Source organism: Schistocerca gregaria, chromosome 4 (assembly GCF_023897955.1).
Source record: "Schistocerca gregaria isolate iqSchGreg1 chromosome 4, iqSchGreg1.2, whole genome shotgun sequence".
NCBI classification, from domain to species: domain Eukaryota; kingdom Metazoa; phylum Arthropoda; class Insecta; order Orthoptera; family Acrididae; genus Schistocerca; species Schistocerca gregaria.
Window position 1 is genome coordinate 220,465,257 of NC_064923.1, and position 72,089 is coordinate 220,537,345.

General features: G+C 40.6%; 1 protein-coding gene across 1 annotated transcript; it reads left to right on the forward strand.

Annotated features, from left to right (window-relative positions):
- The first annotated feature begins 2,091 nt into the window (after positions 1–2,091).
- On the forward strand, positions 2,092–36,927 carry LOC126267118 (ADP,ATP carrier protein 2-like). The gene is made up of 4 exons (XM_049972032.1): positions 2,092–2,354; positions 18,132–18,393; positions 21,333–21,567; positions 36,189–36,927. Exons 1-4 carry the CDS (start codon positions 2,195–2,197, stop codon positions 36,432–36,434), a joined length of 903 nt encoding a protein of 300 aa, XP_049827989.1. The 5' UTR covers positions 2,092–2,194; the 3' UTR covers positions 36,435–36,927.
- Positions 36,928–72,089: the final 35,162 nt, after the last annotated feature.

The following is a 72,089-nucleotide window of genomic DNA, read 5'->3' on the forward strand; positions in this document are numbered from 1 at the left end:
TTCTAGATCGTTTGTGCACACCGTTCGACTAACACCGGATGTTATTTTCGTTTCTGTCTGCTTTTACAACCAAAGTACTGCGTTCTATTCACTGGGAGGTCTTCAACCAAATCGCACACACATATCAATATTTCGTAACGTATTTGACGAGTGCAGAAGCGTATCGAAGAGATACCATACGACAGAAAAACACGGTATCAACCTGTCCGCATCTGAAGCCTTCTGTATTTTGTGAGCGAATAGAGTAAATTCATTTGTACACTAACGGTGGTTGCTGAAACCTTATGTGGATGATTCCTACAGAAAAGAGACTCATCAGTCAGGAAACGCAATAACTCATAATTATGGTTACACCGATTAAAGAAACACGATTGCTTATAAAATTTTTGTGTAGTAGACAAAAAAAGACAAGGAGCATGAATAGCAAGACACAATAACGAGAAGTCTATTGAAAAAATACAATCAAATTTTAACATCATAAACAAATTTCAGCACCATAAATAAGCGACGTCAGGATTGAGACAGATATAGCCGAAAGTACGGGATCAGTTCCGGAAATAAATTCCATTTGCATACTGTACGGAAATGAGGATGCATAGCGACGTCTACTGTGCAGCATTGTGTAGGTTAGGTCAGTACGGACCTGGTAGCCCGAGCGGGAACATCGATGTGACGTTGAGCCGAGCGAGACAACCGTCATGGATAGTTACTGGAATACGGCCGTCTGTGAAATGCGCAAAATTATTTATTTTCTGTGGCCAAAGTACAAAAAATCCGCAGCTATCCTCCGTTTAATATGGAGTCAACGTTACGAGTGACAATGTTGTGAGAGAATGGTATCGTTTGTTTTCGGATGGAGTGATTTGCAAAACCAGTCAAGTACTCCCTAGCATCTTGTCGCCAATGAACTAACTGCAAAAAATGAACGAAAATCGACAATTCGTTTCTACGAAATTATATGATCGTTCTCCTTATCCTTTTGAAGAGGTCTGCGCAACGAAGTAACTGCCTGATCTGGTTACCGGAAGTTTTGTGGTCGCTGAGTGGCCAGCTTACTTGTGACGATCGGAAGACACACAGAACAGTTTCGCTGCTCATGCTTGTGCTACTGTAAGCAAAGCGAAATAATGGTTTTCTCGATCGCATTGGCTCATTATGTGAACAGCAACAAACACACACACAAAAGCACTCTGTGAGATGAGTTTGTTCCATTACAGAAAATCTCTAAAATGAAGTACGTTGTCCTCACAGAAGTTAACAGCCACTGTTCAACGTGACAGAAAAGGCGGACTACTGGTTCAGTTTATGGAACGAGTCACAGCGAACAGTGCAGCGGCGTACACCAAAACGGTCAAAACTCTACGAAGATCAACCGAAAACAAACGACATGTCATGTTCATTTCCGGCGTGGTTTTGTGGCTCGTCCACATACCGTCACAAATATGATTAAAGTTTAACACTATAAATAGAACTGAGGCAGGTATGAACGATAGTACCGGATCAGTTCTGGAACTAACTTCAATTTGTTTACTGTTCGGGACAGACGTAGCGTAGCGACATCTAATGTGCACCAATGTGTAGGTTAGGTCAGTACGAAACTGGTAAATTTCACGTGGAAGTATGGCCATCCTCCGCACATCCCTTACGTGATTACTAACGACCAACAACTCTCCCCTACCATGAAAAATTAGTATGAGTCACAGCGTTTTGCAAATGAGGAAAAACTTCGAGACTCCGTCGAGTCACGGTTAACGTCACTGACGCCAGCGACCAGGGTTCACAGAAGGTCAACCATCACTACAATAAGTGCCTTCAATCATTTACAACATGTATAAAGTAAAAGGTCGGTAGAGAGGTGTTTTCGTAAGAAGTAAATGTGAATTCCTTTCCGAACTGCCTTCGCAATAATCGGCTTTGATAGTTTCTGAATGTAACCGCGAACAGAGTAATGGGTGGACGGCAACTGCGTCCGCGGCTTTGGATCGAAGAAGGGAAGCGGTCACAAGGGCGGCATCTGGCGCGGTTGCGCCGACGCCGACGCTGGCTGCCAGCGACGGGAGGAGGGAGGGAGGGGGGGGGGGGCGGGAGGAGACGTCCCGGGCAGGCGCCCCCGCAGCGCGGTCCCAGTCCAGGCCCGGCCGCAGCCGCAGCAGCACAGCACTCCGACACAACAGCGCAGTAGCCAGCAGCAAACATGTCGCTCGCAGATCCCGTAGCCTTCGCTAAGGACTTCATCGCCGGTGGCGTGGCTGCCGCCATCTCCAAGACGGCGGTCGCGCCCATCGAGCGCGTCAAGCTGCTGCTGCAGGTGCAGCACATCTCCAAGCAGATCTCGGAGGAGAAGCGCTACAAGGGTGAGTTACCGGCCTGCCATCTGGCAGAGAGCGAACAAAGCACCACTGTCGTCTCGATAAACATCTTTCGGAACAAAGATAAGACATCTGATTAACAGGCTGTTCCCCAGTTCTCAGCCAGTACCGAGTAGTGCACCGATAAAAAGCTCACAAGTATCTTAAATACGACAAGGGTGCACATGCGGTTTATGTGTACAGTTACGGTACTAAATACATCATATATGCCTTTCCCGGCGACTTTGAGAAACTACTAGCGCCAGATCTGGTAAGAATCTACAGGACCCAATATGAACGATCGATTCAGAGGCCACACACGACCCGAATGCTGTACACCAGTTTTTCAACCACGAGCGTTTCCTCCTGAAGGAATTAAATCTAACACCAGGATGAAAATTTACTTTATCATCGATTCAGTAATATCTTCTGAACATTGCCAGCATCCGTTCGTGGGAATGATCTAGTGACTGTCACCTGTCCAGTGGATCGACCAACAGCAGTATCCTACTGATAACTGTTCTCACGTCTTTGCAGATTCGACTGATGACCTCAGAAGTTAAGTCGCATAGTGCTCAGAGCCATTTCTTTGCAGATTCTTTGACTTCGATCCCTCTGTGAGCACAACATTAATATCTCCACAAGTATCACTGAGCGCAGTGGTTAGCACACTTGACTCGCATTCGGGAGGACTTCAGTTCAAACCTGCACCTTACCATCCGAATTTAGGGTTTCCGTGATTTCCCTAAATCGTTCCAGACAAAGGCCAAGATGATTCTTTGGAAACCGCACACCCGATTTACTTCCAATCTTGAAAAAAAAAGTAATAAAAATGCGAACTTGTGCTCCGTCTCTAATGACCTTTTGCTTCCACTTCCCAACATGTTTCTTCTATACTACATCTTTGAACAAATCCACAGCCTGTTCTGAGTGTGCTCTATGACAATATGAGCCACTCACTTCTTGCCAACAATAGAACAGCGACGGTAAAAGCAGACTAACTGCAGAAAGATTTTGTGCACTACTCTCAGTTTCAATCGATTGGGAATACATACGGATTTTAACTTACACAGTAACTTACACAGTTCGTTCCACTGACTTCAGATGTTGAGGAACTAAAGTCTTTTCAACATGCTTGACTTACAGTCTGAGGAACCAACTTCCATAGGTACTATGGTAAAAGCTGAGAATACGATGACCGGGTTTAAAAGCCAAATCCTAGGAACTTGAGAGGAAAGGCCCAGTGCGGTAAATTCCGAATTCTTATTAATAAGGTCAGAGTCCTCCCTGTTGTTTCTATAACTGCTCACCCAGTACATGTCTTACCCGCTTTATCCGTCTCGTTTATTTCCTGTAAATACTTGGACCTCTAGGAAAGTGGATTACACGTCAGTAACTGGTTTCTTTTGCTGTCAGTGTAGCCTAGTTATGAATCGCCGCCGGCCATTGCGGCCGAGCGGTTCTAGGCGGTTCAGTCGGGAGCCGCGCGATTGCTACGGTCGCATGTTCGAATCCTGCCTCGGGCATGGATGTGTGTGATGTACTTAGGTTAGTTAGGTTTAAGTAGGTCTAAGTTCTAGGGGACTGATGACCTCACATGTTAAATTCCATACTGCTCAGAGCCATTTGAACCCTATGAATCGCCTCTCACGATTTCTGTCCCACAACACAGTGAAAAACAAACTGACTGCCATACTATTATAACGAAAGAGTGAACTGACCGTACAGTCTGAAAGTTATAAAAATGTTATATTACATGCACTGCTCTCCTCAAATTATGGATGTTTTCACGTAGTTTCTCATACGTGCGACAAATTAAAAACTGTTATACACTTTATCTTCTCTGACAGTTAATAACAAGCTTGTAGAGTAACGTTCAGATAATACCCAACTTAAGAGATTTCTTCAGTTATTATATTTGATCTTGTGGCTGATCGTTAAACGCAGATCAGCTTATTTCTTTTAAGCTGAGACATTAGTCTCGTGCTCATTCTCAACGCGCTTGACTTCAAAGAGCTGCATTTGCTTCTGTCCTAGAGAGAATTTGTTCTGTGCGTGAGACTTGAAAAAGTATATCTCCACCTAGGACGATCTCTGTTCTTAACGACACATCTTTGTAGCAGGCGATGCAGTTTCCCAAATAATTTCCTTTCACAGCCTTTTAACAACACATAATCAATTGCCAAACAAGTGATTCAACTCAATATCTTTCAGCGCTTCAGGCTTATCTATATGAAGCGTCCTTTCCAATAGGAATTTTAACTCCATTTGCAGGGCCTATAATAATTTCATTGTGGTTTTCCTAAGAGACATTATGTCAGCTCTTAGTCACTGCCTTTATCACTAAGTTTATGTGGTGTCCTGTGAACATAGGGCAATTAACATGGTGATAGGTTTCCCCTTTGCTCAGCTAACATCTTTATTTGACACAATGGAATTATATTTTCTTGGAGACATATGAATCCTAACTTTATCTTCGATATGATAGAAGGTGAACCAATGAATTAAAATTTGTGGCACGGCCAGGACTTGAACCCAGGTCTCCTACTTACTAGGCAGATGTGCTTACCACTACACCTTTTTTTAGCACTGTGGCTACCACAGATACCTGGACTAACCTAATCCACTGCCTTCAAGTTATACGCTCAGCCCATTTTCTCCTGCTTATATCGTCAGTATTGCCTAGGTTCTCCAACATTGGAATAGCACCTCAGCGTTGAATATAATGGGAAATCCTGCCTGTACCTTAGACATAGGTGATCTATTGGTTTGAAGGAATTACATTTTCCTGGACACATAAAAGTCTCAACTTTACCCTCGATAAGGACAGAAACTGAAGCAATCAATTAGTGGTTAGCACATCTGCCTAGCAAGCAGGACACCCAGGTTTAAGGCCTGGCTGTGGCACAAATTTTAATTCATTGCTTCAGCTTCTATCCTTATCGAATATCTTTTTTGTTTCTAAAGTCGGTTTGGTAGTTTTTAATGGTGTTCCCCAATACAGAAATCTATTTAACAAAACCAACACACACAGATCGAAGCAAATAATTTTTGGGAAAGCAAAAATAATCACGACGTCCACACTTGGCTGCCATTTTGGCGGTTGTAATTCCACAAGGTGAGCTACGTGCAGTCTAGGTCGTGTACATGTTATGTTTTGTGGTGCGGCTTCTCCTGTTGCAGAGCACTGCAGAGCTACGGCGGCGGCTTCCCCGGCCGATCCCCCGCTTGGACTCGCCTCCCCGGTATTGAACGGCCGGCGAGCGGCGGCAGGCCACCTGCTTCGTCACCCCTGACCTTTCCGGCCCTCTTCGTATGAACATCTGCCTTTTCAGCAGAACAAAAATAGTGGCCAGTAAACTAATCGATCAGTTGTAAACCTGTTCGTTCCTATCAGAGAGGGTGCAGTACTACAGAGAGTTTTCTGCATAGCCAAAACCTTAGAAGTCAACGAAAGTGCGAGCTGAAACTAGGTCACCATCTCGGCTTTCATGAAAATATGAAAAATGGATATGTATAAGGCATATAGATCACATAATGTGAATGTGATTGGTTCTCCGGACCTATACCCTGAGGTGACAGGTCATGGGATAGCGATATGCAAATACACAGATGGCGGTAGCATCGCGTACGCAAGGTATAAAAGGGCGGTGCATTGGCGGAGCTGTCACTTTTACTCGGGCGATTCATGAGTAAAGGTTAGCGACGTGAGTACAGCCGCACGAAGACCTTGAACACGGAATGGTGGTTGGAGCTAAACCCATGATCCATTCCATTTAGGAAATCGTTAAGGAATTCACTATTCCGAGATCCACAGTGTCATGAGTGTTCCGAGTATACTAAATTTCAGGTATTACCTCTCACCAAGAGCAACGCAGTGGCCGACGGGTTTCACTTAATGATCGACGGTAGCGGCGTTTGCGTAAAACTGGCAGTGCTAACAGACAAGTAACACTGCGTGAAATAACAGCAGAAATCAATGTGGAAGGTTCGACGAACGAACCCGTTGGGACAGTGTTTGGAGTTAATGGACTATGGCAGAAGACGAGCGTCGCGAGTGCCTTTGCTAATGGCACGACATCGCCTGCAGCGCCTCTTCTGGGCTCGTCACTTTATCGGCTGGACTCTACACGATTGGAAAACTATCGCCTGGTCAGGTGAGTCCCGATTGAAGTTGGTAAGAGCTGATGGTAGGGTTCGAGTGTGGCGTAGACCCCACGGAGCCAAGTTGTCAACGAGGCACTGCACAAGCTGTTGGTGGCTCCGTAATAATGTGGGCTGCGTTAACATGAATGGACTGGGTCCTCTGGTCCAACTGAACCGATCATTGACCGGAAGTGGCTAAGTTTGGCTACCTGGAGACCAAAAACAGCCATTCATGGATTTCAGGTTCCCAAGCAACGATATCATGTCACCAGGCCATAATAGTTCGCGATTGGTTTGAAGAATATTTTAAACAATTCGAGCGATTGATTTGGCCAGGCAGATCACCCTAAATGAATCCCATCGAACATTTATGAGACATAATCGAGAGGTTAGTTCGTGCACAACATCCTGCACCCGCAACACTTCCCACAATTATGGCAGCTATGGAGGCAGCATGGCTCAATATTTCTGCAGGGGACTTCCAGCGACTTGAGTCCATGCCACAACGCTGGGCAAAAGGAGGTCCTACACTATATTACCAGGTATCCCGTGACTTTTGTCACCCCAATGTACACTTGGTCCAGCTATCTCCCCCTTTTTCATCCCAACTGAAAAATATGTTTTGTTAACCTCTGCAAAATACTTGCTAATTGCAACTATCACTTCCTCATTTAACGAAAATTTCTTCTCAGCAAGACAAAGTTTCAAGTTAGGGAATAGGAATATGTCACTTGAGGCTACGTCTGCTGAATACGTAGGATGAGAAACTAATTAAAAGCAAAATTCAGGCACTTTCGCTACTGTTATCGCCGATGTGTGAGATGGTGCATTATCCCGGTGAAAGAGCACTTTTTTGCGTGCTAATTTTTGTCCTTTTCCAACCAATGCAAGTCTCAAACGATCCAACAATGAAGAACAATAGGGTCCAGTTATGGTTCTGCCTTTTTCCAAGCAATCTATGAGCATTATTCCTGGGGAATAATAGGGTCCAGTTATGGTTCTGCCTTTTTCCAAGCAATCTATGAGCATTATTCCTGGGTAACCCCAGAAAACAGGGTCACCATATAGCTAGTTCACAAAATGGTGCACTTTCACCGCGCTTTGTCCATTGTTTTGAGTGCCGTTTTGACTCTGGTGTGTAATGATGGATCCAGGTTTCATCAACAGTCACAAATCGCCAGGCATTGTCTCGAAATGTGCTGGATCCACTTTTGGTCCACTGTGAGCAAACGTGGCACCCACATCCCACACAGTTTTTCATAGCCAATTCTCCATGCAGGATGTTATGCACTCGCTCAGCTGAGATGCCTACGTCCCAGCACTCTCACGAACTGTTATTCTGCAGTACTACATTAACCATATTATGGATTTTGTCAATGGTCTCCTTTGTTGTGATCTCAGTTGCACAGTCAGAGCGCACTTCGTATTCGGTGCTTGTCCGACCAAGTTTAAATTCATTAATTCAAAAGCAAATGGTCTTCAATCATGACGTAGAGTCCTCATGGATTTCATCTAATTCTGTTTTGATTTGTGCGGGAGTCCTGCCCTCAAATGAAAATGTTTAATAACAACACAAAACTCGGTTTTCACCATTTTCAATTACAGTCAGCAGACAGACCAATTCAGACAGCTGTCAACAATGAAGTTTCCACTGTATATTGTTAAAATTCTTTATTCGTTTCTTGGAATAATCAAGCTTACCAACCACGAAGGCACAATAAATATGTTCCATATTACATGGAAATTTACCAGACTTATCAGACCACACTCTTAAATGCAGAAACGTTTTCTTCGTCCTTAATTCGTTATCCGATTTGAGTAAGAACGTTTCGAAGGGGCGATTTCTACTACTTGGTGTTCATTTTGTGACTACTCGGTGTTTACTTTCTGCATGATATTTTCAGTAAATATTTGACAGGAGGGGCTCGCAACAACATTCTACATTTTGAAATATTCATTAGCGATTTTGCCAATTGGGTTGGAAAATTTAAAAGCTATGCAACATATCTTTGCTCCCAAAATCATGGAGGATAACAACGCAATGATCTGAAAATCAGTCAGTCTTCCTTGAATATAGATCTCAAGAGAAATGGTTATTTTCCACTGATTTTGACGCTCTTCTAGTTTCTATACATGATGGAGTTAAGGATCACATACAAGAGCAATGAAGAAATTGTCAGACAATTTATGTCAAGCTCTTTCTTTTCCCTTCACAGTCATTATTATTGTGACCTATGTTTTCCGATCACTTTGATTTTACGTACCGACACAGTTTGAGAGTATTAATGTACGCTAACGTGTTCCTGTCTTAATTGCGCCTCAGTCTGTTAGCAGTAGGTATAAAATCAATTTAACTAAGTACGGAAGTTAGAACAATATCACGTTTTTCTCTTGCTTAAAAGCGTTACCTTGAAATTAAACTAAACCATCGTTGTAGGGAGATCAGTTTTTAAAGTTACTGTACACATTGTTTTTTGTGTAATTATTCTTATAAATCTCCCACTGAGTTTGCCCCTCGTTGATTGGTCGTTCGTGGAGCCCGTGAGCAGAGATATCCCTATTTACCTTTACTATAGCACTGCCCATTTTGCTGGGTTCTGACCTTAGAAACATAGGATAAATAACAGTTAGTTAGAGTCGTCGGAATCTGTTTAACACTATAGCGAGCACAACTGCGAAGATTCATTTACACGATTTTACTTTCACACTATGTAAACGCTTCACTGCATGTTACCCGCGGCGACTGGATTTCTGGATGCAGTCTTGACGAAGGTCAGATGCAGGCCAGTGAGGACGGAATTACGCTGTGGGGTGCATTGATTGGGCTTGCATGGAATCTGTGGCAGTAATCGAAGACATCACAGCTGTGAACTACGTGAACATTATTGCGGACCACCTGCATTGCTTCTTGTTTGAAGTCTCCGTCTACACTGATGACATCTTCCATCAGGATGATTGTTCGTGTTGTAAGGTCAGAATCGTGCTACTCTAGTTTATGGAACATTATAGTGAACTCACACTGATGTCTTGGCCAGCAAATGCGCCTGATCTGTACCCACTGCAACACACATCTGGCGCCAGGTGCGTGCCCGTAAACCACCATCCCGTAAATTGCGGCAATCGCTTGACGTTTGAGTAGACATTTGCTGCCACATACTTCGGGAAACCTGTAAAGGACTCGTGGAATCTATGCCAAGCAGAACCTCTGTTGTACTGTGTTTGAAAAGTGGAACGACACGCTATTAAACAGTTCGTCATAATGTTTTGGCTTTTCTGTGTATGTGAATCAGTGAAGCTTCATATAAAAGGCCTCTTCTGTCTTACGACTGTGGGCGTTACTAATTTATCACACAGAGCAGATAATGACACTCTTCTCTGGCGGTGTTCACACATGCATGGAGCGTTTGTTTCGCTGCGAATCAGGCGTCCCCTTCTGGCAGACGACACGACCTGAAGTAAATGACTAACGTATTGTAATAAGATGGCGCCTCTGCATTCACATCACGGTATAAAAGGAGGAGGAGGAGAGTAGAGTTTAACGTCCGGTCGGCGACGACGTCATTAGACACGTAGCACAAACTCAGATTAGGGAAGGATGGGGAAGGAAATAGGACACACCCTTTGTCAAAGGAATCTTCCCTGCATTTGCCTGAAGCGATTTACGGAAATCACGGAAACCCAAATCAGGATGGCTGGATGCATGATTCAACCGTCGTCGTCCCGAATGCGAGTCCAGATTCTTGTGACAGGAATAAGAGTTCATTAGAATGATGGAACTGACCGTTTTCTTGATGGTCGCGATTTCTCAGGAGAGAGAGAAAGAAGCCTGGAGAGAGGAGGACGATCTGTTTAAGCTAGTTGATGGGCTCTACAATATGTATTTATACCACTAATATTTAGTTTTGGAGCCAATGTGAGACAGCAAAGACATAGGTGGCCATACAATTTAGCACGCAGCCCTTTCTCGCCATACACTAGAATCAGCTCAGCTTCGAGGTTGCGTATTGTTAACAATTCTGTAGTTGTGGGGTATATGCTGCAACACATTAATAAAGACGTACTATTGTATGAGAAAACTACGAAGAGAGTTTTTTTTTTCCTGCTTGGGCACAGATTTTTTCGACACGAAGGGCGAGAGGAATCCACTTCTCTCATGTTTAAATATCATTCCAAACCTACGACTGGTGATATAATGAACAATATCTACCTTATTCTTCAATAATGCAGCTGAGTGGCACGTGCAGCATGTAAACTGCTAAACACTGCAAGGCAACTCGCTTCCGTAGCTGGGGTCGCTGGCGCATGTCAGTGGGGTAGCGCTGGATTCAGAATCCTGGGGGTGGATAAAATTATCACTATAATTATTTGGCTAGGAAGGGGATAGAGGTGGGCAAGTCTGCTAGTATGTCCTCGATTAAATTTCAGGCGTCTCCACAATGTCTCAAGAAGCTGGGGCAGGTGAACTTGTGGGTGCTGGTCAGTCGTCGGATGGGAACGTTAGCCCCCCCCCTCCCCCTCCCCATCTCACCGCTTGGTTCAATTAGATATGAGTAGGCTACGCGCCGGCTACGAATTTCACCGTCTCCCTTCTCTCACCATCATTATACAATGCAAACAAAACATTACATTATACATGCACCCATAAAACTCGCCTACACTCTTAAAATACACACGCGACACAGATCTCAAATATTCGCAAGGAAATGGGTCAGTGCGCGTGGACTCTTTCCGACAGGCGGCTGAACCCTCCGCGTGATATATCCCAACCAACAATGCCCTACAACATTTACATTTTGTATTATATGGCTCTGTATGGAACTGTCTTTTCCCCCAATGGCTTCACGGGGCGTAGATGACCTATGTTCTGCCAGTGTTCATTGTTCCTTCATCCTTCCTCCCCTCCTACGACCAACAACTCGGTTTTTGGTTTTTCGTATTAGGTGCATTGTGCTGCCACCTACTGCCAGATACTCCATATCGGCAACCTCAGTAGTCATTAGACATCGTAAGAGAGCAGAATGGGGCGCTCCGCGGAACTCACGAACTTCGAACGTGGTCAGGTGATTGTGTGTCACGTGTGTCACACGTCTGTATGCGAGATACCCACACTCCTAGACATCCCTAGGTCCACTGTTTCCGATGTGATACTGAAGTGGAAACGTGAAGGGACACGTACAGCACAAAAGGGACACGTACAGCACAAAGGCCGACCGACAGGGACCGCCGACAGTTGAAGAGGGTGGTAATGTGTAGGCAAACATCTATCCAGACCATCACACAGGAATTCCAAACTGCATCAGGATCCACTGCAAGTACTATGACAATTAGGCGGGAGGTGAGAAAACTTTGATTTCATGGTGGCTCATAAGCCACACATCACGCCGGTAAATACCAACGACGCCACACTTAATGTAAGGAGCGTAAACATTGGACGACTGATCAGTGGAAAAACGTTGTGTGAAGTGACGAATTACGATACACAATGTGGCGATCCGATGGCAGGGTGTGGGCATGGCGAATTCCCGGTGAACGTTATCCACCAGCATGTACAGTTGTTGTTGTTGTCTTCAGTCCTGAGACTGGTTTGATGCAGCTCTCCATGTTACTCTATCCTGTGCAAGCTTCTTCATCTCCCAGTACCTACTGCAACCTACGTCTTTCTGAATCTGTTTAGCGTATTCATCTCTTGATCTCCCTCTACGATTTTTACCCTCCACGCTGCCCTCAAATACTAAATTGGTGATCCCTTGATGCCTCAGAACATATCCTACCAACCGATCCCTTCTTCTGGTCAAGTTGTGCCACAAACTTCTCTTCTCCCCAATCCGATTCGACACTTCCTCATTAGTTATGTGATCTACCCATCTAATCTTCAGCATTCTTCTGTAGCACCACATTTCGAAAGCTTCTATTCTCTTCTTGTCCAAACTATTTATCGTCCATGTTTCACTTCCATACATGGCTACACTCCATACAAATACTTTCAGAAATGACTTCCTGAGAGAGTGGAAGCTGTCATGAAGGCTAAGGGTGGGCCAATATCATATTGAATTGCAGCATTACTGATGGAGGGCGCCACGAACTTGTAAGTCATTTTTAGCCAGGTGTCCGGATACTTTTGATCACATAATGTACATCGCGCATTGAGTTCCATTCAGATAGCGAGCCATAAGTGCGCGCTGCCCTGATCCCTAATAGAGAGGCGGACTCTGTATTGGATGCAGAATGTGATCTGTGCAACGAGCTGTTAACCCGCGGATGGAGTTGACTTGGCACAGCTGCCAGCAGCACGGCGGACTGATGCGCAGTTAACTACGTTCCCCACTTGGCGTGCTTCCGCTCTTGCAACTGTGGCCTCCGTCCGCTGGTTCTGAATTGCAAGGCACAGTGCTGCCAACATTCGCTTGCTTCTACGTCACCTCTCGCCTCCAACCTAAACACCTGCATAATTCCCTAGTCAATACATTTCATATCGGGACGCAATGACTTTTTTCAGAGTACCGTTCCGGATCGCGTTTCATCTCTAAAACAGTAAAAATACACACGGTAATGTCCGCCGCGTTCACTTTACATTACTACATTATTATACTGTAGCTACTGCATTTTTGTTGAACTGTAGTGTGCTCTGCGGTCATCTCAAGTGTATTGCTCAGCTCCAAGGACAAGAATCATTTTGGGCTTTTTCAGAAGAATATGCTAATGAAATGCGACAAACTAGATCATCCCTTCACAAAGTTACATATATCATTTATAGTACAGATCAACATTCATAATGCGTCAGTAAGAAACAGTTTAAGCAACAAGCTCAGAAGTAGGTAGTTTTTACCAATGTATACGACTGATACATAACGAAGATATAATATCGTTTCAACCTACAAGCGTGCTGATGAAGGATATGTGGCTAGTACTTATTCCAATAAACAGTATCTCTGAATTAACATGGCTTTTTCGGGAGAACGCTTGAAAACACAAACTAAGAACACAAGTAAATATTTTGTCAGTGTGTGGAAATCGGTATACACGTAACAAGTTTTCTGAAAAACGAGTGGTTCCTTCATTAAAAAAAATCTAACTGGCTATTTTATACAAAATCTCGTAACAAAGCTGTTGCTCTCTAGTTTTCCGCCTATCAACTGGCATGCTCAGAACTTAAAACGTTCACAATGTTTTTTATTCAGCAACCGGCATTTGAGATCGATGAATGCGTGTGTATATTCTTCTGTAATTAGTCGTTTAATCATCCTGATAGCCAGCAACCAAACAACAGCCAGCAACCAACAATAAACATCCTGAATTTGGTATACAACAGGCTAACGAGCACCAAACATACAGCTTGTTAGGCAGCAGATATGAAAGTATGGCGATTAATGACTGTGAGTCTGCATGAAGTGTTGTCGTGACCTTGTGTAAGACTGGAACACTATATTCACTGGTGGTTAAATCTGAAGATCTATTGTCGATAGTGTATAATAAATTATAGATAATCAGATCAGTTTCACAAGAAGAACACTAACTTGCGCATCTATAAAACATCGAATAGAACGTGGTTCAAGTTCGGCGCTGATGTTCTAGCTTTATGTCGTTAGCGGACGAAATAATTAATTTAAAGTGGGAGCTAATGCCTTTACGAAAAAATAACCGAGATTTATCGTCTGTGCTCGTACTTAAGTTCGGCATGTGTCTCTAGTTTAAAAGGGTGTGTTGTAAAACAAGAATGTCTGGCCTGCCAGATTTGTTGGTGTGGTTATTGCAGGAAGAGTACAGTTTCATCCGACGAGCTGTTAAATGCTACGTTGATGTAGCTGAACTGTTTTCCACCGTATATCAATGTGTAGAAATCAGTATGGTATGATTCTATTGCTGATGAGTCAGTAACGTTCACGATTTAGCCGTCGGATCACTGATGCTGGAGAATGTTTCTCTCTTACGCCGTTGCCCAGCCGCAAACGTTCGACAAGTGCAGAATGATGTAAAAATCTTCCATGGTTCAACCGAGTAGGAATTCAGTGAATCCTCAGCTGAACTCTTATCAGAGATTCTTGTTCCTGCTGACGGTCTATTTCCGACCGACTTGTTTTATTTCGGCCACCAGACGTCCCATAATGACGTCAGTAGCCCTTCGGCCCACATACCATGCCTATGCGTTTCTCTCTCCACGTCACATTCCGATCGTGAAATGCATATAATCACTATACCCAATCCCACTACCTAATACTTTTCGACAAATCTAACACGTTTGCCGCGCAGTGTTAACCTTGTCCCCTATCCCATACCCCCACCACCATTTACTCCCACCTCTGTATATCTGCGTTCATTTTCATGGAAAGCTGTGGTGCAACGTGAACACAGTGTCATAAAACAATCCAAATCAAAAATAGCAGAGAAAGTATGGAAGAGGTTTCATTCTGCTTTCATTAATAATGCAATTAACAAACATTACAGTGGTATTACAGTGCATAGCAAAACATTTGCAACATACTTTCTGCTAGTGATGTGTTGCGAGCTGTTCGGTGAGTTACCTTTTTATTTGAACGTTTCGGAGCTGCAGTTTTATGTAGCAGATAACTCCCAAGCTTTGTACGGCTCCTTCGGCAGGCGCTGTGGAGAACAAGCGTTCATTGAGGTCAACTGCTCCCCTGGCCTGCCATCTTCAAGAGCCATGTGATGCGACTACTGTTTCCTTCTCCTAAATGTTTGCTGTGTACATGTACGTCACAAGAATCCCAGAATGCACCACAACTCAGCAGACAGTCATGCGACAAAATATTTATTTCCTGCACACAAGTGACTGGATGCTTTGAAACTAACCAAAGTGAAAACGTGACCACGTAACGCGGGAGTCAAGCACATTTCATCACTTTGGCCACTCTCACATTTTAATGAGGAAAGACCAAAGAAGAAGAAGATAATTAAAATATACAAAGCAATAATAATCGAAAAAAGTTCCTACAGGTCATCAAGGACGAATGATAATAATTTCGCAACTGTGAGCAAGATACAATGGGAAGGCATTACTTGTAATTTCGTTAACGTTACATCCGTAAGTCATGTTAAAGTGCACTATCGACGGTGATTTGCAACATTATTGCTCCCTCCTTATCTACTCCAGTCTCGAATGGATTGCCGGCCGCGGTGGTCTAGCGGTTCTAGGCGCTCAGTCCGGAACCGCGCGACTGCTACGGTCGCAGGTTCGAATCCTGCCTCGGGCATGGATGTGTGTGATGTCCTTAGGTTAGTAGTTCTAAGTTCTAGGGGACTGATGACCACAGATGTTAAGTCCCATAGTGCTCAGAGCCATTTTCGAATGGATTGAGGGGAAAATGTACAGGTTTCTCCGTGTTCATACAGCACTTCCTCTACGATCCTCCAGACTTGCAGTTTCTTTGGACTTCCCTAACAGCGTTTTGTGCAAAGAACATAATGGATCTCTATATGGTGTCTATGTAACATGGCTGGGTGTCTTTATAATACGTTTGTACCGGCGGAAACGGTCTACAAATGAAGCATCAAGCGTCTGAATTCTTTGGATTTCTTCTTTTAATCCGATCACTTAAGATTCCAAAACTCTTGAACAGTACTTCCTACAGTTGACTGTATGTACCCATACAAATGACAACTTATTCGTAACGAATTTCACAGATATTTAATCTTTGTGACAATCACACAGCATACCACTAACACTGAACTTAAAAGCAACACTGTTTTTTGTAACTTTGGCTTTCATCTCGCATTCTTATCCAGATAAAATGAAATGTTACGAATTTATGTATAATTTGATAACTATGATCAATTCCTCATTGTAACAGCAATGGTAAACCGAGGTTACAGTTTTTCTTTACAGAATAGCCACAGAGCAACAAAGACGTAATTGTCACACATAGAAGAAACGAATTCACCGTCGAAGACACAATCGATGTCCTCTTAAAATCCAATGCCAGGCGTCTTCCATCATATGTAGACACAAAGCTGTGTGAAATGAAAGGTCCCAAACAGTTACACACCGCAGATGAAGATCTCTATGTACGCAGGACGCCTAGCGCCAACCACGTCCTGTACATGCAGTGGACAGTGTCGACTGCAAAAGTAGGCCTTCGGTATGACTCTCATAAGCAGGAGTTTTTAAAGCTCTCTATGTATCAGTATAGTTGTCCAAAAGAACAGCTTCTTCCTTCCCCAGGGGACGTAAAAGACAGACAAAAATGCAACGTATACAGAACCTTAAAGGTGACATACTGGCAGCAGGCATTGCTACATGCGTAAGGAACACCATCCCAAATAAAATGGAAGGCGAAATTCAAACAATTACAGGCACGCAGAAGAGCCCACTGTAACATTTATACAAACTAATCGTCATTTGGCAGACTGAATTTAGAGTAAAACCTAAAAATGCGAGGTGGTCTAGCAAGGGTGCTTCCGTTTAGTCTTTACCTTAAACATCGCTGTTTCGGAGGGCTTCTGACGTACCTCTTCGTTTGATAAGACTGTGTATGTCTAGCAAAGCACTTTAGATGATTCATATTTACATATACTGCCAGTACATGTTTTATTTGGCTACCTTCCTGATGAATAAATATTTACACTCTTTCTTAATTGATTAAAATTGTGTAGGGCTTTGACGCAGGGGTGAATATTGCGCTTAGACGGCAGTGCTTTTAGATTTGAGCCATCTGAGCACGCATTGCGGCCAAAATTTCAGAAGGGGAATTCTACATACCTTGACGGAGTGACGCCCCAGGCGAAGGAATCTGGAAGTTAAGACTGTCGGCTTACTGTTTTAGCTCGAAGGAAAGAAGATTGGGTTTAACGTCCCGTCGACATCGAGGTCATCAGAGACGGAGCACAAGCTTGAAATGTATCAAGGATGGAGAAGTAAATCGGCCGTGAACTTCCAAAGGTACCATCCCGCCATTTTCCTGGAGCGATTTAGGGAAATCAAGAAAAACCTAAATCTGGATGGCCGGACGCGGGTTTGAACCGTCGTCTTCCCGATGCGAGTCCAGTGTGCTAACCACTGCTCCACCTTACTCGGTGATTTAGCTCGAAACGCTAGGCGTGGTCGTACGGTTCAGACGGCAGAGCATTGACCGTGAACATGAAATTCAAGTCACCGTTCTGCAAACGGTATTACTCTGCCAGGAACAATCACACTCCACTGCAGAAAGTGACATTTCAAATTCAAAATACTTCACGTGATCGTGTTGTACAGCACACAAAATATTTTCAGAAAAAATAAGCCTTATTATCGTGCTTAACGCAATACATATTATTATTTGGCAATGTCACTTACCACAAACCAGTATAAGACACATACCACGTTTTTTTGCCGTGTACACATAGTTCACGGCAAAGAAAAGTATTGTGATCATAGACTGATATTGTACGAGCTGCTGCGCGAAAGCGAGCTGTGACTGGGTCTCTGTTGTGCGAACTACATCAGTCGTCACAAATTTCATTCGAAGGCAGACAAGCTTCTAAAACGTATATATTCGTAAGACACAAGAATTAGTTGCACAGCGAATCTCATTTCATGTGCTCTGAAACATTAAAAATTTCACTACGATTTGCATTGACACAACTGTGGAACTTGCGCTTTACTCCGTTTGCATGCAGTAAGTGTCTAATATGTGTGCTTTGCAGGTATCATCGATTGCTTCGTGCGCATCCCGCGCGAGCAGGGCGTGCTGGCATACTGGCGCGGTAACATGGCCAACGTCATCCGATACTTCCCCACGCAAGCGCTGAACTTCGCATTCAAGGACAAGTACAAGCAGATCTTCCTTGGTGGTGTCGACAAGAGCACACAATTCTGGCGCTACTTCTTGGGCAACTTGGCGTCTGGTGGTGCAGCCGGAGCCACTTCACTGTGCTTCGTCTATCCTCTAGACTTCGCCAGGACAAGGTCCGTTCTGATACCAAAGCACTGAACATAATACCTCTCAATTGTGGCGCGTTTTTATTGTTCAAAAAAACTAATAACGGAAGGAACTGATGGACAAGTGGAAAGGGGATAGGGACGGGGTGGGGATGAGTTGCTTCATAATGTTGTGCTTTGCTGGAAAAATAACTAGATAAATGACTTTCGTGTATTATACAATCAAGCGACACAGTCAGACGTTACTCTCCACTGTCACTCCAAACCACACAGTTGTACTGGAAGTAATGAACTACAGGTTAGCAGACGCTTTCAGTGACCGAAGGACAATGCTACTGAAAACTGATTCTCCAATACGCTTGTTAGGGAGTCACGACACAGGCGTACAGTATCCTAAGTAGGGGACAGAGGGGAAAAATGCTACTGTCGAACGATTTTTATTAATCCAAAACACGATCTAAACTATCTGAAACGAAGAGCAAAGTACTTTTATATTTAATTAAATTATTTATTTCACCTGATCTGATCTCTCACATCAAGCAGGGTTTCACACAGACAGTACCATTTTTTACATCATAATTAACTAAGAAGTAATAATTCTAGTATGACAAATGGTATTAAAACGATATGACTGTCTGTAGTGATAATGTGAGAAAATAATACTGACTATGAACTAATAAAGTTAATACTGCTCGTACTAAGCGAGTTCTGATGAAAGGAAATTCAAGGAGACAGCACCAGCTAAGAACACTGGAAAATGAAGAAGATCTGGTTGGAAAGATGTACATGCAGGAGTAACGAGTCCGCACAGAAACAATGGTAATCATTATTATTGCTTTAGGAGACAAGTCATTAACTCTCTTTTGAAACTGGAGATGTTATTCAGTTGTCTAACATGATGTGGGAGGTTATTCCAGAGCCGGGTTGCTGAAGGATTTTGCTCTGATGGAAACGTGTGTTTCTGCCATGTTATTGAGACAAGAGCACATTCAGGTCGAGGAGAGTTGTAGGTGACAGTGTACGGTGATAAGACAGTAAGAAAGACAAATGGTAAGGAAATATCTGCACTTGTCTGCATGCAGCCAGGAAGTGTGCATATCATGGTGAAACATGATCAAGTAGTCGAACATACGAGATATAACGAACTTGGGCATTCATAACAGGATAACATCGCTGTAATAAATAATTGGAAATATAAGTGATTGTACACATTTCTTTTTCAGGTCAAGAGGGAAGAGCGTTTTATATTTTTATAGGAGGTGGGGAGATGCTGATACTTTCTTGCATACTGCAGTTATATGCTCAGACCAATTTAAATGTTCATCTATTATTAGTCCTACACACTTTGCTGAAGGAGAGGTGTTGATATTCCTCCCATTTATGGTTAAAGATATTAGGTATTGATATTTCGGGCTAATGAGCCTATAATGACCAAACAGTAGCGCTTGGTTTTGGGTGGCTTGAGCTTTACTCCTGTATCGGGTGTCCATCTGGATAGTGCACAAAGATCGGTATTAAGATTCACGATAGCTGTTTTCAGATTTGTTGGTTTTGTATTTAGATACAACTGGATGCCATCAGCGAAGCCATGGTATTCGTCTTAGGATAAAATTGATGATACATCCTGAACATACAATGAAAAAAGTATAGCATCTAACATCGAATTCCGGGAGACGCTTGATAATGCCTTCGACAGTGTAGGAATAATCCAGATAGGTCGGTAATCAGAGGGTAACTTAACTAGTTCTTGTTTCCAGACCTCACGGAAAACACTTGTGGCTAAGGAGTGTTGAAGATTTATCTGTTATACCGTGCAGTAAGTGATTCAATAATAAGCCTCATCATTGGGACTGTGATGCCATCGTATATCCAGTAGACGCTGACGTGATACGCACGAGGGCTTTTTGACGATATTGCAAGTAACTTGATTTGGAGAGTATTCTTCGTGGCTACGTTTACCCCCAAGAAGTAATCAACGAGTCTCTGTTTAGTTAATGGTTAAATTATGGCTGTAGGTACTGTGAAGTACCGGTTCAATTATTCGGATGAGACAACTGGATTATCTGTAATTTTTACTTTGCCCATGTCATTTTCACGCAGGTTTTTTTCATAGGACAGCTGCATATTTCTGTGGTCGATTAAGATATCAGTATTAAAAGATCCTCAGTTTAAGTTGTGAGGGACGATGAAAAGTAATGCAAAATATTCTTAACATCACAAATAAATGTTAGAACCTGAAACTTAGATTGGACGAGGTAGTACAGTAAGATTGTAGGATAAAAGGAGAAACAAATCAGATACAGAACAACGGCGAAGTCAAGAAGGTATTAATTATTATAATCTGTGAACCATATGTTTCCTCGACCAGAAAGAATGAAGAAGAAGAGTTGCAAGAAATGAAAGAAAAAGTACTTGAAATGAACGCACGCTAAGGTTCTAAAGCTCTCTTTGCAAATGAGCTCCTGCACTAAAAAGAGAACAGACAAAAGACAGCCATTTTCAAGCCAAGGTTACATTCATTTCTAAGCAGTATGTCCAAGTCAAAACAAGCTCCTGCGTTTATTAATAATTACAACCAAAGACACAGACTGAGGATTATATTCGAGACAGTGAAAACCGATATGAGGTACGCCGAGTTGTTATGAGGTATGCAGAGTTGTAACACAACACAACACCAATATACCAAATAACTTGTATTTTCTCAAAGTGCAATTCAAACAGACTAACAATTTATATTTTCTTGCATTGCGTTTTAAAAAACTAACTAAACAGTCTCAGTAACGGCACAAACCCTCTCTAAACGTACTTCAGTCCGGCTATGATCCTAACGTTTTCTTTTTGCTATGCTCTGATACTGTCAAGCTCACAATAGGTGTACAATCATAAACACCAGCAAGTACTTCTCTGAATTGTGTTATTGAGCCGTCTCTGGTACGAAACTATATTTCATTGTGTTGTGATTGCAGGCTAGCGGCCGACGTCGGCAAAGCGGGCCATGAGCGCGAGTTCACCGGCCTGGGCAACTGCATCGCCAAGATCTTCAAGTCTGACGGTATGACTGGCCTGTACAGAGGGTTCGGAGTCTCCGTCCAGGGTATCATCATCTACCGCGCCTCCTACTTCGGCTTCTTCGACACCGCCAAAGGCTACCTGCCAAACCCAAAGAACACACCCTTCCTCATCTCGTGGGCCATTGCGCAGGTACTTCAGCGCTACTGTTTCTTTTATGGTTAACATGTTTTTTTTTCTTTTTCATCAGCTCTTTTGTTCGTTACTCTTATCGTTATTCTTCAGCTAATTATTTGTTTTGATAACATTCGAGATACTCTTGTCATACATTCGAGTACAAGTACGTCTTACTCTCGATACAGGCTTCAGGAGATCTACAATAGATTACTAGTATCTTGCGACGCACTAGGAACAAATGCAATATACTACGGATTTTAAAAACTAATGAATTCCAACTGTAAGTCTTGTATATAACATGCAGGGTGGTCAGAAACAGTCTGCAAAGCTTGTAAGGGTTTTAAGGTTAGGTTGTGCTGAGAAATAATTGTTTAGAAGCAAATGTGACACATGGCGCCATTTACCAGCTAATTAGCATCGAAGTTAGGCAAACATGCCGTTGCTCGAGTAGATTCAAACGGCCTGCCAAATGAAATATTGGTGTCAGTTGTTATCATAGTGTAGATGATGGCACACGAGACGGCTCAGCCTTTGGCTCGGGTTCGATATTTACTGCCGTCCCATGTCCAGTTTTTCTGTCGCTCTCTTGTTCGGTTTTAGGAAACCAAACAAAGAACACGTTTGGCGACATCGTCCCTGACAGGCGCTTGAATATACGCTCGAAACGGGCTGATTGGCTAACTTCAATGGTAATTAATTCTGAAACAGCGCAACGCATCGATTTTTTCTTAACAACTGCTACTCAGCACAACCTACGCTGCAACACCCTTTACAAGCTTTTCAGACTGTTTCTGAGGTCCTGTATACCTAGCGACCTGCCCCACATTCGCATGCGTAGCAATAAGTCTCCACGGCCGGACGACTTTTCCGGCGTCGAGTAATGACTTTTGTACAAAAACCCACCTCGTAAATCAGTCTATTTAATACCGAAAACCGCATCAAAAGCCATACAGCAGTTTCTGGGATTATCCTTCACACACCGCTAGAAAAGTGCTGCGACCGGACTTTAATTTGTAATAAGTATAGAAGAAGTAATAAGTGAACTTATAATAAGCTACTGTATTCCTTCCTGAGTGGAGTAGGGGGGGGGGGGGGAGGGGGGGTTACGGGAGACAGTGATAGAAGCACGGTGAGGTGAAGATAAAGAGCAGCAAAACCAACCTGCACTACCAATTAGCTTGCATACGTTCTGGAACACGTTCATAATTATCATAAGTCTTATGAACAATGTTTGAGAAGTATAGTGAACAACAAGAAGAGGATAGATGTCTCGTCCATAATTTTCGTTGTAGTAAACGTCTTTAGCACTTCAGATAACTTCAACTTACTCCAGTGGACTTCGATCAGTAACTTGGCTTGTCGAAACTGTCTTGTTCTTGTTAGTCGGGGGATTCTCTATGATGATCAGTAGCTTCGAAAATAGCTAAAGGTACAAAATTTATATGCCTCTAACAGTCGTTTATAATCACACCAAACACCATGACGACCTTCGTGTTATTCGAGCGTTCTGGTTTGTTTAGCACTGCCGTATGAGCGAGGAATAAGACATGCATTGGGCGAAGTACAGTATTTTTGTACGACAATATAAGAATAAATGATAAAATAAGTTATGGTTACCTGACATCGTCGGCACGAGCGCGATCTCTTGTTATGAAAAAAATTACGTTCTGGTTGAAGAAGTTTTATATACTCAGATCGCGTGACTTACAAATGTGTAGGAGTACTTTCGGTAAATTTTAACTACCATCTTCAAACACTTAACGTACATCAATTTAGTGCCACTATATGAAGTCCACTGTCATCTAGTCCTGCATACATAGTAACTTAACTCGCTGGAGCAGACACATTAGTGCTGCGTCATACGTCAACATTCATAAAAGTTGGTGTTGAAATACATTTTGTATACAGACGTCATTTTTAACATCATCTTTTAGAATGTTTACCACATGTACAGTTTAATCATTTGATGTATGACGTGACATTAATGCGTCTACTCCAGCGAGTTAAGTTCCAATGTTTTCAGGATCATGTGACAGTGCACTACATACCATGCCACTAAAATGATGTATATTAAGGATTTGAAGATGGTAATTAAAGTTTGCCGAATCAAATCGTTCACTTTTGTAAGTCACGCGAGCTGGGCAAGTGAGACTTCTTCAACCAGGTCACATTTTTCTAGATAAAATCAGTGTCATCAAAGAAAGCAACATTGTCTTCAATAAGAGAGTTCTATTCGAAATGTAATGACCATTTTAATAATACGAGAAACGATCTGTTCATTGGCTACGAAACGCGATGATAGACGAGTGTACCTCTGATCGCGAAATAGTTCTAATGTGACTAGAAGTTTCATATAAAAGTCTTCAATAACTGCGATTTTGTTGTATTTTGTGTACTATCTGGGTGTAGATCTTTACTGTTAAGTAATGACGTGAACCCGGTATTTTCTATATATAAGAGGTTCCTTTCTTTAACGACGCGGTTTGTAAAATAATTTCCTGTTCCCTCTCAATGCCACAGAAAAATAGTATTAAATACACTTTGAATGAAAGAAAATTAATGGTTGGCTACCGTCAAGATTCTAGAGCTTTTTGGTGCCATATTCGTATTGTTTTTATTCTACTGGGTTGTACACCCACGTCTCATCCTAAACGGTGATTAACGTCATTAATACCCTATTCTGTGACATAAAGTTTGAAGCCTCCCGGCAGCATACTTTTTTATTTTTACTTTTCAGTTTATCGACTTTCGGTTCGGCCCTATGCAGCCATTTCAATAGTGGAAATATGTATGATAATGTGTTTGAGACATCTTTCGTGTCAATAACGACGACACAGATGCAAGGACAACACAACAACCAGTCACCGAGCGGGGAAAAATCTCCGACCCGGCCGGGAATCGACGCCGAGCCCCTTCAAGTTCGCAATCTGCCGCGCTGATCCCATAGCTACTCAGGGGGACCGGCCGCAGATAAAATCAGACTAATAACAACTTCATTGAGCCGTGTGACCACTCACTTTCCCGACGCTCTATTCGCAAAATGAACGGGTAGAGGCCTTAATATAAGGCACAATATATAGTATCCTCTGCTTTGTAGTGATTCGTAGTGTATACGTACACGGGGACGTACAAGTCATTCCAAATAGTTCAACTTGCATCGAACACGATCATATTTACGTCATGATGAATTATTTGTGGTATCGTTTGAGAGCAATACATACCTTAAATTCAAAGAGGCACAATCTCTGGAAGATAAAGAGTATTCACTACAAATGATAAGTTTGTGGAAGCGAATGATCTGACCAACGACAAGCCGCGCGGTCTAAGGCGTGTGTGTGCTGTCCATAGGGTAAGTTACTTTAAGTTAGGTTAAGTAGTGCGTAAGTTTAGGGGCCGATGACCTCCGCATTTTGATCCCATTACACCTTACTACAAATTTCCTACCAATGTCAACAAATTATTTATGAGGGGTACGTTCTAAAATGTTAAGCTATCGTCTCGAATATTTAAGGTTATCTTATTGGTTATTAAAGTTGCAGCATGAAACAGCATAGTAATGAATTTAATCCTTTCCGCTATACCAGCTTAACCTTGTGCGACATCTTTAGTACTATCACCAATGTCTAATCTGTACCATTCGCCAAAGCCACTGTTACTTTCTCTTTTAACAATCTGACATATTTGAGTAAGCTGCATCTTCAAAAGTTTTTGCGACATCTTTAGAATTCATACTCTCAGTCATATCCACAAACACTCTACAAGAATGTTGGAAAATTTGTAGTTAAATGGTTAAAATGGCTCTAAGCACTATGGGACTTAACATCTGAGGTCATCAGTCCCCTAGACTTAGAACTACTTAAACCTAACTAACCTAAGGACATCACACACAACCATGCCCGAGGCAGGATTCGAACCTGCAACCGTAGCAGCAGCACGGTTCCGGACTGAAGCGCCTAGAACCGCTCGGCCACAAGGCCGGCATTTGTAGTTAACTTTAATCATATGAGAACATCGGCATTAAGACTATGCATGTACGAAGAAACAAAAAATCCACTATGTCGGGTGTTACTGTTACTTAAATGATTCTGTTAATTATTGAATTTGTTTTATATTCCTGATCTGCTAGCGAGTACTTTGTTCCTGAAATTTAGCAGTAAAGCCATTCATGTTTATAGTTAAAAAACGCTACTATAATTTCAAAATTATGATGAGTAACGTCCATTTATTGTTTACAAATCCAAATTCACCTCTCCATTAGGTATGGTTTTAACTAAACTTATTTACTGATTAGCGCAATTTTGGCCTACGAGTAAACCATCAGTCCTAGCTGTATCAGATCAAGCATTTAGGCTAATTTTGTCTTCGATACCTTTCATTATCTATTCTCTCGTTTAACAGTTAATTGATTGCATTATTTATTTATCGTAGAAAACAATCATTTCGTAATGTCTAATGCATTAACAGCAATTTCCACTTCAAAAATTAATGGCGATGTTTTTATAAGTTCTACAGTGGATGGTTCTTCACGCGTGATGAATCTGTTATTGTTTGGCAATGTAATCTCGCTTTACTGGCGTCACCAATTACTGCGGCAGAAAGAATGTGTGAAATTTGCTGCTCTTTCGTTGTAGTAGTTGAAGGTCATATCACCGCAAATAAAGTTCCTCGTCGCCCATTTTAGAATAAAATATATCGAATACTCAAAGTAGTCAAAATCTTCCTCCTGAACATGCCATTCACCAAATTTATGCAAAATCAATCAAATGACTCCAGTGAACTGCTGAACGGAATTTGCTGTCTGGTTTCAGAGAAGATAAAATATTACTGTAGCAAATAACACACGCCTGATCGGGTGAATTTGTTGGTGACGTGCACATTTATTGGTAAAGTCATTTCATGGAAAGTTCGTACAACGGCCTCACAAATTGATTGATAGGTCTAATTATGTTGCCAGTTCGAATGACACGTAAAATTTTTTATTGTCCGTATATACAGTTCAGTCAAGAACTACAGTTCGTTAACACGTGGTCCTTCCCTGGCAGTACCATGAACTCTTGAGGTTAATAATTTCTTCAAAGTTCTTCCGAATCTCTTCTAATCTTAAGGCTTGTCCTCGAATCTTCCCCAGGAAAACATTTCAACTCTTCAGCTCTTGTTCCTCTAATCTAGCTACCTTTTAACACACCCACTCTCCTCGTGTTCAATAAAGAACCACAAACTCCATGTCGCGTACATCAAACAGTTCTACACTACCGCCGACACCACAACAATTTAAAACACAAGAATGTTTCTCTCATTGCAAATTTCACGTTCCGCGACATCAACACCGGTGTGGTGTAATGCTCCGTTCATGGTCACTGTCCAAATTGCTGTTCGCGTGTTCAGTTTATCAACTCTCTGAATACCATGAACGCTACCAGAGTTCCATTACCGTTTACTCTCAAGCTATTCTCCGATCTATCCTTTCAACTGTCACCGTCTTCCATTTTTAACACAGGTTACGTGTTCTGTAATTAAATATTACAAACAATTGCTACTGACACTCATTCATAAATGCACTAATTCCACAGCCAACCATACAGCTATGTTGGCGCTGTAACACGCCTGCTTCTGACAGTTCATAGCCCGCCTCCACGGTTGTAAATAGTGTTGTCATTCTTCAGCCGTTAAAACTCGCGGCCCACAAACACGTTGATCACCGATGACATGCTACGCCCCTGCATTCATTTGAAACTCTGTGCTATAATCTGGCGCTTCAGTCCGACAGATACACCACTCATCTTGCCATCGACAACGCTATCCCATCGTCTCCAAAATCAACATAGGGTCACGCTGCGTCTACTAACTGTAACGTCCTCTTCGATCTCACTGATCACATTTATTCCGCTCTCAAATGTTAGTTCGGTGAATTCTCTCATATAGAAATATAAAAAACATATTCACCATGAACTTCTTCCTCCATAGGATCTTCTCCTAGTAAACAGCCTTCCGATTGAGGAACGTAGCTGACACATCCTACCTTTTTATCCAGTGGCTGACACTTAGCTTAGACTTAAGTCACTTCTCTTGACATTGAGCAATTTCTAAAATGCTTCTACCTTCCCCTTCTTCTAGCTTATCTGACAGATACATTTTCGTTATTTTTGCTAGTACTTTCTTCGTTATTAATAAGAGTCTCAGAGTGCACACTCTAGCTAATTTAGTGTGCTGTGTACCATCTAAATTATACCTTTTCGGATTTACAAAATCTCTAACAAAAGCCCCCAACTGCTTCTCCTCTTCTTTGCCTTCTCTCTTTGCTTCTTTTTGTTTAATAGAACATTCTTCCATCCAGAAATCATCTTGCTCGCTCTCTTCACTCTCCGGTCTACATACGTTTCTGTCGTTCTCTTCTTCTCTAACACATATTGGGGCGTTTTCGCTCTTCATATTGACATTCCCACTTTCTTACCCACCAGTAACACCAACAATACTATCTTTCCTCCTTCCACCTTTTATGAAGACATTCTCATCCTTTTCATTCGTCGGTTCCTCTTGTCTGCTACTATCTGTTTTCTTCTTTTCCTCCTCCCAAAATTCTTCCTCCTTTCCCCACAAACCTTCTACTTCTTCGATATTTATCGCCTTTTCTTCCTCTTCTGCGTTTCCTCCTTCTTCATTGTGCCCTCACACCTTTTCCTCTTCTTTCCACCTTCCTTCCTCCTTTCTGAACTCTTCATACTCCTCCAGTCATTCTTAGTATTCATGCTCATGTTTGTATTTCCCACGTCAATGCTATTTTCTTCTTCTTCCTGTTTCTTGTCTTTTGTTGTCGTGTCTTCTCTTTTAGACCCATCATCCTCAAACTCTATGTCTTCTTCTCCAGTAAAAAGTATTCGAAGCTTTAATTCTTTGTTTATTGTGGATACACTCTTTTTCTTCTTTTCTGTCTTCATTACATACTCAACCAGTCTAACCATCACCTGGAATACTGAACTCTTCTAATTTCCTTCCACACTACCGCATCTGTTGTCCTTTCCCGTCAGCTCCTTGTTTCTTTTGTTCTTTCTTCTCTTCATATTTACTGTTTTCTAAAATGTAGGTATTTAGTGAACCATCAACCGACAGATTTATACGTGGCTTACGATAACAGCCCAGTTCCATACAGTCCACATCTCGCACCACATTACTGCGTGTGACGTCATTCCTGTCTGCGTGAGTGTCAACCTCTGTTGCAACCTTTTTCTCGTGCCTCACAGTTGGCTGTAAAGTCACCCGTCTCCTCGATCGTTAGATTCTACAAAATCCTTTTCTCGCACCACATAGATACGCATGATGCTTCTCTCCTCTGCGTGACTGTCAACTTCTACGAAATCTTCTTCTCACACCGCAATGTTGAGGAGGTTTTCTCGATCCGTAAACTAGGATAACCAGCGATCTCATGACAGAGTGCAATGCTGGCGCAGGCACAAGAGTTTCGAAGCAAACCACTCAGCGTACATTGGGCTCCCCAGCAGACAAACCCTACGTGTTCCCACGCTCCTCTAATGACATCGTCAGTTACGATACCAGTAGGCACGCGATCGTCGAGATTATACTGTGGATCAATCGAGACTAGGCACCTGGTCAGATGAACCACGCTTCTTGTTACTTCAGGAGGACGGCTGGTCGAAACATGCACCGCGCCTCCGACGTGGGCTAGTAGTTGCAGTGTTATGCTACGGTGGATATTCACCTGGGTTTCCATGGGGCCCGCAGTAGTAATCGAAGACAACATGGTTCAAATGGCTCTGAGCACTATGGGACTCAACTGCTGTGGTCATCAGTCCCCTAGAACTTAGAACTACTTAAGCCTAACTAAGCTAAGGACATCACACACATCCATGCCCGACGCAGGATTCGAACCTGCGTCCGTAGCAGTCGCACGGTTCCGGACTGCGCGCCTAGAACCGCGAGACCACAGCGGCCGGCGAAGACAACATGACAGCTGTGTGCAACGTAAGCATTGTTATGAAACATTGTTATGAAGTATCTGCACGGGTTGTCATACTATTTTGACTCATGAGTGTTTGACAGCATGAAGGTTGGGAGCTTTAAGCGGCCTGATTCAGTAAATCCTGTTGACCTGCTTTAAACAACGAAAATAATTTTCCTTGGATTATGATCTGATACAGAATACGTCCATATCTGAAACTGTAATTACAGTGTCGTACGTGTAACATTTTTATGAACACTAGCGACAGAAAGTGCGACCTTACGTGTTTGTTCCTGTGAACAGCAATCACTGTCCGTTCGACTCTCTCAATTCTCTCCGTTGACTTAATGAGAAGTAACATAATATGACGTAACATACAGCGCACTCAGTACACCGGCCAGAGAACTTCTAAGTGGGAAACACCAGAATATGGGGAGCCGAAGTCAGTTCTCACTGTCTTCCCTTGCTTGAACAGGGAAAACGGAAGAAAAATAACTTTAAAATGCGGAATTACGTCTATTCTACCACCCATCAAGGACATTTACTCGTAAAATTCTGCATTTGTATACTATCGATGTTTCGAAGTTAACGAATCTGTTGCTACAAAAACACAATTCCCCGAAGAAACATTACCGCTTAACAGATAATTATGAGCAGCACATCCGCAACAGGTAAGCATTTTGCTTGTGACCATATGTATTAGTTTAACAAATACAGTACGTACAGAGTCGTCGTCCCCATATTAGAAGTCGCTGTGTTTTCATACATTATTTCCTCACTCGTTATCAGAGAGCAATTGAAGTGATTAGAAGACAGCGGGATGAAACAGCATGCACACTCGAAAAAGACTACGTGTGGACAGGTGCGCCATTTCTGGCATATCGGCGCTGCTCTAGTCCAATACCAAAAGTCACAATGGTCATACTGCACACAATTCTGACACGAGTTGTTCCGTCCTCCTGTATTTTAATGACTCAATTGAAATAGAACTCTTTCCGCGTGGAGGCAAGGTCCAAGTGTTAATACTTACCAGTATTTTAATTGTAGTTAATTGATTTGTCGGGCATGGTGATCTATTGCTTAAGTTCGTTATTAATGTAGTTATGAAACTACAGTTGCACACCACTTTCTCGTTCTGTTAAGCGTATAGTTACAAGTATTATTGGTTCTAACTATCGTGGCTCATAAGCCTTGTACCATTAGCTAACACAATCTACGCGTTTCAAACGTAGCAGTAAAATCTTTCTAGGAGGTTTCCTTACAGGTACTTACACCGCTCCTAAACCGTTTATTGGTGTGTCGCCAGAGCTCTCCGTTACAGTAGAATTCCACTACTCAGTATATTGCCCCACTGAACTCTAGAGAATCTGCCACAGTTTCTAAATCGTGTGATATGCCAAGGATATTATTCCAAGAAAGACTAGAAAATGATCCCTGCACTATTATGACAAACGTTATCTGTTTTCACCGATACACAGCTATTATTGCACAAAACAACGCCATTCTTTTTCCACGAATATATACAGCAATCACCTCCATTAAAAGATAGAGCGAGACAGCAGTCAGAGCAGTTCTTATTTCACTGATGTACATGTGTGTAGTACTGTGTCGTGAACGGCGGAAGGATTTATGAAAATCAGCACAACATTTATTAAAACGCACGGCTAATGTACAGAGCTTGTACTGTTCTGCTGGACTCACTGGAGAGCCAACAGCATTTGCAATGAGGGTACTCCTGTGACGTTCGTACTGGGGACAAATGGAGGTCGACTGAGAGCGTGACAAAGTGCAGCGTTGCTGCCAACTGTGGCAGCCACACTGCGTTGGGTAACTGTCTTGCGCGAAAACATTTACTTAGTCTCTGTATTTGTAAGAGGCGGAAGTTGTTAATGAAGAGCACTACCAAGTCTTTTTGCAGTAGTTCGATATGTACTGCGTTATACTGATAATGAGCCACAAACTTAACGTGCATCTCTTGAGTATTCTACGAAGTACTAAATTTACGAGAAGATGCTAAAACGTAATAATACGATTACAAACTCAATTTATCAGAAAAAAATGAGATAGAACCATTAAAAGTGTCTAACATCATGTCTGTCATCGACATAAATGCCAGTGTCAAGAATGTTTTTCGCACTGTTCGAGTCATGTCTAGTGCACTTAATAAGGCATGGAGGGATTATGTTATTGTCTCTTTTCGACTGTGGAAAATTCAATGTTATAATACAAGATCGTGCGCAAAAGCGAATAACGGTAGGGAACAGCATTTGTCTTACTTACAAAGTACTGAAAGTTATAGGGAATACCAAATTTCATGTATTTTCTCAGATTGTTCTGAATTTAGGGGTAAGCTTCAGCACTTCATTTTGTATGAATTTATGGAATTCGGTAAACCAGTTTCAAGTAACACACGATAATACGAAGTCCTTTGCCGTATGTTCTATCACTGGACTTTTGCACAAGGGTCAGGAAAAAACGGTTTTCACTACGCCGCGGTCGATCTTTAGCCTTTCTAAGATAAATAGGTTGTGTCAGACTAGAAGTCGCAGTCTGGAATTAAACAAAATAATAATCCGCCTGCGCAATGAGCTGAGTTCGAAGTATTTATCCTGGGGCACATATCTTCTTCGTGAATGACTGTGGTAAATACGACCTCTTTACAATAATGTTGTGTTTTAGTCTAGTACTTCTAAAACTAATACATCTGTAATATGAATAATTGAAAATCTGGTGCGATCTACAAAGTAGCGGAAAGTCCAAAGAGGAAAGTAAGTATTTAAAGTAATACAAGATACTACTTGACTCAAAAGACGGGCGAGAACACGCACCAGAAGCTATTCGTTGTGGCGTGTTATTGCGTGACTGTTTACCGATTTTGAACTGTGTCCTTGCGTTATGATAACTTTGAATAAAATCAGTCATCTTGGTGTTCGGTTGCAGAGGACGAGCACTTTGTTACAGGCATGACCTTGCTCGCCGCAAACCGTGTACAAGAACTGATAAAAGGGAGGTACGCTACTGGTTGATTGCCACGAATTGACAGATTTTGATAGAACAGAGTAGACTCATTTCAAAGTCGAGAAACAGTCGTGCACTAATACGTCAAGATACCTAGCTCTTCAGTAATGCGAACAGTTTAGTTTCGTCTCTATTGTGTCGTGTGACTAGAGAAGTAAAAACTATAGTGATACCTATGTGAGAGGGAAAGTTCAGCGGCCTTGCCGCAGTGGCAACACCGGTTCCCGTCAGATCACCAAAGTTAAGGCCTGTAGGGCTGGGATAGCTCTTAGATGGGCGACCACCCGGTATGCCGAGCGCTGTTGACAAGTCGGGTGCTTGTGAGGCAAACTGAGGAGCTACTTGATTGAAAAGTAGCGGCTCCGGTCTCGTAAACTGAGATACGGCCGGGAAAGCGGTGTGCTGACCCCTTTATATCCGCATTCAGTGAGGTGGAGGATGACACGGCGGCCGGTCGGTACCGTTGGGCATTCGTGTCTTGTTCGGGCTGAGTTTATTTTTAAGTGAGACAGGAAAGAGGCAAATCACGGTGAGCTATCATACGCAGCGCCGACCATTTCATTATAAATACTGAAAATATGGCCTTAGCGAATGCAACTTGTCTGCTATCTGATAGATTATTTAGAGGAGGAAATAGATCGTCACATCATATAAAATGCTACTGATCGAAACTGCATCTACGAGCACCTCTTACAAGGAAACTACCTAAAATCACGAAATAATTTACACTGGTTACCGCAAAACTTATGTACAGCTGTGAATATTGTTCACTATAAAAAAATTAAAAAACTATGCAGCGTTTAAGATAGCAGACGAAACAGTTATCAGCCAAGTATTCTTCTCACCATATCCCAGCATTTGGACGCTCCTATGTGCCTAAACTTTACAGAGGTCTCATCACCCATTCCTAACAGTTAACCCTTTTGGGGACTGAACCAAACATCATGTAGAGATGCTATTAGTTACTTTAGTTCCAATCAAAAATGAACTCCACCGACAAAATTTAGGAGGTTGTTCACAGATATTTCCTGAGCAGTCTGGTATAAGGGACCTTTTAGTCTCTGATGGATCGTTACAGGCTAATTACATGTGGCTTGATTTCTTACTACATTCTTATGTTCGTTCCTCTACTGCACTGAAAATATATACACAACAATGTAAAAGTCAACGATATGCGCTGTTATCCAGTTCCGACACAAAATGGTTCCATTCAGTTACCGCAATGAAGACAGTTTGGGCGACAATGGATTGGTCGTGGTAGTCATCTTCATTGACCATTTTCGCCAAGAAAGACAACATTAACACGCCAATCTTTTTGGGGCATACGAAGAACCTAGTTTACGAGGCTCCGGTCGATACTCACATGGACCTGGTTGTTAGGAATGCTGCAGCTGCGGAAGCAGCACGGCAGACTGATGGAATTCTTCACTGTGTGTCCCGATACATTGTAACGTGACAATCCCTATACAAAATCGCGCCTTCACAACTTCTGAGTCAGTGCACTACAGAAATCGGCAAATGTTAAAAGAACAGGTTACAAGTGGGACCACACGGCAAAGATCAGATCAACAACAATGCCGGTACAAAATCATCTATACGTATGTAACATGTTCTATTAATATGCGGGTGAGGGAAGGCTAATTTACTGAATATGTATACACATAACTTTTACTCAGAATCAGAAATGATACTTATGTATAACAATATATTATTACAGTACAGGTAAAAGTCTGTGTAGCGTACTGGGGTAAATTGTGAAATAAAAAAAAACGTACTTACTTAATTGAGAGTGTATCTTCATCTCCCTCATAGGAGGTTACCGCGTCAGTGCCAACACCGCCATCAGGCAGCATCCAACGTCGCGGTGGGCAGTGGTCATAATGTTTTGGCTGATCAGTATGAGTAGCGTAGTATTGTCGCATGTTCCCCATCTCGTTGGGGAACCTGAGACTTACAACTTTTGTATTGCGACGGCCGCAGAACACGAGAAAAATGTCGCTGAACAGGCACGAAATTTGTCCCACGACACGTGTCGATTTGTCGCTAGGTGTGTACAAGGTTTAAGGGAACAGTTCGGCATGTGTCACGTACTACGTTGTAAGAGTACATTGACAGAACAAATTAAACACACTGTGATAAAACTGTACTTGTTTTACATGAGTGGTTGTGTTTTTGGTTATTGCATATTAAAGAATTTCGCACTGTTGCGAAGGTATTTTGACAGAAACAAAGACAACTGGGGCAAAAAAAAACGAATATATCATAATTACACTATTACTCTGCAGCGAGCTACAGTAAACCAAGTATCCATAACACCATTACACTCAGAAAATATCCCTTCACAAGCCCTGAAATTTTGTAGATGGTATTCGGTTTTATCCTGTAGAGTAGGGCTTCCCAACGTGTGGTCCGCGGACCCCTTAGGGGTCAGCCGGCTCTTTCTAGGGGGTCCGCGGTCACCTTTCACCAAATCGTGTAAAATAATGAGTAAAATTATTGAATAAAAATGTGAAAATCAAATTCATCACTATTTGTTTTCGTGTGAAAAACATGTGTACTTTTACTTCAGGTCGTATCCCCAAGCAGCCTTTGCTGTTTGTAAGTGAGAAACGCATACACAGTTTAGTGCCGGAGAATGCGGCTCCTCTGATCGACTGTTTCGCAACAATACGGGGGTCGTTCGTGCGCCGGCTCACGGCGCTAGATGCGCTGAAACCTTTTACGCATGCGCAGAGCGAGGTTTATCGACCAATCACAGCGCTCGCTGGCACGTTTGCGGCCCCAGGTATCATTAAATGTTAAACTTGCTTTGTCAGTGCACTACCTATTTCATAAGTCGATTTTTGACCAGTTTATTACTTCTAACATGGATTGGTGACTGAAGTCAGTATAATTGAAAAAGGGTGCAGTTTCTCCATCGCCTTCACAACAAGGGAAGTTTCCAGTTGAAATGAATGAGGAGGGAGGACGACCAAAGGAAGTCTTTACGTACATTTGAACATTTTTCTTCGGAGTTCACGGAAAATCACACACACACACACAACTGTTACGAAATATGCATGCTCCTTACACAACAGTAGCCAAATAGTGGAAGTGAACAGACCATAAGCGGCAGCTTGTCAACAGCGAACAGTTTAGACGTGACGTTGATTGCTCTTGGAGGAAGACAGCTCCATTGTGTGAAATTTCAATTAGCAAGTAATTTTAATCAGGCAATAGTGTGTTGAACAAAGGGAGTAAATCCACTTGTAAGTGTCTGGATACAGTGGGAATTCAAATTGGATCGTTAATTTGAAGTTGTTTTCATTCATCTCTAAACCAAAGACTATTGATACTACAGGGAGGGGGGGGGGGGGGGGGAAGGGGGGTCATTGGGACCATGGCACTTGCATTGAGAAGCTTTCAGTTCCCATGGGCTTAGCTCTGAAATTTAAAGTTACTGTGCTCTTGACTGACTAGGGGTCCGCCAAGGATTTTCGACTGAAGAAGGGGTCCGCCAGCTGAAAAGGTTGGGAAGCCCTGCTGTAGAGCATTAACAGGAGATACGTATAACAAATGCTGACATATATCAATGCAGATAATCTGCGCCAGTAACTGGCACGCTCTTTTTTTGCTCTCCATCAAAGCGAGCCTTTACACAGAATCCCTTTTACTCGTTTTTCAGACGGTGACGACAGGTGCGGGTATCATTTCGTACCCATTCGACACCGTGCGACGGCGGATGATGATGCAGTCCGGACGTGCCAAGGCGGACATCGTCTACAAGAACACGATGCACTGCTGGGCGGTCATCTACAAGACTGAGGGCGGCAAGGCCTTCTTCAAGGGCGCCTTCTCCAACGTCCTGCGAGGCACGGGTGGCGCGCTCGTGCTCGTCCTCTACGACGAGATCAAGAACTTCCTGTTCTAAGCAGCGTCAGCGTAGCCGCTTTCCTCGTAGTTGCAAGGCAGCGGGCGGGACCACTGCCGACAGCCGAAAGCCGGGCCGGACGGGGCGTCGCACTCCCAGTCGAAGCGAGGGGCGAAGTCTGCGGCGCCGCGTCCACTTGCAGGGATCTAGGGGGAGGGGGGTCTTCAACGTAAAATTCCAACTGAAGGGTAGAAGTACACACACATACAGACACTCCCGACTCGCGCTCATCAAATAAACTGTTTGACTGGTCGGGGAGGTACGTATTTGTTATCGCTGGTCCACGAGTTATTCAAAGGTGTCTAAAGCAGCCAGTTTCCGTTACAAAAAACATGTTCCGATTAGTTCCTAGGTTAGCATTTTCTTTTTATAGGAGAGGATCATCCCTTCAGCAAATAGTTGAAAGACAAGATCGCAGCGTTTCGCAACATATTTATACACATACTGTCATCAGCCACCAACATACGTAAAAATAAAATAACTATAAACACGATGTTTGTCTTGTGACTGACAACAATCATCAATTATTTTTCAGCACCGGCGAAAAGAGTCTGCAGTATGGAGACAAAAGCTGGCGCCACTCTCATTTCAGCGGCTGGCTAAGTATTTGTTACCTTACTGAGGTGAAATCACTATAACAGGTTTGTTTCAAGAGTAACTTTGGGAAAATTACACAACTATTATGTACAACTGAGTCAAAGAAAAAGCAACGACAATGCCAATGGAAATTCCTTTCGAACTGGACGCTTGATCACGGATGGCAACATAATGCGCAAATTACAAATATAGAACTTTTACGCGAAATAATTAAGGAGATGGACTGTTTCTCCTCTACTGAAAATCCAGTTGTTTCAGGTTACACAGTTCCAAACTTGTGTCGACACTTGGCACATATGCTACCTCTCAAAACTTACACAGTGGTAAAGTTCTCACATACAATAGCTCTTAATACCTTCAAATCATCTTCTTCGAAGCGCAGATCGCCGAAATGGTGTCAATAAAAAGACTTGAGCCAGGTGGTCTAACGACCCCAGACGATAATTTCATTTCAATACTTCTTTGTTTTGCAGAGCTGAATTATAGACAGATTTTCCGTTGATGTGAATGTGGCACACGGTTACAGAAAACCCATGTGCATAATTCCGACATCTGTTTACATGTTTCAGAGGATACGCCGATCGACGTAAACGAGTTCATCATAGTCGTTCTGAACAGATGTTCCAAACTGCACTTTAAAAAAATTACCAGTGAATCATTCGAAGCCGTATATTACATAAAAGTTATGTGTCTAATATGTTATAATTAACTGACCCATCGACTTTTCTCTAATTTTAATGGTAAGGCTTATACCAAGCAGGTTGTCTTGCTAAAGACCAAACTATGCTGTATTCCATTATGAATAATGAATATCCATTTGCAATTTTCTGAGGATACTAAATACCAGAAAGAAAAGGATACATGAAAATGAATCTTCCCAGTGGCTTCACGACACAACATATTCATGCTTTCTCTGTCGGAGTTAACGATCCAGTAAAAACAGACAATTATAAACCCCTTTAGTTTACACTCGCCGCATAATAGCTTAAGAAGTTTTCTTTATGCATAATATTTGAAAACAGGGTCTCTCTTTTGTTATACCGTCACAGTTTCCTACGTTATAAAGTACGGAACAAATTATTCGCACTTACGATAGCAATCCTGATTTAAATCCTCCATCCTTATTCTTAATAAACAAATTAAATCGTATTCACTCTGCAAGAGTCCGCCACACGAAGCCCTGAAAGGTCTCCCAGAATCCTGAAATCAAGCGACTTGCCTGTAAAGAACCAAGTGTCCATAGTTTTTCACAAGGAGACACAGCTAAAGAGAAAACATGCACACTGAAACATAAGCTTATTGTAAACACAACACAGATCTAATGACTCACAAAAACAAAATCATTATATTTTTTGATATATTCGTCTCCTATTTTGTACAGGCTGCTTCATACACAATTTTTATTATAATCTACAAATTCCTGAATCGAGCACCAAGAAGAAGCACTCGAGAATTTGTTCAACAAATTATTGTTTTGGACGTTTTCCGCGACTTCAGTTCCAACTTGACGACAGACAGATGAAGAGGAAAAAGAAATAGTGAATCAAGAGGCCAAGGCACATTTTAACTGGCTATAAAGCTGGAGCAGGTGGCCTTAAAGTGCTTTCCTTGAACACTTCAACAGCTTGCTCTTACTTCATTTTTCTTAGTTTTCACGAATTGGTAAGCAACAGGTATGCGGCTCCGACAGTAACATAACTAGAAGCTGCAACAGCTGGTGTATGAGCGAAGTTGATAGCGCTACGTTCACAAGTCAGTTTTGTCTGCTAGTTAAAACCCAAAAAATTCACAAGTCAGTTTTGTCTGCTAGTTAAAACCCAAAAAATGAACGACAGATTTAACTATTAAACAATTAGAACTTGGTCTCGAGCATTTTATTAGTTCTTGAAAACACCAGTTGGAGAGAACCGAGAAGCAAAAACAAATGTATTACTAGTCATTTCAAAAGTAGCGGGCTACGGAGTTGTCATTAGCGCCTTGAGTAGCGTAGAAAAGTAGTTTTTCGCGGTATTGCAATACATACAGGGTTAGAAAAAAGAAAAGACAGGTATTCCATCCACATTTGGTACCAACAAACAGCCGTTGCTTTGCTGTTAGCATGCTGAGTAGTCTAGTGGCATATTACTTCACAATGCTGTGTTACGGAACAATGCCAAAGAGGCCACTCGGAGGCTCGCTTGCGTAATGTGACGAACATTCCCAGGCTAAGCACGCCAAAGCTAAGAGTAAATGTCGTTCGGAAGTATCAGTTCATCGGCGTTACGGAGCTAGCCAAGTGTGGCGTGCGCCTTTGGTTCGACCTTGGAAGTCCATTCATAGAGTGCAGTTACATAATTTTCCCCCCTGTCGCCACGTCTAATGCGCTAGAGATCACTCAGAGACCTAGTAAAGGTATGACGTCAGGGCCGCGTTTAGCACGAGGCAGCCCGGGGAGCGCAGCCACCGAAATAACGTGCTTGTGCTGCTCCCAAACAGGAACCTGGCACTCTCCATCCCCCCCTCTACACAGCATTTATTCGCGAAGAGTGCCACATTAGTTGTTAAGCTCTCCCAACTCGGCTTCCTAATACACCTTGCTTAGGTTCAGATGCCGTACACGCCACCCATAACGTCTTGACAACCAAAGGCAACTGTGGAGATGACTGATTTTCTCATGCACACTTCAAATACATCTTCTACGTATGTGTGTTTCTTTGAGGAGGTGAGGATGTACTCACGAATTTATGACTCGTAGTTAACTGTATGGCCAGTAGGCAGAGATTTTCTAATTATTATGGGGCTACGAATTGTTCTTATATTCATTTTCACCATAGCTGCATTTAATAGACTGAGGTGACAAAAGTCATGCGATACCTGCTAATGCATCTACATGACTACTCTGCAATTCACATTTAAGTGCTTGGCAGAGGGTTCATCGAACCACAATCATACTATCTCTCTACTATTCCACTCCCGAACAGCGAGCGGGAAAAACGAACACCTAAACCTTTCTGTTCGAGCTCTGATTTCTCTTATTTTATTTTGATGATCATTCCTACCTATGTAGGTTGGGCTCAACAAAATATTTTCGCATTCGGAAGAGAAAGTTGGTGACTGAAATTTCGTAAAAAGGTCTCGCCGCGACGAAAAACGTCTATGCTGTAATGACTTCCATCCCAACTCGTGTATCATATCTGCCACACTCTCTCCCCTATAACGCGATAATACAAAACGAGCTGCCCTTTTTTGCACCCTTTCGATGTCCTCCGTCAATCCCACCTGGTAAGGATCCCACACCGCGCAGCAATATTCTAACAGAGGACGAACGAGTGTAGTGTAAGCTGTCTCTTTAGTGGACTTGTTGCATCTGCTAAGTGTCCTGCCAATGAAACGCAACCTTTGGCTCGCCTTCCCGACAATATTATCTATGTGGTCCTTCCAACTGAAGTTGTTCCTAATTTTAACACCCAGGTACTTAGTTGAATTGACAGCCTTGAGAATTGTACTATTTATCGAGTAATCGAATTCCAACGGAGTTCTTTTGGAACTCATGTGGATCATCTCACACTTTTCGTTATTTAGCGTCAACTGCCACCCGACACACCATACAGCAATCTTTTCTAAATCGCTTTGCAGCTGATACTGGTCTTCGGATGACCTTACTAGACGGTAATATAGTGTTGGAAATTTTTTTTGCTTGGCATAGGGCAACAATACGACGTGGCATGAACTCAACAAGTCCCATGCAGAAATATTGAGCAACCCTACCTCTACAGCCGTCCATAACTATGAAAGTGTTGCCAGTGCAGGATTTTGCGCACGAACTGATCTCTCGATTATGTCCCATAAATGTTCGATGGGATTCATCTTGGACGATTTTGGTGGTCAGATCATTTGCTCAAATTGTCCAGAATGTTCTTCAAACCAATTGCTAAAAATTGTAGCCCCTGTGACAATTCCATCGTTGTTTTGGAACATGAAGACCATGAATGGCTGCAAATGGTCTCCAAGTAGCCAAACATAACCATTTCCAGTCAACGATCGGTTCAGTTGGACCAGAGGACCCAGACCATTCCATGTAAAACCCACATCATTGTGGAGCCATCACCAGCTTCCACAGTAGTTTGCTGACAACTTAACTCCATGGCTTCATGGTGTCTGTGCCAGACTCGAGACCTACCATCAGCTCTTAGCAAACTGAAATAGAGACTCACTTGACCAGGCCACGGTTTTCCAGTCGTCTAGGGTCCAACCCACATGGTCACGAGTGCAGGAGAGGTGCTGCAGGCACTGTTGTGCTGTTAGCGAAGGCCGCCGCGTCGCTGTCTCCCGTCATAGCCCATTAACGCTAAATTCTGTCGCACTGTCCTGACGGATACGTTCATCGTACCTCCCACATTGATTTCTGCGGTTATTTCACACAGTGTTGCTTTTCTGTTAGCATTGACAACTCCACGTAAACGCCGTTGCTCTCGATCGTTAACTGAAGGCCGTCGGCCACTGCGTAGTCCGTTGTGATAGGTAAAGTTTGAAATCTGATGTTCTCGGCAGACTCTTGACACTTTGGATCTCAGAACACAGAATTCACTAATGATTTCCGAATTGGAATGTCCCATGCGTCTATTTCCAACTACCACTCCGCATTCGAAGTCTGTTAATTCCAGTCGTGCGGCCTTAATACGTCGGAAACCTTTTCACAGACATCACCTGAGTACAAATGACAGATCCATCAATGCACTGCCCTTTTTTACATCGTGTACGCGATTTTATATCTTGTATCTGCGATATTACCGCTATCTGCATATGTGCACATCGCTATCGCATGACGTTTGTCACATCGGGATACATCTGCACCTCAACAAGCAATATAAGGAGAGTATTGATGGAAAGTAACATCAATTATAGGTGTATGATGAGACGAAACAGTTTAACAAGGAGACGAGACACTGCGACCCACCGATTTCTATGACCTTCAAAGTGCTATTTGGGAGTTACTGGTACTGGAAAGTTGCCGAGAATATGCATCTATCTATTAAGTTACGAACTTGATACGTATAAAAAAAATTTCCTTACTTTCGAGTTTTCTAACGATTCCATCTATCCCGAAACGGGTCCTGCGTCATAACTTATTACCTCGACTTTGTCATAAACTGGAGCGAATCGACCTAAACTCGATCATAGGAGTTACTAGTGGTCCATGTCTAGTATGTCAAAGCTTATCAAAATCAGTGTCCAGAGCACATTTTTAATCTGATAAGTAAAGAGCGTTTCTCTGTACTTGGTGATTACAGCAGTGTGGCACTGCAGCCAAATGACTCCTCCCAGGTGTGCAACTTTAGTGGACAAAGCACAAGAAATAGGTGTGCAACTTTAGTGGACAAAGCACAAGAAATTCGCAACGAGTAGTCATTTTATAATTCCAGAAAGAAGACGTGCTGCTGGCCATTAAAACTGAAAGGCCATGAGGAGAGTGTTCTACAAATTCCAAATTCGCATGAAGTGTGCTAGGTTCTGCATATAAGGAGAGATTAAGTAGCAAGTTTCTCATACAGAAATCTCATCTGAATGTTGTTTGTTTGTGAGAAGCTCATGTTATGCTTCCTGTAAGAAGTAATATCTACCAACATGTATTGGAATTTTACGAATTGCCGGCTTTGCCTTATGAAGACTGTGGTTAATTGTTCCTCAATACTGTGGTTAATTGTTCCTCAATATTGTTGTACATCTTAGGCTGGCTCCCACAACCCACATGCAAATATAGAATTAATGGGTTAAGGGAGCCCACACTCAGTACCGTACAGGATCTCTGTAGCCTCAAACAACTAGTACCCTAGAGGACAGACTTACCGTTTCTTAACTATGCAGGAGCATACAGTCATGTCACATACCTTGAGCCACAAAATGGGCGTCTTTGGAGCAAGACAAATATCCATACAGATAGCACGATGACATTAGCAGTTTCTCTGTTGTGGGACCTGCAGCATATATTATGCCACAGAAGGACATTATGCACAGAATTGGTAGACAGTGTGCAAGAACTACAGGCAGCAGCAATGGTTTACTCAAAGTTGACATTTGTCCATCTGCAACATCAGAACACGTACTGATAAAGGCAATAAAGCCGAAATAAGCTTGTATAAGAAAATAAAATAGCAAGCAGCATACTGTCTACCAATTCTCTGCATTATGTCCTGCTGGGACATTTGCAGTACCACTGAATGTGAGCACTGCAGATATTGCTGTGGCTTTCCATGATGGAGAGCACAATGGTGTGCTCAACAACAGCACTGGACACAGGAGTAGCAATACATTCACTTTTCAGATGAGTCCTGGTTTTGTGTATAGCATAATGATGGACATACCTATGTGTGGAGCTCTGAGCAGGACAAATATTGCCATATTATTGTGAGATGGGCCCATCACATGGCATGACTGTATGGGCTGCAACTAGGTGCACAACAACATCACCTCTAATCCACATAGCTAATAATTATGACAACATGCATTATATTTCTGATGGACTCAGACTGATAGCTGTGTCCTATCTTCAGATCTCCATGATATTATCTTTCAACAACATAACACAAGAATGCATGTTACCCTTGGTGTTCTGATATACCTCGATACAAAGGGTCTCCAACTGATGCCCTGGCCAGCATGCTGCTCAGCCCTCACCCACTGATAACATCTGGTCATGGATTACTGAGGGACTGGCAAGCCACTCACCAACTATTACAATTGCCATACTCCGGCACAGAGTTGAAGGAGCGTGGAAAATTGCAAGTTGCAGATCTCCTACAAATTTAACTTGGATTGTTTCTGTCATACTGTACATGCACAGTAAGTCAAATTTTATTATTTGTTCTTCTTTCTACTGTTGCAATTTAATAGCCATTATTGAATATGACAGTTAAACATTTACAGGTAGCAATGATTTAAGTCCAAACAACATCTAATACTAGGACATATTATTACACACGCTATCATTTCTGCATGTACAGTATCTTTTCCTAGTACCTCTTTAGAAATATAGCAAACCTATTTCTGAGCTAACCAAGAATGGTATGGTGTCTTTAATGTCTTGGACATAATAGCTGAAGCATTTGCAATATTAATATCAGGCTTTACCTCTGTGTAGGACTACACATGTGCAGTGAAATAGCTGCATAAAAAATAAGAATAGAAGATCAGAATGTACAAGTTGTAGATCATACATGAAATACTCTTAAAGAGATTCAGTTGTCCACTTTGCATTTCTTTAAAATGCCTCAAAATACTAAAACAAAAAAGTTTTAATAACAACATTTTCCTTACAAGTTCTCTTTTTAAGAGTTTTACAGCTGATTAATTTTATTAGTATTTTCCCCCTACTTCTCATCTTGTGCTCCACAATGTTTTCTTCCTCCATTGACAGAACACTATTTTTTATTGCTATGAAAATTCTGCATCCATTTACTTAGAAAATCAACATCTTTTCTTTTAAGTGATAGTGTGATACTGGTGCTGTGTCAGATATTCTGTAAACCAACATTACTCCCAGAGGATTCTTCAATTTTTGTGTGTGTGTGTGTGTGTGTGTGTGTGTGTGTGTGTATAAAAATACATACAACAGACTAGCTGATTTGTCTTGAATTTGTTTCTTGGTGTGATGAGTATAATCTCTCTTACTCCATAATTAATTATTTTAAATCTTTTTGGTACTGATACATGGCTCTGTAAGGAAAATGAGTTGGATTTTTCTTAGTTTTTCAGTATCCTCTAAAATAAGGTCACTACTCGAAACCAACTATATGCTTGTAATTACCAGTATCTATTGTGATCTTTTCCCTCCTCCATACAAGCTTTCCCAATATTTATACAGACCACCTTACTTGACAGACAGGACAAAACACAGAACAGTTCAGTCACAGCTTATGGATTTCTTAGAGTTAAATTTTTCCATGCAAAGAAACATAATCTGGAAAATGTAAGAATCCCAATGTTATACATAGTATTAATCTACAAAGAAGACTGGATGAACAATTTATCACTACAAGAGTCACAGTAGTAAATCCATCACAGGCAGAGAAGAATTCCTCTAACGATGTATGGTAGTCTGGAGAAATTAGTGAACGATTATTTTAGAGAAAAAAGAAACAAGAAGAACTATAGTGTTTCTAATTAACAAGTTTAATCAAATGAAATAATGAAAAAAACTTGTAGCTTTTCCTAGATTTCCACTGAGTTGCTACATTAGGAATACCCCTTCAGATTTAAATGTGTAGCAGTGTTACAAGCATATAAAATGGTAAAACACATAACTATGGAACTAAATATTAATTAACACACGAACTGTGAATTTTACTGAAGTATTTCCTATGCCAGGTAAATAAATTTGAACAGGAAAGACTAGCATTGAGAGCCCCATCTACCAGTCTTTGGACTGATGATCACAACATTTTACCTGTTCAGACAACAATGGAGTCATCAAACATACATAGACATAAAATACAATTTTACAGATACCAAGATTATCAAATATAATTACTGCTCTCCCCTTTATATAATACTAATTAAAATTGCCTTCACATTGTTCAAAGATATCTATCATATCAGTCAATACAGGTGCATCATTCTACAGATATCCACAAGCAATCATAATACACAAGAGGAAATACAAGTATAAGAAGCTAAAAAGACCCTATATGCAGTTCAGAACACATAAGTGATTTTCTCCCAGCATCTATATATAACAGAAGAATACATGCAGATCAAAAAGATTGACAGTGTTAAATTTCACGAATTACAACTCAATAATAAATTCAGTTGGGAAGGACACACTACAGAATTGCTGAAGTGCCTATACAAATCTCTATTTGCAATGAGAATGATGTCAGATGTAGGAGACAAAAAAATACTTGCATACTTTGCTTACTTTGATTCTATTATGTCATATCTGATCCTATTCTGGGGAAACTTATGAAACCAAATAAAAGTTTTTAGCATTCAGAAGCTAAAGAAGACTCACCTGTGGCATAAATTCAAGAACATTATTACAAACATGTTCAAGGAACTTTGTACTCTAACCTCTGCTTCTTGGTATGTTTATTCCTTAATGAAATTTGTTGCAAGAAATATATCTCTATTTCCAATCAGCAGCTCAATACATAGTATTAATACTAGGAATAAAAGTAATCTATATATGGACTTAAAATCACTTACCTTGGTCTGAAAAGAAGTCCAATATTCAGGAATACACATTTTCAAGAGATTGGTTTCAGATAAAGCACAGTTTAAGCAGAGTTTGAAAGACTTTTTAATAGGTAACTCCTTCTACTCTATAGATGAATATCTTAACAGGGACTGTAAGACCAACTTAAGTAAAAATGTCTGTTTGATATCAGGTTTGACAGCACATCACACTCAATATTATGTATTTTGTGTATGATAAATTTATTAAAAGTGAATAACTATGTATCATTCTGACATTGTATTAATTCTGTAAATGTTAGCAGTTTCAGTTTACTGTAATGTATCCACATATTTTGCAATCTCCTGACAAATGATCAGGGTAGTGAGTATTATATTCAATTGTTTTATGTTTCTTTACATTATACTTTCTGACTTGTTGCACATCCATGAGAATCATCTCGCTTTTGGGTCTATGGAACGAAAACGGAATCTAATCTAATCTAATCCTCCCACTTTAATAAAAAGTATGCTAAATGCTATTAAGTAGTATAGGTAAAAACAACACACAGTGAAACACATACTGAATATTTGCTATTCATAATCTTTTTAAGAACCTCATGTGTACAAGGAAGAGCAAAAGTAACTTCATATTTTTTTATGTCATCAGTCTTCTGACTGGTCTGATGCAGTCCACTACAACCCTCCTTCTGTGCCAGTCTCTTATTCTCAGAGTAGAACCTACACCAAACTTACTCAACTGTTTGTTGGATGTATTCCAGTCCCCATCTTCCCCTACAGTTGTACTCTCTACAGATCCCTCAAGTACCCTGGAAGTTATTTATTGATGTCTTAACACATGTCCTCTCATCCTGTTCCTTCTTGTCAATGTTTTTCACAAGCTCCTCTCATTGCTGATTCAGTGATGAACATCCTCATTTCTTATAAGTCCACTTACTTCTTAATTTTCAACACCCTTCCCACCTCAAAGCCTTTTAATCTCTCTCTCTCTCTCTCTCTCTCTCTCTCTCTCTCTCTCTCTCTCTCTCTCTCTTCCCACAGTCCATGATTTATTTCCGTAAAATGCAGTGCTCCAAACATACATTCTCAGAAATTTCATCCTCAAATTAAGGCTTCTTTTGGTCAGGAATAGCCCCTTTGTCTCAGCTATTCTGCTTTTCATGTCTTCTTTACTTCGTCAGTCAATTTTATTTTGGTTCCAAGGTTCTCCCCAATTTTGATGTTAAGTTCATCCATAAACTAATTTCTATAATTCTCACTTTTGTCTTTCTTTGGTTTACTCTCAGTCCACACTGTATGCTCATTAGATTTTCATATCGTCCATCAGTTCCTGCAATTCTTCCTCATATTCATTGAGGATGACAATATTATCAGTGAATATTATCACTGATGTCTTTTCACACTGAATTTCAATCCCATTCCTGAACTTTTCTTTTAATTTTGTTATTGCTTCTTCAAGTACATACTGGACAGTAGGGGAAAAGGACAGTATTCACACCTTATACTCTTTCTAATCTGACCAGTTCCTTCCATTCTTGTTTTTCATTCTTGGCCCTTGTGCCCATAGTACATTACCCAGTGTCTAAGCATTTTCCTGAGAATTTTGAACATCTTTCACCTTTTTAAATTGTCAAGTGCTTTTTCTAGGTCAAGAAATTTTATGAACATACTTCGATTTTTCTTAAAAAGTCATGCTTCCATTATCTAACAAAATGTTAGAACTGCCCGTCTGATGCTTTTACTTTGCCTAAAGGAGAACTGAACACTGTCTAACAGATCCTCAACCCACATGTATCTGCCCTAGCTATCTTCAGGATTGTGTGGATGATATTTTTCCTAAGTCTGATGGTCTTAGTCTCCAGACTAGTCGTTTAGTTTGCAAACTCCCCCAACAATTTAATCCCTTGATACCAGGCATCGCAAATTCACATCATACCACTGTGTCTCTAATAAGTGCAAGGTTAATTGTTTTTGAGTGGCTGTGCCAGTAGGTGCAGATTCTACACAAAGCTACAATCACTTCTGACATGTGCTGCCACATCCTATGTGTTTCAAGTATGCCTGGAAATTCATTAATTTTTATTTTTTTCTTCAGTGAAGAAATTTATTCAGGCTTCAAGGGGATAAGAAATCTCAAAAGGATGTTACCTAAGTCTTCCAGCTTACTCCTCCGAAGGTCGATTAATTTTGACTCTAATAATGCATCCGCTCATTCTTGTCTATCAACTTCTTGTGTCACATCAACAGACAGTTCCATCCCCTCACAGAGGCACTCAATCTATTCTTTTCTACCTACCCACTCTTGACCTCTACAACTGACAGTGGAATTCCTCTTTGAATTCTTAATGCTGTTCCCTTTGTTTGTATTCCACCAAAGGTTGTTTAGCCCTCCGCCACACACTGTCAGGTGGCTTGCGGAGTATGGATGTAGATGTAGATGTAGATCAGATGCAACTATATACTGAATCGATCCTTCAGAGACCATTTCTTTTTCGGAATCTCCACATTTTTCATGCAGCCATTTTGCTTTGGCTTCCCTGCATGTCCTATGTACTTCCTTTCTAAGAGCTGTGGTGCTGTGTTCCTTTCCTTTGCTCGGCTTATTTATTTTCTTTTGTACTTTCTTCTTTCATCGATCAGTTTAAGAATTTCTTCTGTTGTCCAAGATTTATTGGCAGTTAGCTTCCTTGTATCTATATGTATCTGTCCATCATCTGTGACCGCCCTTTTTAGAAATATACATTCCTTTTCAACTGAATTCCTTTGCGGGTATTCATTGCTTTAGTATCTACAGCTGTAGACAGCTTCAAATGCTCCTTTCCATCTCTCAGTACTTCAGTATCCCACTTCTTCCACACCAATTCTTCCAGACAATTCTCTTAAACTTAAGTCTACCCTTCACCATTACTAAATTGTAATCTGAATCTATATCGGTTCCTGGGTATGCCTAACAGTCCAATATCTGATTTAGGAATCCCTGTTTGTCCATGACATGATTCAGCTGGAATCTCCATTTGTCTCCAGGCCTTTTCCAAGTATACCTCCTCCTCTTGTAATTTTGAACAGTGTTATTGCAGACTGTGTGATTGCAGATTTTATGAGCTCTATATTCATCTGTATAGATACTCTTATTTTCTTTCCACTTCACTTCCCTAACAACCACTATCTCTGCAATAGCCTTTACATTTCCCTTTTCAGACTTGCTAGCTTCCTTACCATGTTCAGACTCCTGACAACCTGCTCACAGAATATTGCCCTTTGATTGATTACTCACTCTTCCCCTCATGGTTACCTACACTTAGCAGTCTCCTCCCAGAGATCTGAATGGCAGTCTAACACAGAATTTTTGCCAGTGGAGAGATAATCATGACACTTTTTCTATTATATGTTGCATATCCTGTGGATACACATTATATGTTATTTTCAGCAGTTTCCATTGCCTTCTGCACCCTAATGCCACTGATCACTGCTGACTGTTTTGCCTTCTAGGGGCAATTTCCCACCTCTAGGACAAAAGTATGCCCCAAACCTCTGTTTGCTCCTTCACTCTCTTTGACAAGGTCACTGGCAGAGTGAGGCTAACTCCTTGTTCCAGAAGTCTTTGGCTGCTGTTGCTGATGATTTGTTTTCTTTTTTTCCAAAACTGAAACATGTTCTGGTATAGAACCCATAATATACAACATTTTGATTACTGGTCAAAGCTAAAAATTCTAGACCACAGAAACAGTAATATTCAGTTAATCACGTGATTATAGTGAAATTGGCTCAGTACAAAGTTGGCACTATTTCTCACAATGAATCAAAAGGTAAATATAATCACAGTGACAGCTGAGTGCAGTCACTTTATTTTTATTTTTTAAATAAACTATATGAAGCAGCAATTAGAGCTATCTAAACATTGTCTGGTAATGGTCTAACTGGGATGTATTTTATTAATAATAATTTCACTAGAATATGTCCAATTTAGTTAAGGAATTGACATGATGAATTGTGGAGCACACTGTCTATTTGAACAAATTCACCTTCACCATGATGGAGCTCCCATCCATTACAAAAGAAGTTTCCAACTGCACCTCAGCTATATTTTCAACAAAGAGAGGTAGGCTGATGCACCTTTTTCGAAATACCACCACAATCAGCTCACAGCCTCACAGCAACTACCTTCTTCTAGTGGAATTAAAGGTGAAGTGTTTGAGGAAGAAATAATAAAAAGTAGAGGCACTCACTCGAAGTATATATTGCAGATGTTTTTCCTACAGTTTACACACAAGTACTGGGAGCATTCTATACATAATTCAGCATTGTATTGAAGAAAAGACACTGTTCATGCATTAAAATATGTTTAAGTGGTTGAATTCTGTAGCAAAGAAAAACACCAGTTTAAAATGTTAAAACATGTATCATCTACGTTTCTATGTGTGTCAGCCAATATAATTCATCCATGTTACTGTGTTATTATGTGAAACATGCATGCACTTCTCCTGTAGGAAACATACACTGTCAGTTGTTGATCTCTAAAATCCACCACATAGGTCAAAAAAGCACAACTACTCAATGAAACAGTGACTCATCAGGAGGATGTTTTAGTAGATGCCTAGTACTTCCAGATAAAGGACATGGGCCACAAATACAGCTCTCCATACAACAGCCTAAATCTATTGTGCATGATTTTATACTACAAGTATTAGTTGCAAATAAGATTAGGACTTTTAATGTTCCATTGACAATGAAGTCATTAGATCATAAGGTTTGTTTGTAGAAAGATGCACAAGGAAACAAACAATGTCTTTCCCAAAGAAAGAATTAAATTTAGGAAAACTCACATATTGCCCCCAAATGATGCAACTGATACTGATAACATCTAAGAGTTACAGCGATCCATGGCTGATGCTCGTATCACAAGGAGAGACAATAAACAGTTACGTTTGTGACACTTGCTGCAAAAGACCACAGTACAACACCAGCTGCACAGGCAAACTAAAAGTCAGTATACTCTGTAATCATGAAGCACCAGTTCAGACTTGTTACACCAATACGGCAATTTTCTTGGTTCCCATTGTTGTTCGCTATTGGAAGTCTGTGTTTCGCATAAATGACTTTGGCTCTCTTACTAGTTTTCCATTATGATGCTCTAGCCAGTGGCTGACACAATCTACCTAAGAGGCTAGTGTTTATGGTCACAATATTTGCAGCTTTGCTTCTAACACTTGAGAATTCGAATTTTTAAGTGAGCATTCCAGTGCAGTAGTTGAGAAAGAAAACCTAAATTGTGATGACTGAATGGGGATCTGAATGCTAACAGAGCTGTATTTGGATGATAACCCCCCCCCCCATAAACAGGAGCACAAATCCTCTGGTAGTTATACTGCTATTGAAAGCTTGAGACAGCCAGTATCAACACTCACTTGAACAGGGAAAATGCTCCCAGTCTTTTATTGTCTGAGAGCAATTTCATTACTGCATGAGAGATTCTCCTCCTGTGTAATGGACTTGAAAGGGCATAGGACAATGTGTGAAATGTTTTCTTATCACATATCATGACAAAGTAAAAGAACACTTGGCTCTCACCTTTGATAAAAATGTATCTGATTTTTATTAAATTCTTTCATACTGATCAGCGTGATGTGTTATTGGTCCAGATATTTCTTGCAGGTCAAAGTTTTGGGTTCATTTGGGAAGTAACCATTAGACGACCACGACAGGCCTTTATGCCATAAACAGGCCAAATGCAATGATATAACCTGGAAAAAGAAATAACTAATTCCACCATAGTTACATGAATGAAAACTGCTATCTGTCTGCTAGCATACACCATTCAGAGTAGGGAAATTCATGTCACCTAGACATTACTAAAATATTCTGTCTTCACATATTGTACTACAAATAACTTAACTGCATAAATTCATTGCCTGAATATACATTTACAAGTGCAGTATTGCTAACAAAATGCAATATTCCTTGGTGCATCTATGAACTTTTGTCTAACTTAATTACATCTTCCATTCTAGTTAGTTTTCTGCAGAATTATTGAACATTCCTAGATTGCGGCACTGTAGACAGTTAAAGAAGGTCCAAGCTTAAGGACTAGGTTCCCAGACAGCTGAGAGGCTCAAAGACATCTTATGTAACAGAATCCAGTATATCATCCTCAATGGCAAGTGTTCATCAGTGACAAGGGTATCATCATGGAAGTGTGATGGTCCACTCTTATTCTCTATAGAAATAAACAATCTGACGGACAGTATGAGCAGCAGTCTGCAGCTGTTTGCTGATGCCACTATGGTTTACTGGAAGGTGTCATCACTGAGTGATTGTAGAAGGGTACAAGATGACTTAGACAGAATTTCTAGCTGGTGTGATGAATGGCAGCTTTCTCTCAATGTAAAAAAAAAAGTAAGTCAATGCAGACAAGTAGGAAAAACAATCCCATAACGTTTGAATACACCATCGCTAGTGTGCTGCTTGACACAGTCAGAATGATTATACATCTAGGTATGATGATGTAAATAGATTTGAAGTGGAACAAGCATATAAGGGCAACAGTAGGGAAGTCAGTGGTCGAAATCGACTAATAGGGAGAATTTTGGGAAAGTGTAGCTCATCTATAGAAGCGGGAGATTCCATCAACACACGAGTATTATAGAGTGCTTCATGGACTCAAAAGGAAAAACCAGGAGGGAAACCAATGCTCTTTTCATGAAACACTTCTGACAATAATTTAGAGACTGTAGAGTGAGTCTACTGCCACCAATATATATTTCGCATAAGGACCATTAGGATAAGATAAGAGAAATTAGTACTTGTATGGAGGCATAGAGATAGTTTTACCTCACTCTATTTGAAAATGGAACAGAAAAGGAAATGACTAGTAGCAGTACAAGATACCCTCTTCCATGCACCATACAGTGACTTGTGAAATATGTATGTAGATATAAAGATGGACTGATAGTTGGGATTCATGCAATTCTTGAAATCCACCACAATAATGACCATGTGCAGATACCATTTCACACTGTAGGCATCTAATAAACAGCTGTCACATACAGATTAGCCACACATGTGATCGAGCTCATGTTGTTTAGTGAAAATGATGTTACAAACATCTCTGAGCTGGATTATTTCAGGGTGGATTTTTAGTATCAATTCAGTATGGAAGCTATATGAGATCACACAAGTTAACAAATTAAGCAACTTATGTGAAGAATTTCCTTCCCTATCCCAACAGGATCTCAGTTGCACAAAACATTTGGAGTACATATAGGTGTTTGTGCTATTTTTTCTATCATTTTTCTAGGCTACATCACAAAAACATGAGTCCTTTTGAGACTTGTTTCATAAAGAGTTCAATCAGCTGATAAGTTCTTTTGTGCATATTCTAACCAGTATTGGTCGTTCACGACATAGGTATTTACAAGTCAGATGGATCTCCTCGAATCTGCTGTGATCAGAAAGCAGCTGCCAATGCTTTGTCTGTAAATGATACTCTTGTCATGCCCAAAAGAGTTTCACACTTTCCACAATTTTCTATAACATTTTCTATGTGATCTTCACTTTCTCAGTGAGTTGAACTGATGTAAAGTTCTTGGGTTTTCTGTTGGGTGAGTTTATCGAAGTGGCAAGTTTCTGTGTTTGCCAGAAGATAATGGGAGCAACACTCGACTAAACTCATGCCATTTATTAGCTATCATTTGTCCCAGAAACAATAGTATTTGCACAGTGAATGCTCTCTTCACTTTGGCTTTACAATATGAACAAGACTTCAAACTTTGAAGCCATTGCCTGTTGGGAGCATCATGTCTCATCCAATATCATCAAGTTATCCATTCATTTTTGTAATGGATGCATCGCATACAGCCTTGTAAAACTGCTGTCGCATCACCCACCAAACAGATGATGACACTGCTTTGATAAAACTTCATGAGCTGAAGCAAAGAATTTGCAAATAGATAAAGATGCTTTAGGTAAAATTTTTGGAGCTCATACAATCATTGATTACTTCTATAGGGTTCCATTCAAACTAAATACTCTGAGGGTGCCACATGAGAATGGCAACCTCCCCACCAAATGGGACTAACAGCCACCATCTTTACTGCAGCATGCATTCTTGATGCATAACACTGTGCTTGTCCACAGACATGGCTACCAATCATGTGGATTCTCAATGTCATTCTACAGCTTACAAGATACATTGAAAAATATCCAGTGTGGCTACAGGAGCACCATGTCATGCAAATGTTCCCCCCCCCCCCCCCCCCCTCTTTTATTTAGGATGTAAGGTCTACAATGGTGGATACTGGACCAGCACTACAACAAAAGTCAGAGTCCACCTCAAGTGTTGGCCAATACTGCTATCATCAACAGCCCTTCTTTACTGAGAGATTTCAGCACTTCCTTGGAAGGGGATGCTAAAGAAGAGGATGCTAAAGCACCATTAGCTGTTTACATCTCAACATTCTCACCTACACAAACCATACAAATACATTGTCATCGCCACATAAGCTGCCATGGTCAGGCAACAGTAACAGTATGGGTGTGTTTAACATACCAACATGTTTGTGGAGAGGGACTTAGTGCTCATACCACCTAAAGCAGTTGCTCTCACGCTTTCTGGGACCATTACCCACGGTTGTTGTTGACCATTTGTCTTCAAATCCATGGCGTTTAATAAGCCATACATACCCACTGCATCGTACCAAATGGTGAACACCTCAGGGAACACTGTTGGTCTCAACTAGATATGGTTTTGGTAAACCTTCAGTTCCTGAGCTTCTCTACATTTAACAGCCACTGTATAGTATGGCTACAAAATGTTGGGTGTCACAGGGAATAGAGATACTGAATATACACGTTGGGTTGCAAGAATAGCAGAAAGCTCCATAAAAAAATTTCAGCCTCAAAGTATTGTATGTGCCAATGGGATGGATGATTTTTGAGACAAAACAGTTTCCACCGACGGAGCATCTTTTGCATACCAATGATCAAACCTTTTTTCCATACCACAAAGCTCTGTGTTTATTTACTTCTACTTCCCCAGTTCCATTAAGAAATTTATGGAATCTGCAATTAAAACCACAAACTCCCCCAAAATTTTTGGAGTTTTGTTGGGCAGTAATTACTTCCGAAGAAATGGAAGACTGTATGTTGTTAGTCTACCAGAGAAGTTTTCAAAATTTGGTGAAGATTTAACAAACCATGTTCAGCTGTAGGTAATGTATGCATTGTAATTGAAAGAGAAGAAGGAACCCTCAAAAAACCGTCATCCTTAACTGCTGATAAAGCATTAAAGTGACTTGCAGATAATTAAAATCAGTAAACAGGTTGCAATATGATTCACTCTCAGTTACAGCAAGAGCTACTCAAGTTAGCAAACAAATTGTTAAATGTTCCACCACTTTTATTGTATTTAAGAAGTTTGGGACTAAATTCTGCGTTTAAATATAATAAAACAATAGTAGCTACCATGTTACAATAACCTTCTTACCAAGAATACTCTGCTTTTCATGTCCTCTTTGCTCCACCCATCATGAGTTATTTTATTGTCTAGGTAGCAGATTTCCATAATTTCACCTACGAGGGCATTTCGAAAAGTAAAGATACAATGGTTCGCAGTCCTTAAATAGAACATTTACTTAGAAAACGTCAGTTACATCTTATTAACTGGATTATTTGTTATTTTTCGACATAATCACCCCCCGTTATCCAAACATTTGTTAAGTCGGTGCACAAGCTTTTGTATCCCACAATCACAGAAGGTTGCCGCCTGTTATCGGAACCACATTTCAACTTCATCTTTGATCTCTTCATCATTGTGGAATGATTTTCCACCAAGATGTGACTTCAAGTAACAGAAGACATGGAAGTCGGTGGGCGCAAGGTCCGGGCTGTATGGCGGATGGTCCAATATATCCCATTTGAATTGTTTGAGTAGTTCTTTGGTTAAGAGCGCTGTGTGAGGCCAAGCGTTGTCATAAAGCAAGCGGACTCCACTTGTCAGCATTCCCCTGCATTTGTTTTGAATTGCCCTTCAAAGACTTTTCAAAGTCTGGAAATATGCAGCAGCATTAATTGTCGTTCCAGGAGGCATAAATTCCAACAAAAGAATGCCTTGTCTGTTCCAAAAAACAGAAGCCATGATTTCCTTCACTGAAATCGACGTTTTGCATTTCTTGGTTTTTGGTGAATTCAAATGGCGCCATTGCATTGATTGTTGCTTGGATTCAGGTGTATGGTGATAAACCCACGTCTCGTCACAGTGTGCTCAAGGAACTCATCACCTGCTTCAGCATAGCATCTAAGGAAGTCTAGTGCAAAGCCCGTCCTTTTCTTTTTGTGTTCTTCCGTTAACAGTTTTGGAACCCAGCACATACACAATTTCCTGTACCCTAACTTGACAATCACAAAGTCATTAAGAGTTGTCATTGACATGTCCGGTATGATGTGACGCAATTCTTTCAATGTGAGATGTCTATTCGCATGAATTGCTTCCTCCGTTCTTCGAAGAAGGGCATCAAAGATCACAGATGGCTGACCTGTTCTTTGTTTGTCATGAACATCGGCCTTACCTTCAGAGAAATGATGACACCATTTCGTTACATTTTATCGATTCATAATGTTCCCGTAAACAGAAACAATTTCTTTGTGAATATCCGCTGGTCGCTGACCTTTTGCATGAAGAAAACATATGACAGAGCGCACTTCGCATTTGGTGGGATTCTGAATCAGCACAGCCATTTTAAACACGACTTACTCCAACCAGAAGCAATGTTCAACTGCCGAACAACCACGAGGAGAAAGCTAACGGTTCTAGGTTAACACCAGTGATGCCAACTTGCTCGCCAAAACTCTTCTGTTCCTCTGGTGTAAGGTGTATCTTTACTTTCCGAAATACCATCGTACTTCATGATCACCAATTCTGATATTAAGTCTCTCACTACTCTGAATTCTGCTACTTCTCATCACTTTTGTGTTTATTCAGTTTTTTGTCAGTCCCTATCCTGTACATATTAGGCTGTTCATTCCATTCAACAGATCCTGTAATTCTTCTTCACTTTCACTAAGGATAGTAATGTCAGCAGTGACTTTTATCATTGATATCCCTTCACCTTAAATTTTAATCTTGCTCTTGAATCTTTCTTTCATTGAAGTCATTGCTTCTTCAATGTATAGATTGGACAGTAGGGTCAGAATAACACACCCGTGTATTACACCCTTTTTAATCTAAGCACTTCATTCTTGGTCATCAAGTCTTATTGTTCCCTCTTCGTTCTTGTACATTCTGTATATTACCAATCTTTCTGTATAGGTAACCCCTAATTCTCTCAGAATTTTTAACACCTTGCATCATCTGACACTGACAAATGCTTTCTTCAGGTCAACAGATCCTATGAATGTGTGTTGATCCTGCTTCAATCTTGCTTGCATTATCAATTACAGTATTAGAGCCGCTTTCCTGGTGCCTTTCCCATTCCTAGCAATGAACTTATCATCAGCTAACAGATCCTCAATTTTCTTTTCCATTCTTCTGTGTATTATTCGTGTCACAACTAGAATCTATGGACTGTTAAGCTGAGTGTGTGATAATTCTCACACTTGTTGACTCTTGTAATCTTGTGTAGATGCCATTTTTCTGAAAGTCTGATGATATACTGCCAGTCTCAAACATTCTACAGACCAATGTGAATAGTGTTTTTGTTGCCATTTTCCCCAGTAATTTTAGAAATTCTGGTGGAATGTGATCCATCCCTGCTGCCTTATTTGATCTTCTTAAGTCATCCAAAGCTCTTTTAAATTCTGACTCTCCTATCTCTTCCCTATCGACACCTGTTTCATCTTCTATTGTGTCATCAGACAAGTCCTCTTACATTAATGTACCAAAATTTAGCAAAGTACACAGTATTAGATTTAATTGATAAGAAAGTTAGAGCTTATATATCAAATCTAATGCAATGCTTGAAACACTAATCTGACCACACCATAGCAATGTAAGAAAAAGTAGTTGACATACGGCAGATGTGGTTCAGCTCCCATAAAATAAGTATTTCATGTTCTGCTCTTTGCATGGACATAGATTGATACAGAAAATGTCCATTGTGGAGAAAAGACTGTTGACTCTACATTGATGAGGAGAAAGTACTGAATCTCATGTTCTTGTTGTGATTTTAATACAAACAATATGCTATGCAGTTCTGCAACAGAGTCCATTACAGCATCTTGTAGCACCTACTTGGGAGAAGTAAGAAAATACTCTCAAAGTTTTTAATTTTATCTGAGCGAGAGAACAAAATCTTGATTCAAGGAGGGAATCTATTTCCACTCTCTTTTTTGAAACCTTGAGGGTCTGTAAGTCTCTGTATAATTGCCATCATCAGTTGTGGACAACAGACATTTGAGGTAATATTAAACTACTACTTCATCTGGATCTTATAATCCAGACAGCTTCTTCAGCACTCCGAGTGTTAGTGCAGAGATACCAGTTTACCACAGATAATCTAACTCTGTTAGTAATAGGTATGCAGTAGGATTTGCAACACAGGCAGCACTTAATTGGTATTTGATACTGAGGAAACATATGCTACTGCTTTGAGTATATCATCTGCTGACAACTACACAAATGGAATTTCTGTGGGCATAATGCTCTATTCACACAATCCTTCCCCTTCAAAAATTATTTTAGATGGAGGTATAAGGCAGACATGTCTGACTACTTAAGTCAGTGTGGCTTTTCTGTCACTATTAACAGTATAACATTCTTAGTGAAAACTCGTTTCCATGTTGTTCAATTGTGGATCATTTCTCCGGCTTCTGTTTTCCTCCAGCCTCACAACAGCAAGCTGTCTGTTGAAACAGGCTGTTAAGAGGCTGTAAGAATGGTCAGAGAAGAAAAATTTGAAGTTTTAAAGTGAAAAATCAGATTGTTCCCATTTTAACCATTTGCATTCTGTTTTTAATTTTACTGGATTTTGAATGAGGGACACAGTTCTAAATTTTAAAGCAATAGTAAGGTTTATGATTCTCACATTTGATGCTGAGCTTACCTGGTTGCCATACCTTAAGTACCTGAAAGTATAGCCCCTGATATCTCTGAATATTTTCTAATGTATTAGTCATAGTTCACAGGATGCAGAGTTTACCTACTCCAGTTTTTCAGAGGTTTTGTGACACCAGATTTATTATAATTTTGTGGTCTATGGATGTAACAGACTGCCCAGTTTAAAAATAGTAACATCGTAGTACATCATGAGGGAATCTGACTGGCTTGTATTACCAGCCCTATTCCCACCCTTTGTGCTGAGGACCGTGAATCAACACTGTTAGTGATTCATGGTGCAACACATTCTTATTGACATGCGCAGACCATGTCATCGTTTGCCTAACAATGGAACAGACTTTTATCAATCATCTGAGAGCAACATGGCATTTACTGTTCACTCAAGGGATAGCCTTTTAGAGACAGGTATATCTCATACCAATGCCTTATGTCCAAGCCTTACATTCTTATGAGATCAGAATTATTTTAAGTTTGACAAAGTTTAACCCTCCACTGGTTGCAACACTATATTTTGCACAATTCCTGGCTTATTTCAACTGTTCATCACTTCCGTTTGGCTTGTCCTCCATTCCATTCAGCTATTACTCGAGACAACTCTCTTCTTGCCACCTGAACCTTCCCACCAATTTGTTGCAGCTACTTTTCTGCCCACAAAAATTTTGTTCGTACATGCCTGCCCAGTTGCACAGCCCTGCCCTGTTGCACAGCACACAACATGCAACCACTCACATTCTGACAGTTTCCATTTATTCGTTAAGCTGTGTTTTACATCATGTAAGCACAATCCTTTTTTGTTTTCCTTAGTTTTAATTTTAGTGAATAGAATAGTAAGTACACATTCAAAATGTTTTTATTAGGTGAAACCCAGTAAAACTTATAGACATTCCTACAATTTTGCAAGAATTAGAAGAAGAAGAAGAAGAAGAAAATGAAAGAAAATCTCAAAATCAATTGACTCAAAATTTTGAGGAAAGCAATTCAGATTTGAGTGACGAAGAAATAACAAATGCTGACCACAGTTCTGAAACTGAAACTGATGATAGTTATGTAGAGGGCAAAGATGAAACAATGGCTGAAAATTTTTTACTGTGAGAGGAATAAAGTTACAAAACGGTTCAAATCAAGTTTATTGAAATCTTCAAAAATTAGGAAAAAATATAGTAAAAGTTTTTACCTGGTCCAAGAAGAATGATAAGAGGTTCTACATTTCTGTATTTTCGAAACTTGTCAATGTAAACATGATTGATGAATCTAGAAAGGCAAAGGTCCCGAGTTCGAGTCTCAGTCCGGCACACAGTTTTAATCTGCCAGGAAGTTTCATGATTGATGAACTTCTAAGACACATTATTTAAAAAATAATAATAATAATAATTATGCCCAATGTGCACACGACCCCAAGGTCGCAATGGTCTAACCAGAAAAAACCTACTGGCCACCATCGGTATCCTTATTCCAACTGGCTTGAAAAATGGGTGAATGCTATTTTCAGCAAAATGCTCCTGGACTTATGTAAAATTATAAAAAATAGGGAAACTAATACAGTCTGCAGGGGGTGACTATCCAAGAATACCATGTGCAAACAAAAAACGTGAGTGTAATCATAATAAGGAAGCAATTGAACCAAAACAGAACGACATTCAAAACGAAAAAAAGTGGAAATGCAAATAGTGTTGGAAAAAATTACTTAACAGTTGTTCACCAAAATATATGTTCCCTAGCAAATAAGACCCAACAGCTAGAAGTGGAGCTGAAGTCTACAGAGAGCTCAGTTGTTTGTCTCACTGAGCATTGGTGCAATGAGGCTGAAATTAATCAATTAGTCTTGCAGCCTTATAATTTAGCGTGTGCATACTGTAGGACTTCTATGAAGTATGGAGGGTGTTGTATTTATGTAAAACAAAATTATCAGTATAAGACCAGAAGCAATTTATGTGTAATCAGTGAAGAGCAACATTTTGAACTGGCAGCAGTTGAAATCAGGGACCAATACAGGTGCAGGAATTTGATTATCTTATGTATATACAGATCTCCTAGTGGAGACTTCAACATCTTTTTCTCCAAACTTAATCATGTTCTTGACAAGATATCCACTCCGAAGAACCACATTCTCATATGTGGATAAACTGAATCCTGATTCTACATGGGACTCATTACAAAGTCTTGCTCAAAGTTTCAATCTAGTTCCAATGGTTAACAGTGCAACCAGAATAACAAAATACTCAAAGGCAGCTGTTGATCAGGTATTAACAGATTTAGGCAGGTAGTGGTAGCAGAGCTAGGATTATCTGATCACTCAGGTCAAATCATTAATATATAAGTGGCTCCAGATGAAACAAAGGAAATGCATATTTACAGACGAATTTTTTCTAAACAAAATAAACATGAGTTTGCCAAACAGATAGCAGGACAAACATGGGACTCAGCATACTCAGAGGTAGATGCAAATGAAAAATTCAAAAATTTCATAACATTGTTTAAATTAAATTTTGAAGAAACATTTCCTAAAGTATTATGTCCATTATCAACAGCAGGAAAAAACAAGTGGGTCACAAAAGGAATCAAAAAATCATCTGAAACACTAAAGTACCTGAGCTCCATTAAACACAGCCAAACTAATCCTGCTTTCTCACTCTTTTATAAAAGATATAGAAAACATACAGGAAAATACTGCTTGCAGCAAAGAGAGCTGATAACTCCAAACTGGTGCTCTCTGCTGAAAACAAAAATAAGGCAGTATGGGAGATTGTGAAGCAGGAAACTGGTACCAGGAAAATGAATCTGTAAAACTTGAAAATCAAGGAGGAATGGACTCTAATAAAAGACCCAATATATTTAGCAAACTATATAAATGATGATTTTAGTAGCATAGGAATAAAATTACAGGAAAATTTTCTAGCAGCCCCTCCGGTCAAAAAGCAAAATAATGGTGTATCACACACAATGGTGTTATTCCCTACAACACAGGAAGAAGTCTATAAAGCAGTCAGCAAACTGAAAAACAAAAACTCAGCTGGTCTGGATGAAGTCCCCATCTTTATAATCAAGGAAAGCTGGAAATCCTAACTTTCCCCTGTGAATACATTTTTCAAAGTATTATGTATGAAAAAAAAAAAAAAATGTTGACTGCTATATGAAAAATTCTTTAGTACACAACTATGAAACTAGAAACCAATACAATCTGCATCTAGAGAGGAAAAATAAAGTTAAAACTATGCAGAGCTTGTTGTAAAATGCCATTAAATTACATAATAAATTACCCCAAAAAATAAAAGATATTGACACAGTCGGACGGTTCAAAACAAAACTAAAAATTATTTATTAAATAAAAGTTATTATGCAGTAATAGACTATCTGAATTAAAACATGTAGTGTAATTAAAGTAGCCTGCATTGTAAAACATGAGGAAATAATTATAATATGAAATCCAGAATTGTACAGTACTATAAGAAAATTACAAATTACATAAGGATATAAAACTAATTTAAGATACCTCAAAAATGTGTGTAAATACTAATTTTATGTGTATAATTGTAGGTACATTGTATTGTATATGATTTTGCTGACAAAATCCACACAATATAAATTGTTACATGGATTAATAAAGAAATCAATCAATCAATCAATGTGGAATAGTTATGGGTAAAGGATGGGATGGGAATGACACTTCTAAAAAGGGAGCAGTCCAATCTGACATGTTCAAATATGGTCTGAAATTGTTTGTACAGGGAGAATACACAAAACGAAACACAATGTCAAAGTTTTAGCTGCTAAGACACACTGCAAGTATTTTTTAAACAATGTTGAAATTTGCCAAATTTGTAGCTTGCCAAGTGGCTGGAGAAATGTATACCCTTACCATAGCTGTAGCAGACACTGCACGCACAACATGGTGGGCGCACATCCTAGACTGCGGGCACATCAGTAAACACATAATGCAATGCAATGCAATCGTAATTTGCAAAGCAAATTTCAGTTTACATTGATAGGTTTTCTAACACAATTGTTCACAGTTACTACTCACTCAAATTTGCAATTCATTTAATACAAATAATAATTAGTGGTTACCTCTGCACCATCACTACATTTTAATGCTGGAGAAAAAAGTGAATTAATTTTCTTTGTTATTTTTTTGTGTATGATTGCTAGTAGCATCTGTCTTTCACAGTGATGTAGAATCCAATTAATGTTTCCAACCTTACAAAAATGAAATATGAAGAAAGCGGTTTGCTATTGAAATCACCTACTTCTCTTGAATACCTACATATGTGTTATTTATTAGTTAATTGCTAGAACAGTCATTCCAAAAATGGTTTGGAATAATTGTCAGTAATAACAATTCATTATTACATATAATTACGTTCAATTGTAATGCAAAGAACAATAAATATTTCTTCTATTAAAACTGAGCACAATGTAGGGAGACAGGTGTGTGTGTGTGTGTGTGTGTGTGTGTGTGTGTGTGTGTGTGTGTGTGTGTGTTTCTCCTACAGCTTTAGAAAAGAATTTCATTCCAAAAGCTAGCAAAGCAAAACTCTGTACATTTTGTTTGTTTACCTGTCAATGACGCAGCACTTCTGCCTTTCAGTGAGTCATCTCCTTCATTATTCTCGACCAGAACTTCCACATTCTTCTGTAGCACCACATTTCAAAAGTTTCTATTCTTTTCTTGTCTGAACTTACTGTCCACATTTCACTCCTGTACATGGCTGCAATTCAGACAAACATCTTCAAGAAAAACTTGTTAACAATTAGATTTATATTAAATGTTAACAAATCCTTCACAAACATGTTTTTGGCTATTGCAAGTATATTTTTATATCCTCTCTACTTCAGGCATCATCGGTTATTTTACTGCCCACACAGCTTCTTCAATCTTTCCTCTTAGTCAACTTGCCATCTATGAAATTTGGACATGATAATTTCATGGTTTTGGACATCTTCTCGAGTAATCTCTGCCAATTTCAGATCAGTTTTGATCTCACCAGCCGATTTCATCATGTCCTTTTTGGCTTTGCTCCTGGTTTCAGAAAAATTAATTACTGTATTTGTTTTGTATGTTTGTCTGCATTAATTCTTTTAATGTGCCCATAGAATCTTAACCTGCATTTTCTAATGTCACAATGGATATTGTGTACTGCTTGATTGTCTGATTGCTTGTAAGTCAGTAATCATTCATCTACAAGATTTCGTCCCTGGATTTTTCCTACAATTTTGCATTCCGTTTTCTCAACATTTTAATGCCTGTTTTCCTTTCCAAAACCAGTGTTTCTGATCCATAAAGGCATTCTGATTTAATTAATATATTTTAATGTCTTAGTTCTGTGTGATTGCAGTTACATTTCTTGTTATTGACATTATGGGTAAATTGGTAAGCAGTTTCCATCTTTTGGTTTCTAATTTTGTTTGCTTTTGTTTCAGTTCCATTTCTTGAACAGTTTCACCACAACATTTAAATTGCAGAACTCATTTAATTATGCCGTATTCTGTCTTCATGAATTTTTGTGCTTTTTTTTTGTAAGTTGTGTACGCTGTCTTTTCAAAAAATATTTGGAAGCTGATTTTTTCTGCAGTTTCTTTCAAGAATTCAGTCTGATGGGCTGTGTTTTGAGTTAATGTAGTTCAGTTGTGTGTAAATGATAGGCACTTGTACAGGGTGTTCAGAAACTCACATTACAAACTTCTAGGACTTGTAGAGGGGAGTGAGTACATAATATTTTGAATAGGAACACATGTCCAGAAATGTACCATTTTTATTCCACAACGGTTTCAATTCAGATGTGAAATGCATCCATGCCTGCTGTCAGACAGAGCAAAGTCTCAGACTTGCTTGTCCTGGTGTGCAATGTGGTAGGCAGGATGAAGTGGACTATCTGTTGTGGGGTCGTATGCAAAGTTCCATTTATGAGACTCATGTAGAGACAGAGGAAGATCTGCTGGTACATGTTCTGGCTGCTGCACTAGAAACTGAAGAGACACCAAGGGGGATGGAGACTGTACCAGAATGCTTCGTAGGTGCATGTAATGTTTAACTGTTATTACAAACAAATGTCCTTAAGTGGTAAATAGATGTTTCATTATGTTTTCTTTCAAATTATTGCCTACTAATTGTACTGTGTCAAACCTAATTCAATTCCTCAAGCAAAAGTGGAGGAGTTAAACATCTGAACTGAAACTGTTGTGTTCTGCACACTCATCTAATATAGGATGCCTAGGAAAGCTGCTTTCTCAGATTGCTAGAGAACAATTCAAGCAAATTGTATTAATTGAGTTTATTACAAGAGGAAATAATTACAATACTTAACTTTGTGGGATATACACATGTCACAAACAAGGGACGATAGACAAACATAAGCAAGCTCTTCAGTACAAACAATTCGTAATACAAGTGAACCAATAATTTCTAAGTCACTGCTGTAGTGTCCATAGGTCGGCTCAACTTCAACTCGGGCCATGGTCAGGCAGAGTGCCGCTTATATTCTCTTAGCCTAGATGATGCTCCTGTCTCGGTGTCATCCTACAGAGGGGTCTGTCAGTGTATTATTGTCTGACATCGTCTCACAGTCCTCTCTGCTCTTCCATTTTTGATTGTCGTGCTGGCACTTGATGTTATGCCAGAACAGAAATTTTGAGAACTGACTTCTCTTTTTGACATTCTTCTTCACTAACTCAAAGGCACAGTTGAAAATCAACAGAGCCAGCCCATCTCCTTGTCTTACTCCTGTTTTGATTTCGAGACATCTGAGAATACCCCCACAACTTAAATCCTGTACTTTATATCAGTTTTATGATTACAAGTATTTCAGGTCTAGACCTTGTTCTTTTAATATTTGGAAGAGTGATTCATGGTCAACTAAGTCATAAGTTTTTATAAAATCAACAATTCACAGACTAAATTTCTGCTACAAATTCTCTGATGCCTTAGGATTATCTTTAGGTTCAAGATTTGTTCTGGACATGAACAGTCTAGTCTTAATCCAGCTTACATTGTCCAATTTTTGGTTCAAGTTCTTTAGAGAAAACACTGGAACAGAATTTTGTATGCAACTGATATTACTGGGACTCCCCTGCAGTTACATGTGTTCCGTCTCCATTCTTGTGTAAAGGATTAATTAATGCATTTTTCAGTCTTGTGGAATTTATTCTAATTGCCAAATGTATCATATTGTTTTGGTGGACTTATGTCTTATTTTCTTGTGAAGCTTGATGGTTTAAAACATAGTTTTATTCTTTCAGTTAACCTGTATGTCCATAATTTCTCTGTGGTTTGAATAAGAGATTGCTACATGGTCACTTCGTAATTCACCAATTAGTGAGTACGGTGATTTCCATGGCATCTGTTTTGATGGTTTCTTTTTGAAGTGTGTCAACATGTTTTCAAGGTTGAATATCCTGGAGTGTTCAACTAATCTTAGTATATTTTTGTTGATCCACTTATGTACTGGGAATTTTCCAACTGTTTACCTGTACTTTCTTTCTTTGCCTGGTTGCACAACAAAATCATATAGTAGGATTTTGATGCAGTTTTATGGTATTTTAGATATTATTTCTTCTAGTGTTTCTACATCTACATTCATACTCCGCAAGCCACCTGACGATGTGTGGCGGAGGGTACCTTGAGTACCTCTATCGGTTCTCCCTTCTATTCTAATCTCGTATTGTTTGTGGAAAGAAGGACTGTCGGTATGCCTCTGTGTGGGCTCTAATCTCTCTAATTTTATCCTCTTGGTCTCTTCACGAGATACATGTAGGAGGGAGCTATATACTGCTTGACTCCTCGGTGAAGGTATGTTCTCGAAACTTTAACAAAAGCTACTGAGCGTCTCTCCTGAAGAGTCTTCCATTGGAGTTTATCTATCATCTCCGTAACGCTTTCACAATTACTAAATGATCCTGTAACGAAGAGTGCTGCTCTCCGTTGGATCTTCTCCATCTCTTCTATCAACCCTATCTGGTACGGACCCCACACTGCTGATCAGTATTCAAGCAGTGGGCAAATAAGCATACTGTAACCTACTTCCTTAGTTTTCAGATTGCATTTCCTTAGGATTCTTCCAATGAATCTCAGTCTGGCATCTGCTTTACGTACAATCAACTTTATATGATCATTCCATTTTAAATAACTCCTAATGCGTACTCCCAGATAATTTATGGAATTAACTGCTTCCAGTTTCTGACCTGCTACACTGTAGCTAAATGCTATGGGATCTTTCTTTCTATGTATTCGCAGCACATTACACTTGTCTACATTGAGATTCAATTGTCATTCCCAGCACCATGCGTCAATTTGCTGCAGATCCTTCTGCATTTCAGTACAATTTTCCATTGTTACAACCTCTCGATGTACCACAGCATCATCCACAAAAAGACTCAGTAAACTTCCGATGTCATCAACAAGGTCATTTATGTATATTGTGAATATCAATGGTCCTATGACACTCGCCTGTGGCACACCTGAAATCACTCTTACTTCGGAAGACTTCTCTCCATTGAGAATGACATGCTGTGTTCTGTTATCTAGGAACTCTTCAATCCAATCACACAATTAGTCTGATAGTCCATATGCTCTTACTTTGCTCATTAAATGATTGTGGGGAACTGTATCGAAGGCCTTGCGGAAGTCAAGAAACATGGCATCTACCTGGGAACCCGTGTCTATGGCCCTCTGAGTCTTGTAGATGAATAGCGTGAGCTAGGTTTCACACGATCGTCTTTTTCGAAACCCATATTGATTCCTACAGAGTAGATTTCTAGTTTCCAGAAAAGTCATACTCAAACATAATATGTGTTCCAAAATTCTACAACTTTCCCATGATTTGCCTATCTTTTCATGGTCAGTTTTATTTTCAACATTGATTGGCATGTGCATTTGATTAATGTGTATGTCTTATTTGCACAATTCAAAGCAATTGTCGTTAGTCTGTTGTTACAGCCTTTAAATTTGCTATGAACGTATGTCTTTCTTGGCTGGAAAAGCAATCCCTAAAACTGCTGTTTTCTTCAGTATCCATTTGTCTGTTCATCTGCAGTTCCCAAAATCGACTGAATTTTTGTCAGTCTTGTTTCTTGGAGTGACAGTATTTGTATTTTTTTTTTCATTTAAGGTTTGGTCTGGTTCAGTCAACTTGCCTGCTTGTGACAGACTATTTAGATTTAGTGCACCAAAAAAGATTTTGGTCTTTGGATGAAGTTAACCAGAGGACTAGACTCCCTATTTGTGTGACAGTTCAATTTTTCTAACAGTGAACACAATAAAAGACAGAGCTGTAAGAAACCAACTATTTATTAAATCATGGTGTGATAGGGTAAGAACAATACAGTTAAGAGAACACACCCAAGCCTGCCAGCTGGAGCTGTTATGTGCCTACATAAGAAGCATCTGACCGACAAGGGCTACTTGCTATCGTCTCCAGGCAACAGACATGCCAGATCATGGTCCATGGCCTCTTGTGAGATCCAGAGTAGCCAGACAGCACACTACTCAAATGTGTGTATATCAATATATGCCATGGTAGTGGTAGTGGAGGTGCAGTAATGTGCAGGTTACTAAACCACTTCTGTTTGGGGGGCTGGTGGGGGGACCACCGGATGCCATTTCCTGTATGATGAGCTGATGGTTGGCAGAACCATATTGTTTGATGTGGTTGTCCTGGGTATAAACAGTTCCTGGTCCATGCAAACAAGCAAGTAGGGATGGTAGTGCTGTGAGTGCAGACTCACCTGCCCTCCACCTCACCTCCAGGAGAGCAGGCAGATGACCCCTGCAGGCAGGGGTCATGTCAGCATCGCACTCTTCTGTAGGTGCTGTGAACTGGGGAGCTGCGGTGTCTGGAGGTAATATAGGCAGCGCTAGCAGATGGGGGCAAGCTCCGCCATCAGTGCAGGCAGTGCCTGTGTCAGTGTAGGGGATTCCTGCATAGGAAGACCCTGCGAGTGCACCGAAAGCCCAGGAATCAAATGCAGGAGGGGGAGGGGGGTGAGAGACTGAGCTGCAATCTTGATGTGGGGCTGGCCCACTGATAGAGCAGCCAGAAACCATATCTGGAGGGTGGGTGAGCAAGGCCCAGGCAGCCTGCTCACCACGGTTAACTGCAATGACAGTGAAAGAGGCGCCAGCATGATGGTCCACAGTGGGGCGTCTTTGCCAAACTGTGGGCACAGCTGATTGTAGTCATGCACCACAAGGCTGGTTGTGGATGGTGCCTGGAATCCAATGTGTGTATTGTCTGAACCCCAGTCCCAGACTGGAGTTCCAGATGCAAACCATGATGATGTCAGTGCAGCTGCAGAACATCTGTCCAGCAGCAGGAGATGGAGGAGCATCCACAGCTGCTGGCTGTGTAAGAGTTTGGCCAGGCCCTTGCACTCATTTGGAATCATTCTCTGACAACTGAGAAAGAATGTAAAGGACTCCTCTGCCAGAAATTTCTTGACATACAATCACATTTGAATCTTGAAAGTTCATATGATATGTGGTATTCCATCACTGGACTGCAGATGAAAGGGAGACATTGTGACGTGGCAGACGACATTGCGGAGCAAAAATCTTTTAAGGATTGAGTAAAAAATTGAAAGGTGCTGACAGGCCAATTGTTTAGCATGGGAGTCTCCCCAGTGACCTTGATGTAACAGGATGAGAACCTACCTACCCAAAGCTGGTGGAGTCACAACAGGTGGAGTACCCCCTTCCGTCAACAAGAGAATGACATCCAACAGGGAAAGACGGTGACAAAAAGCACAAAAGATCTGTGATGGGTTGGATGTCCAGCTTTGCAAACAGTCAGGACACTCAGGTCGGTTCAGGTACACAACTTGTTTGAGCACTGGGTCCGCAGCTAAAGCGGATGCAGTCCTGGAGCTGGTAATGCATAAACCATCAATAGTCTATCTTGCTTCCATGTTGAGCTGAAAACACAACAGTTGTTCCTGATCAAACAATGGATAGGGCTCCATGGGCGGCCGAGACAATGTGCATTTGAGTGCTGCGACATAGGGCAGAAATGGATATCGTAATTATGTCTTGAGCAAAATAAGGCCCAATGTTAAAGGTGATGAGTGGCTTTGTCAGGTAAAGCCGCTGAGGGTGAAACAAGGAAACTAAAGGTTTATGACCTGTGTCTAAGTGAAATTTTGTACTGCATTAGAATAGACGATATTTAAAGGCATAAACGAATGCAAGAGCTTCTTTTTCGACTTGTAAATAGTGCTGCTGCACAGCGTTGAGTATTCTAGGTGCAAAAGTAACAGGATGCTCAGGGCTATTTGCATAACAATGAGCCAAAACCGCCACCACGCTATACTGTGACGCATACATGGTCAAGACTAAACGTTTACTAGGTTCAAAGGATGCAGGGCACAGTCCGGAGAGTAATTTGTTTTTAAGTTGCACAAATGCCTGCTCACAGGCTGGAGAGCACTTTAAAGGAACATTTTTATCAAGGACATAATGCAGAGGGTGAGCTGGAGTGGCTGCACCTAGAATAAACCTGTGATAGTATGTTATTTTATCAAGGAATATCTAGAGTTTCTGCTTGGTTGTCAGACAAGGCAAAGCCATAACACCAACACCCTGCTATTCAAGGGATTGAAATACAGCCTGGAAATTTCATGACTGAGATACACAATACAAGGTTGAAAAAATTGTGATTTATGAGGATTACACTCAAGGTTTGCAGTTTGCAAAACAACAAAGAGATAATGGAGGTTAAATAAGTGTTATTCTGTCATAGTGCCTGTTACAGATAGCTGATGTAGCAAGAAATAGCTGCCGTAAGTTGCTCCAATAAATGTTGGAAGACAGCCCGGCAATTAGCCACACCACACATGAAATGTTGATATTAAAAAAGACCCAAAGATGTGTTAACTAAAAGCATTTGGATGCATCATCTAACGGAAACTGCAGGTAGGCCTCAGCTAAGTCAATTTTGGAAAATAATTGGCTACCAGCCAATTTTGCAAGTAATTTATCAGTTAGAGATAGAGGATATGTGTCAATAACAGAGTATGCATTAATGATAATTTAATAGTCTCCTCAAATTTGGAATTGATTCGACAGAATTTTGACCATCACTAATGGCACAGAATGGCAACCAATTCAATTCGGACTGAATTGTTCATATAAGGACACAGGCAACCAGAAAAAAATGTGGACAAGCTGAAGGGTTAAATGTGATAATTACGTGGTGTGAAATTGTTTGCACATGCTAATAACTCAGGAAACAAATATGAAAATTCAGAACATAATGAATCTAGGTTATGCTAAGGAACCTGATCTTACATAAGATACATAGTGTTAGAAATGGAGAATTCAAAAGCAACAAAAGCGTCTAGCCCAAAAAAATTCCAGTATGAGTATCGTTAACAAGCAAACATACAGATCTTTAAGCCATGGCGGCAGTAAATTGATCAAGAACAGGAATATGCTGATCATAATAGCTTATCAGATGGTGTTTGATGGGAGCCAGTGGTGGAAAGCCCTGCCATACATACTTGTAGTGATAATGGTATGTTCAGCACAGACGCTTCATTAAAGAGCTCATTCTGACCTGCAGACAATGAACACATAGAATGAACATCAACATCCATTTGTCTGGGGGTGGCTGAGTAAGATAAACCAACGCAATATGGCCGTTCTTGTGACACTTGTGCCATGACACCCACCGTCTGGGGCATGCAGCTCTCTCATGTTACACAAAGCAAGAAATGCATGGCGGTAATGCTGCACAGTGTCCTTGTTGTTGGCGATGGATTTGTCCATTTTTGTAGGTTTCCTGATTTGAACAGCATTGACTTTCTGTTTGCTCGGTGAGCTTGTTGCCTTGTACCAATGTGAATCACTATCAGTG

Bases quoted from the DNA above. Each gene is read 5' to 3' on its own strand.
- LOC126267118 (XM_049972032.1), top strand. From the start codon at position 2,195: ATGTCGCTCGCAGATCCCGTAGCCTTCGCTAAGGACTTCATCGCCGGT. The intron at 18,394-21,332 runs GTCCGTTCTGAT...TTGTGATTGCAG, and splicing joins CTAGACTTCGCCAGGACAAG to GCTAGCGGCCGACGTCGGCA. The intron at 21,568-36,188 runs GTACTTCAGCGC...CTCGTTTTTCAG, and splicing joins TCTCGTGGGCCATTGCGCAG to ACGGTGACGACAGGTGCGGG.